The following is a 60,948-nucleotide window of genomic DNA, read 5'->3' as shown; positions in this document are numbered from 1 at the left end:
GGAAGGAGCTTTGAAGGGCTTTATGCCCGCAGGTGGAGGCCCAGTGGGCAAGCTCCCTCCCCTGCCCCCCAGGTAGCAGCCTCCAGAAATGATTTTCAGACAAGGAGGGTCCCTGCACGAGTCTGCACAGCTGTAGAGGCCAGACAGGCTCCTGTTCCCAGCAGGACTGCAAAATCCTTGGACAGCCCAAGTCAGACGGGCGGGGGGGGGGGCGGGGGACGGCGGGAGGCGGGCGGTGGGCGGCAACAGAGCCATAGTAGCACAGTAGGGCCAGACCACCCGGCAGGTGGCAGATCCAAGGTTTCAGGGGACCCAGGAGTGGTGAGTTGGGGATGGGGTCGGAAGAGGCCTGTGACAGGTCCAACAAAGGGTAGTTTCCTGGTCACCACCACCAATGGCCAGGTAAAAACCTGCTACAGAAGGTTGCTTCCCAGACCAAGTTCAGACACAACAACCCTGAAAGCGGGAGGACACGCGGTCCGGCTGCGGACGCTCTGAGCAGACATTCCCTCTCCTGGGCGTGCACAGGCCCCCATGGTTTCATCTCCAACCGTCCCAGGCTTGCCATGTCAGCAGTGCCAGCGGATCTGCTGTTTTCCTTGACAGGGTCGAGATCCCGCCTCGAGCAGGCCCTCCTTCTGCCAGGGTGGGGAGGGGCCGCACTTGTCCTGCACGGGTCGCTCTCCGCTCAGCCACAGAGTCCACGGATGCTGGTGCGCCGCAGCCAGGCCCCTTGCTGGGGGAGGAAGGGCGGGTCCCGAGGAGGGTTGGCGCCAGGCCCCCACGTGGGGCGTGCGTTGCTGGGGGGAGGGTGCCTGGAGCCGGCAGTGCCCACCGGGGTGGAGAGGGGCTGGGTAATTGGCTGGATTATCCCAGCGGGGAGGCCTCCTTGGGGGAAGCTATTTTTAGCGCCGAGCGGCTGCAGCCACTTCCCTCCCTCCCTTATTGCCCTTTATGCCTGTCCTCCTGGAGCCTGCTGGCCTTGTCGCCTTCCTAGAAGCTCGGGCCCTCCCCGAGGAAGGAGGAGGTGCGGAGGCAGCCGGTCCTCTGCCGCTGAGCCCCGACGCTGCGGCCGTAGAGGGTCGAGCTGGGTGGAGACCTGGCCCTTCTTCTCCCATCCACAGCCTTCAGGACTCCTGGGAGTTTCTTACACCAGGAACAGGATTATTGTGGCGCAGGGGTAAAAGTCCGGGAACCCGTGCGGAACCTTTCTTTTTTTTCTGTCACATTTTAGGGTTTACCCTACATTAGGGGCAGAGCTGGTAGCCCAGGAAAACAGCCCCTTTCCGCTCTCCCCACCAGGGCGGGCTCTCGCCGGGTGGCTCAGGCCAATCCCTAGCAGGCTCACAGCCTTGCCCCAGGCATTTCCCACCTCCTGAGAGACGGGAGGGTACCACTACGGGCCCACAGGAAGCAGGTGGCGGAGGGTAGAGTTTTGGAACAGGGGTGGGAACTCTGGGAGATGGAGACCTAGGGATGCCCCTGCAGGGCTGCATGGCCGGACAAAACCCCGAGATGCAAGATGCCAGGCAGAGCGCAGGCGGGCCGGAAGTCCTGGCTCTCCTCCTGGCTGGGCTGCTGCCCCCCTGACCAGCAGGAGCCAGCCTCACAGCTGCAGAGCAGGGGGAGCCCTGGGAGGAGGGGCCCCAGCAGGGCGTGGGAGTGTCAGAGCCCTGAACGGGGAAATCAGTCAGTGACTAGCTTCCAGAGGGAGCTGGTCAATGCCTGCTTCCCGACACTGCAGGAGGAGTGGGAGGCATTCTGTTCCCAGGGCCTGCCCATGTTGTTTCCTGACCAATTTCTGACCAATGCTATGGGGTCAGCCAGGACCTGGAGGTGCCTTGGGGGGGGGGCAGGAGTGGGGCAAGGGGTCTTTGTCTTCCACCTCCACCTGTTGGCGTCATTCCTCCATCCACTGACCGATGGTATCCTTGTCAAGTATGTATGTCGCATTAACCCGAGCCTGGCACGCACCAAGAAAACGGCCAGCTTCAGTTATCCCGTCACGGTGGTCGCTTGATCACCTAAGTGTCATGTGACAAGATGGGCTTGAGGAAGCTGGGATTCTGCCATCTGTGGCTCCCTGCCCGAGCGAAGTGGGGTGACGTGACCTAGGCTGAGTGGGTGCAACCCTACACTTCCAGGCTTCCTGCCCTGGGCTTCGTGTGTACCTGCAGGTGCATCCTAGCATGGGCCCTGGGCAGAGAATGGGACCGTCTCAGCCCTTGTGGACCTGGCAGCCAGCAGGAGAGGCCAATGGCAAATGCACTCAGAGGATGGCTGACCAGGGAGGAGGGCAGAGTAGTGTTGATGGGGGGTGAATCCTGGTGGGCAGGTATGCCCCCCTGCTGGGTGCCATCTGAGCTGCTCCTGGGCGAAGAGCAGGTAGGGAGTCCAGCAGGCAGTCTGGATGCCAGCCAGATGTCTGGAAGGAAGAGTTGACCTGGGCGGAATTGCGAGCACTGAGGCTCCAAGGACGGGTGTGGGCAGGTGAGACGGAGGTCCATCCACGGCCCTGCCCCACTGGGCTTTGGTCCCTGCATCAGCAGTGTGGACTGGATCAGCACTGGGAAGGTCCCACCTCTTGTTGTCCGACCAGGGGTCAGATTCAGACTCACAGTCCCCACCCTGCTGGGAGTAGAGGGTGGAGGTGGCACTTGGAGGGTGAGATGCAGTCCCTGAAGTGCAGGTGCCATTGCTGTTAAAGGGACCCTGGGTGGGGTGAGGGGCAAGACTCCAGCAGGGTCACATGGCTGTGTTGGTGATTCAGGTCCTCTCAGCCCTCTTGTCCCAGAAGCAATCACGCTCTTAGATCTGCCATGTTCCTGACCGCTGCCTGGTACCCTTGGCTTTATACCCCTAGAGGGGCAGAGGCACTTCTGGGAATCAGGGCAGGGAAGGGTGGGAGCTGAGTCACTTCCCTACTTGGTCACTTGGAGGGAGAAGGAGGGAAAGTTTCCTGAAGACTTTCGGTCCTCTGGGAGTCTCTCCCTGGAGAAGGAGGAGGAGGGAATCAGGACACGTTGTGCCTGCCAGGGCTGGAGTGAGGGCATTGTGGCTCCAGTGTCCCCTGGGAAGGAGGCCCCACATAGCCATCTGACCGATGGGGAGGCAGAATGCGCCTCCTTCCAGCCTATCCCCTCTCCACCCCATTTTGAGTCCTGGCTCCATTGCTCAGTGGTAGCTCTCTGCTGCTTACCATGCCTGGCTTCTGTAAAGTAAGACCCATACATTTCCACTCCAGAGGGTCATTGTGACAGTGAAATAAATCATGATTTCTGTGAGTACAAGCCCCAGCCCGGGTCAGATGCCCAACAACCCTCATCCGTTTGACCCAGCCAGGGACCGTTGCTAAGCACTTTGGGTATACAAATCTCATCTGGTTGTCATGACACCATTTGATGATGGGGGAACTGAGGCAGCGAACTGTGATCTACTCCCGCAGCACGTCAGCAGGGCAGGTGGGATTCAAACTCAGGATAGCAGTATGTGGAGTATGTGGACAAATGCTCCCAGCACCCCCACCCCGCAGCACCTGCCAGCTGCCTGGGGCCTGCAGGCCGCTGGCTGTGCTAGGAGCTGCCAGCACTCCGGGCCAAGGCCAGAGAGCCCTCCTCCATGGTTAGAATCCTGCAGCCAGCCTGCCTGCTGTGCAGACACATAATTATATTTCACATTAGAGGGGGAGCTGGAGGCCAAAGGGGCCGGGCTGTGCTAGGAGGCTCAGGCGCTGGGCACAGACCCGCCTCCACGGCCCAGTTCTGGGGCTCCTGGGGCCGGGTGGGGGTTTCCCTAGGTCTGGACGCAGGCAGGTTTGTTGGTAGCTTAAAAGGCTGGGACCCTGTAGGGAGCAAAGGGCTCTGAAGCCCAGACAATGGATCCTGGGGAGGCTAGGAGAGTAGGGTGCCTGGGTACAGGCTCGGGAGGCCTTGGGAGCCCAGCCTGGTGGGACAAAGAAAGGGGTCAGATGGGGATTAAGTCCAGAGACGGGACAGGGTGGAGCCCATAAGAGAAAGGTGGTTGAGCAGAATGAAGGAGAGCACCGTGCTGTGTGCATACACTGTCTGCCTGGGGGTGGGGATCGGGGTGCATGAGCTTCGGTGTGTGCACGTGTTCACATGTGCAGGTCCCATCCTGCATGCGACCCAAGAGAGTGTGCGCCTGTCTACCTGCTGCATCATGCATGCGGGGGACGAGGGGGCGGCATGTATTCCGCACGTGAGGGTGTGATGCCTGAGCCTCTGTTTGTATGCGACCATGCCCACACGTGTTCAAGATTCTCCTGTCTGTGCGTGCCTTGCCTTATGTGTGTGCTCGCCGTGCACCTGTGTGCGCGCGTGTCCCCAGGAGGATGTGACTCTGTGTGTCTGTGTGTGTGTGTGCGCGCGCGCGTCCCGGCGTGCAGGTGGCTGGCAGTGTGTGCTGTGTGTGTATATGTGTGTGTATGTATGTGTGCGTGTGCGCGCGTGGTGGGGTGGGGGCGGCCTGGAGTTAGGAGGGGCGCCAGGCAGGGCCCGGGCCGTGGTGTGGGCGGGGGCAGTGGCGGCCACGCGGCGCAGCGCAGCGCGGCGCGGAGCGGGCGTGCTCCCGGCGGAGAGTTGGAGGAGTTACCGCGCTGGGCTCCTGTGGCAGCAGGGCGCGGAGCTGGGTGCGCGCCGAGCCTCTGCCTCCCGCCGCCTCCTCGCCCTCCATTCCTCGCTCCCCGTCTTCGCAGCCCCGCCAAGCCGCCGCGACCGCCACTGCCGCCTGCCTAGGAACTGCAGCCGGGGGCTGGAGGGTGCCCCGCGGGGCCGAAACCCGCGGGGAGGTGCGGGGTGCCAGGGCGCGGGGGAGCGCGCCGGGCCCTGCCCCGGATCAGATAACAGCCAGCGGGGCGGGCGGGGGGGGGCGGCTGCGCTCTCCGCGGGACCGGGGGACGGACGCCAGCCGCGCCCGCCCGAAGCGAGCGCCTGGCGGCCGGGGGCGCCGTCCAGGCGCGCGCCCCCGACCCGTGGCTTGGAAGCAGGGCGGTCCGCGTCCCGGACGGACGCGCCCCTCAGCATGGAGCGGCCCCGTGGGCTGCCCTAGGTGGCAGCGGCGGCAATGCAGCTAGCACGCCGGCGGCGGCCGGGGCCAGGGACGGCCGCCTGGAGCTCAGAGGATGCGGAGCGCGCCGCGCCCCGGCCACTGACCGAGGTAAGTGCGCGGCCGCCGGCGCGCATCCCCCGCGCTACAACCCTCAGGGCCGGGCCCCGGCTCTCTGCAGGCCTTCTCCGGGGCCTGGAGCGTGTACGAGGTGGTGTAGCAACAGGGAAGGTGAGGCGGGAGGGCTTGTTCCGTTCTCCGTCTCCTCTTTTCCCTCCCTGGGTGAGCCGCTGCAGGGAACGCTGAGTGCGGGCTTTCCTTTCTCTGCCAGGGTTCTGGCCGCTGCCGCCGGGGAACTTTGCTTTAGGCTAACCTTCCTGCCTGAGGGAGCTTTAGGAAACTTTGAGGAGCCCCCCGGTTGGCAGGAGAGGGGATTCGGGAGGGAACGTGGGGACTCACTTCGGAGCGTGCGCGGCAGCCCTATATGTGACCTTCCCGGAGACCCCGCGATCCAGGTGGTGGAGGGAGGGGGGTTCGGAGGAGACGCGCGGGCTGACAGCCCTGGGTCCTTCGAGTCGTTTCTCCTTCCCACCTCCTGTGCGCCAATGTAGCCAAAAAGAGAAAAAAAAAAATTCTGGAAATGATTCCGTGCCAGCGAGCCAGCCGACAAGTGCAGCGGCTTTTTGCTTTTCTAAGTCGGCCTTGATCTTGGCTTTGGTCGCCCCTGGCTGAGAAGCGGGCGGGCGGGTGGAGGGGTGCGCGCGCACGCGGCTGCTGCTCCAGTGTCCCGAGGGGAGAAGGCCAAAAGGGGAGGCATGGGGGGGCGGTGTTCTGGGGAGGCGGCAGATGGGGAAGGGAGCGTTGCGCTGAGAGGGGCTGCGGATAGGGGTTGAGGCCCGGACGGGTGTTTGTGCTTAGTGTGGCTGTTCAGAATGGGGGTCATAGAAGAGTGTGGCGGTAGGAGGCCCTCTCCTGCCTTCCCTTGGACGCGCCAGGGACCTGCTGGCGGGCGGGGTGTGGGGGTAGATGCTTGCTGCCCGCCCTCAGGGCGCGTTCGTACCCTTGCTGGTGTGGCGGCGCTGCCTGTGGCCATTTCTGATTCCCTTTTCACTCTCCTGTACCCAGGCCCCAGTGCCTGCCAGAAAATGCTGGGGACCTCGTGTCCCTCACATCGGAGGCTTCTCCGAACCAGGGGTTCGTAGGCTCCATCTCCTGGGAGCGCCGAGGCGCCCACACGCCGCTGAAATCGGCAGCCGCCTCCTCGAAGGTGCCAACCCAGAAGGCTGTCGCCTGCGGACTCCCCTTCTCCCGCTCCTGGCAGACCCTGGCTGCTCTCCTTCCTGGGACCCCGACCTCTCCATGGGCCAGACAGTCCGTTGGGGCCCCAGCTGCGCCCGCCCTGGATCTGGGGGAGGCGGCCCTCAGCCTCCAGAAACAAGCCCTCGTGTGGGCCTTCTGAGATGGGTTCCTTGGTGTGTGGTTGGGATCCCCCTAAAGAGACTCTTCCACAGTAACTGCTCCTCAGATTCCCCCCCCCCTCCGGGGGGACCTCCAAGCAGCCAGGGGCCTCAAGGTGACAGCTGTGGGAGCGGGAGACCTTAGCAGGGCTCCCTTTAGGTGGACCCAGGAAGAGCCAGACACAGAGGGGAATTTGCTGAGCGCCCCTTGGGGGGGTGGTTCCCAGTCTTGTACGGAACCAGCAGGTGCAGGGGGGAGGGGGAGGCGTGCGCTTGGCTTTTTCCGTGTGCACCTTCTTCAGGTGAGAGCGTGATTGAGCCCCTCCCCCAGTCTTCTCCTGACCAAATCCTCAGGGATCTTCCAGGTTGTCTAGCAGGGAACCTCTTCAGGTGCCTTAAGGATTGGGGGACTAGGGGGGTGCGGGGGAGAACTCAGGGAATGGATCTGTGTTCCAGGCAGAGCTGCTCAGAGCTCTACAGTGGGGGGTTGGATGGGATGGAGCCAAGGGTGAGGACCTGTCTCTATCAGCCGTCTTGCCCTAATGCCACCACCAGGACCTTCTCCCGAGGTCTGCAGGAAACAGGCTGAAAACACCAGGCGACCTGCGCCAGTGAAAGTCTGTTACGGCAGTGACCGTACCAGTAGCAGTACCAGCATGGCAGTGCCCTGCAGCTCTGCTGCACTGGGGCCCATTCTGCCTGTGGGCAGTTTCCTCTGGCCCAGTCGGGCCTCCGGTGCCCTGGGGCTACATTGGCAGTACCGAGCATGAAACCCGGAGACCTTGGCACACCGCCACTGGGGCGGAAGTGCCTGCGACGGCCCTTCTAGTGACTTCTGTGGTCTTCGACAGGGTCTTTCTCCACCCCCAGGCTACAGTGGATGCTGTACCCTCGGTGCCCACCTGATGACCAGCTTGGCTCCCTGCTGGCAGGCCTGTTTCTGGGCCGGGCCCTCCCTCTGACAGGTGCAGCTGGTGGCTGTGGCTGGGCGCCAGCCGGGGCTTTGCTGTGAGTGACACACGGGCACAGCCGCCCCTCCCCTGGGGCTGACCACTGGAACCCTGCCATGGCTGGCATGGAGGAGCAGGGCAGACAGCTCGGTGGGGCCTGGGGCTGGCCCTGTGGAAGGTGTGGTGGGTGTGGGCTCAGTCCCATTGGGCCTGGGCAGCTCGGCAGGGAGCTGGCTGCAGGGAAAGATTTGAAGATGAAAGGAAGCCGGCCTGAATCTGGGCTGAGGGCAGGGCTGCTCAAAGCTGCTTCTGGGGAGGTGGAGCCTGGCTGGCCGGTGGGTTTTTTTCTTTTTTTTTCTTTCTCTCTCTTTTTTTCTTCTGAGGAGCTGGGCTTCAGGCAGGAGCGGAGCACTTGCTGGGGCACTGGCCGGTGGCCCGGTGCTCTGTGAGCTGATTTAATTTCCTAATGGCCTTGCCAGCATGGAGGGTGGCGGGCAGCTCCCCGTTACAGAGGGAGGAGGCCCTGGGTGGCTCTTGGAGGGATGGAGGGCCTACTGCTTGCCTGGGGACCGAGCTGCCACCTTGGTTTTGACTGCCTGCAGTCCCTGGAACAGCCTGGCATGCTTGGGAGGCCTCGGGGGCAGCCCTGGTCTGGCCGTGCCCAGTGAGCGCTCTGTGGACCAACACCTTCATGCGCTGCTCCCTACACATGGCATTTGAACATCTACCCTTTGTGCATGCCGAGTGAGCGGAGTCCCTACCCTTGGCAGTGTCTCCTGGGGTGGGAGAGGGCTTGAGGGTCTGATAGCAGGTGGTAGGAGCAGGGAGGCAGGCTTGGCAGCTGTGGCGTCTGCCCAGCCATAGCCTTGGGAGTTGCCACTCTGCCTGAACCTTTTCTTGACACTGATGACCCCCGTCCCCCTCCCAAGAGGGACCCAGCAACTTTCTGACCCCAGTTCCTCGAGTTTCTCTGCAGGGCTGCTTAATGGGCAACGTGAAGCTGTGGGGACACTGGCAGTCCCAACCCTGCCCCCATGCCGCACAGGCATGGGAGCTCCATGGTCAGCTGCCCTAGGAAGTAGTGGTACCTTGGCCTTGGGGTCAGTGGGTAGATCCTCATAGATCTGGAACCTTCCTCCTGATGCACACACCCCCGGGGACTGGGGGAGGCAGCTGGAGCCTCCCCCACTTGTTTTCTTCCCTCCTCACCTGTGGCTTGGGCCAGAGTCATCTCCAACCAATGTCACTTGACCCTGACTGTGTCGTGGACATGGGGCTGGGTGTCTACCTGTTCTCCCAGTCTACCTTCTGGGCTGTGTCTGCTGCTGATCACTCCAGGGCCTTTCTGGGTACCATCCCCTCCCCCAAGTCTCTCAACCTCGTTCAGACCTTGCCCCATGCCACTTGTGTTCACTTGTCTAGCTACTGATGGCCTGGGATGTTTGTCCTGGCCCCCTAGTGCCTGCATCAGTGGCCAACACGTGACAGGTGTTTGGGATTCTTCATGGGGTGGAGTGGAGGTGGGTTGCAAAAGGACCCCCAGACCCCCTTTATTGCGCATGCCAGGCAGGCAGAATGACTGTCCCATTCTGCAGATGAGCACACTGAGATGGGCAGGGCTGGGATTGGCGCCTGCCGTCTGGCCTGCTGAGAGTCTGGCTGGGACTGGTCTCGGTGTCAGCGACTGCGGTCTCGGAACCTTGCTGTGTTCCTTGAGCCTGGCCTGCTTCCAGTGCAGGCTGTCCCCAGCCCAAGCTGGCAAGGAGTGGGCACTGGCCCATTGCAGCTCTGTATACACTGAGGCAGGTTCTGTGCCTGCCCTCCCCCCACCCTGCCCTGTGGAGCACAGCGGGTTGGGGATGGATACAGCATCCCCGTGGCTTGCCCTGGCCCAGCATTTTCCAACTGCCCATAAGTCATTGCTTGCCTCTCTTGCTTCTCTGTCTCTTTTTGAGCGAACACCCAGGTTTTGGCATTTTCTTTTTTTAAAGATTTGTCATAATCAACTTCTGCAGCTTTCTAGTTGGCTACACAGCCCCTCCTGTCCTACCTTGAGAAGCAGGTGGGTATGCTGATGTTGGCTGGCTGTGCCTGGCAGGCCAGCACTGGCCCTTCCTGCTCATCCTGGCAGTGGGGTCGGAGGTGAGGAAGAAGAAAAGGAACCCCAGGACATACTTTCTACCTCTTCAGCCATGAGCAGTGTGTCTGGGGCAGGCAGGGAGTGGGGGCCAGAGAGGGACAGACCCTACCTCGGCCCCAAGGGCACTCAGCACTCTGGAAGCAGGTGGGGACCCTCAACCCTGGCAGGGGAGCTGGCGGGAGGGGCTGAGCTATGTGTGTGAGGCAGAGCAGTGCAGGGCAGGGCAGGGCAGGGCAGGTCAAAGAGGAGGTGTGATGCTCCTCACCCTTCACCCTGCCTGCTCCCCCGTCTTTCCAGCTGCAGCCCGCACCCCTAGAGCTGGCGGCTGCAGCCTGCAATTCTCCAGCACTTCAAGCAAAAATAAATTGCTTCCAGCAGCTGGTTCTCTGGGTGGCAGCAGCCGCACCCCCCTCTCGCCTGCCCGCCTGCCCGCCCGACCCTCCACCCTCCGGCTCTGGCTCCTGATTCCAGGCCGAGGCCAAGCTTCCACTCATCCTGCAGGGCTGGGTGGGTGAGGACCCATGGAGGCTAGGTGGGGGGGTGGGGGGGCGGAGGTCAGAGGCAGGGTCAGAGCTTCCTTCCAAGGCTTGGTGGAAATGGCCTGAGCAGGGCTGGGGCATTGTATGCTAAGGTCATGGTCACCTGGGAGGTGTCGGGGATCCCCTACACTCTACCCTGGGACCTACCTGGCTCTTCTGGCTCCTCCCTGCCCTTCTCTGGGGACCTGGGTGATGGTGGGAGGTGGGTAGACAGGAGCCAAGGATGTTACAGCCACAGTTAGCTTCGCTTACCCCTGTTGAACCTGGGGGTTGGAGCCAGGGAGGGGAGGGGAGTGTGGGCCATCTGAGACCCCTGCCCGGGTGTGGGAAAAGGAAACAGAAAGCCCACCAGCCCTGCAACCAGTCACTGCTGCTTGCCTCAGGCCCTTGGCTTCACTGCTGAGGCTTTGAATGACATGTGTTGCATTGTCTTGGGAAGTGTTAAGGATGGGGAGTGAGTCTTTGTTCCCCATTCCCAGCTCTGTGTCCCCAAGGGGCAGGACCAGCACTCGGGGTGACTGTGCAGAGCTGTGGCCCTGTGTCACTAGATCCCACCCCACCCCCGTCCTATCAGTCTGGGTGGGCTCCCCACACCCCTGGAACTGGGGTGTGGATTAGGGGCCTGAGGCCTGGTCTTGGGATGATGGTATAAGGTTTGAGCCAGGACTGCAGCCTGGGGCGTACTCTCCCTCTGGGCTCACGCTGTCCCTGCCTACTTACTGACTGTGTCTGCTGAAATCTGGCTCTGGGGGGCCTTGCTGGTGGGAAGATTTGGGGGACACCTCCTAGGACTTGTGGTGTCTTCAGTCCCCCAGTAGCCTGGCCTGGAGCTCCCCACCCTGGCAGGCTCCATTATCCCCTGTGGGTCCAGTTTCCACTGAGGAGTGGCCACGCTGCTGGGGGTGGAGACCCAGACTGTGTCTCTGAGGCAGGGTCAGTGACTCCTGGGCCTCAGTTTCCCTGGAAAGTCTGTGGACTGGGCACGAGCCCCAGCGTCCTGTCTTTCCACCCCTCGGCAGTGTGGTCAGCATGGGGCAGGGCAATGTGAGGCAGGGCAGGGCAGGGCAGGGCAGGGCAGGGCAGGGCAGAGTGGCCTCCTCCCCTCCCTGCTTACTTGCTAAGCCGCATGGCCGGAGGCTCAACCGTGCCATTGCCTGGGCCTGCTGGGCCTCAAGCTGTTGGCTGCACCTGCCTGGCTGGAGTGGCCAACTTCCTTGCCGGCTCTGGACACTTTGGGGGCCGCCAGAAGGGGAGCCCGCAGGAGCCCTGGGGACAGCCCTGAAGCAGCCCAGCCCCTTCCTCCCCCACTACCCTGGTGCTGTGGGACAGAGGACAGCCCACTGCCTGCTTCCTTCCTTCATTTGCTGGTGTGAGCTGGCCTGACCTGGCCTATGCAATGCAGCCACCAGGGAGTCCTGGCCCTGACCCCATAGCAGATGCCCGAGGCCTCAAGTGCCAGGACCCGGTAACCATGCTCCAGGCCCTGTTCCTGACTCCGCTGTCCTTGTTGATGGCCTCAGGTTTAGCTGCAGCTCGATGGGGGAATTTCAGGAGGATGCCTGATATGGTGGGCCTCAGTGTCCCCACCTGTGAAGTGGGTACATTGGAGTTAAACAGGTAGAAGCAATCCATCACAGGCTTTTGTATCTGGGATTTGTAAAGAGGCCTGGGGCAGAGGTCCAGGAGTGGTGCCTGGCACCGCAGGGGTGGCTGACCTGAATATTTCCTGCAGCTGCTGTAACCCATGGCCACCATGTGGTTCCAGGGGAGTGGCTATGTGGGGCTTGGGAACTTGGCACGCGTGTGACCCCAGATCACACCATCGCATTCGCTGATGTTTCCTTGTGCGCACTCTTTCTCCGTACAGACTGCCATGGTCGTGGGACTTCCCACTTAGAGCATCGTGCTGGAATTAGAAAAAGAAAAAAAAGATCCCGGACTTGGGAGTGTGTACTCCAGGCTTTGAATTTTGGACTGAGGAAAGTCAGATATCTGGACTCAGCGTGGGAGGGGTTGCTTCCTGCCGAGGGACGGCTGTTCCCTGGCTTCTGGAACCTTCAGGCGGTCTGCGGGTTGCCTTGGCTTGCAGCTGCCACAGCAAGGGTTGGGCTGATGCCCCCATGGATGTCGCGTCCCGTCTCATCTCTCGATTCTGGGTGCCTAGCCCACCTGCGTCCAGGATAGACTCACTTGCAGAGTGTTGGTGACATTTCAGGGACCCTGGCCATTGCTTCCTGGTAGACAGAACCTCTGTGTGTGTGTGTGTGTGTGTGTGTGTGTGTGTGTGTGTGTGTGTGTAGGGGGACGGTGATGGGGTACCATTCAACCCTCTATACTTGGCTAACTTGGACACACTGCCCTGCATGGCAACATTTTAAAAATGTATGTATTTGTTTGAAAGGCAGAGTTACAAGGAGAGAGAGAGGAGAGACAGAGATCTTCCATCTGCTGGTTCACTTCCCAAATGGCCGCAATGACCAGGGCTGGGCCAGGCTGAAGCCAGGAGCCAGGGACTTCTTCTAGGTCTCCCACATGGATGCAGGGGGCCCAGGGACTTGAGCCATTCTCTGCTGCTTTCCCAGACATATTAGCAGGAAGTGGAGCAGCCAGGACTCAGCCAGGTATCCATAGGCCCAGCCTTTTTTTTTCTCCTGAGTTGTTCCTTCTTAGCATCATGCTTAGAGTCGGAATGCCTTCTGCTTCCCATCCGTGTGCCCTCCATCTCTCCTGTACCTCCCCACCTTGTCTGAGAAGTGGAGACCACGCAGGTCCGAGGTCGCATGGGACAGGTGTGGTAAGTGACAGTTTTTATCTTGAGGTTTTCAAATCTGGCTGGCATTCTCTTCCTTTGAGACCACCTGCCTCCTTCCAGGTCCCTGGGCTTGGGCTGTGCCTGTCGCTGATGTAGTGTGGGCAGCTCACGCAGTCCCAGCAGTGGCCCTGCCCGGGAGAGGGGCTGTGCCTTTGTGTCTCGGCCAGCCCTCCCCACGGGGCTAGGGTGCAGTGGCCCAGCCTCCATCCCCACCGAGGTGGCCTACCTCCCTGACTGTCTTTCTGCCATTGCTCCTCTGGTTAAATTCTCTCCCAGGTAGTTGGAGGGGCTGCCCCAGCTCTGCCCCAGCTCTGCCCCACTGCCTGCAAATCTCTTTCTCATCCTTCAGTGAGTCGTTGCCCTGTTGCTCAGGGCCCCGGAATGGAGCTCGTGGTCCTCACCAGCCATCCGTGCTCAAAACTCCATGTTACAGCAGGGAGCAGGTGGGCTTCCTCTGTCACCCCTGACCCTGCTGAGTTGTCCCAGCCCCCTGCGGTGTGGCCCAGGCCACCTGGTTGCTCTCAGCCAGCCCCTCCCCGGGTGCCCAGCCGCCACCACTGCTGCAGCCGTCAGGATGTTTCAGGGGCTTGGACATTGCTTTTGGTCTGCAGGTTTTTGCAGCCCGTGCTGTCCCCAGGAGCTGACAGCTCCCAGGAAGTGGCCCGATGACACTCAGACTTGGCACCCAGGGACAATAATCATGGAAGTGGCCATTTGGGGCCCAGTGCCATCCCGAGCTCTGTCTCATCAGATTCTCAGGATGTCCCTGCCAGGCTGGGAGCTGGGCTTAGGGAGATGAGCTGACTGACCAAACCGGATATGAGCCTGGATCAGAAAGAGGCCTCAGCTCCCGTAAGACCATCACAGGTTGCGTCCTACTTAGGGTTGGGGGTTTGACAGCACCACCTTTCAGCGCCTGAGGCCTCCCATCCCACTTGCGATTGCACCTGTGGCTCCCCTGCGCCAGGCGGGCTGGTCCAGCCCACAGCCTGGGCACTGTCTGTGTACCATTGCGGGGTGCTCTGTACAGATAGCGGCCCTGTTTCTTTGTCCTTCCTGTGCCCCTGGGGGCCTGAGCACCAAGGCTGCTCAGGGAGCATGGGCGGATGTGGCTTTCCATGAACCTGGCCATCGGTGTATCTGGAGTCCCCGGGAGATGGCAGAGTTGTTGATCTATTATTTACTAATCAGTGTGCCTTTGGGAATCTCTCAGTCCCATGTGACTGAGTGCAGGGCTAGGTTGGGGAGGTGCTGTGGGGTGCCTAGGAGTAGGAGAGCAGGGAAGGTTCCCAGGGGAGGAGGCCTGGGTGTTCCAGTCCCTAGCTTCCAAATCACAAATGCCTGGAGTGAGATTTAGATGTACCTGCTCTCAGCACAGCTGTCCCCACTCCTGGCACTACTCATGCCGGCAGGTGAGATGGCCCTGCCCCCTGCTGTCCATAGGGCCCTGTCCCTTTTTGCTCACCCAAGGTCACGGTCCATTCTGGAGGCTCCCTGGTCTCTACACCAGGGAGATGGGAGGCCTTGGGTGCTGGAAGGCGGTGCTGGTGGCTCTGTCACCCTGGTTGGGAACTCATTGGCAGGTGGTTACCGTGACTGGAGGTCACGGTAGCATTTCTGGCTTGATTTGGTGATTTCTTCTTTTTCATTACGGGGATCATGGGTTGGCTGTGGCTGAGATGTTTGGGTTCAGTTATCCTTGCTGTATTTATTTTTAGAGGGAGTGGGGGAAGAAGAGAGAGAGAGAGAGAGAACGCACACTTCCATCCACTGATTCACTCTCCAAATGGCTGCAACAGCTAGGGCTGGGCCAGGGTGAATCCAGGAGCCTGGAACTCCATCCTTGAATCCCATGGGACTAGCAGGTACCCAAGGACTTGGGCTGTCTTTTGCTGTTTGTCCAGGTACATTAGCAGGGAGCTGGATGGTAAGTAGAACAGCTGGGCTTCGAACAAGTGCCCCTATGGGATGCCAGTGTTGCAGGTGGAGGCTTATTGTGCTGCCCTGACATGGGCCATTTCAACATGCCCATGCCAGTGAAGTGCGGTGCCTTCGTGGTGCTGCGTATCTGTTGCCCCACCTGGCTTCAGGATGCCCCATTTACGTACGGACAGTCAGCAGGACCACAGCTGCTTCCTGTGGCTGTGGATTTTCCACAGGACTCCTGGTGGCTCAGCTGTTCCTGATGTGGCTCCTGTGTGGTTCTGCATCCCCAAGGGCATGGGCGACGGTTGCACCCATGGTTTTGTTTGAGCCCCTGCTTCTAGGCCTCTCACTGGGCCCAGGGCAGAGAGGCTGGGCAGTGGGCGTGCTGTGCGCACCTGCTTCAGGTATTTGTTGTTGTGAGCCCCCAAGCTCTCGCCTCAGGACTCCACAGCCTTCCTCATGATGGGGTGGGGGTGTCCTCACTGCTCTTCTTCCTCCGTCACTCCTGTCCTTGCCCACCTGACCTCCTGCCTTTTTTGGAAGTGCTTGGCTTCAGCTCGCCACCTTCCTGGGGGAGGGGTGGGACTCAGCCTTTTCTTGGCCCACCCCTGGCTCTGCCCTGCTTCCCACAGCTCTGGGTTCATCTCCAGTCCATGGGACATGGCTCCTAGGGTCTGTAGACATCAGGGGACTCTCACAGCCAGGGCTGGGCTCTGACAGTCCCTGTCCCGTGTCCCTTCTGTGCCTAAAGCTGCGTGAGACATGCTAGTCATTGCCCGAGTGCCCAGGGAGTGGTGAGGAAGGCCTGCGGTGGGAGTTGGTTTGTCAGGGCCTCTTCCCAGCTACAGGGCAAGCTGCTGTACCAATGTAGGGCTTGGCTGTGCGGCTGAAAAGCGAATACCAGGCTCCCCGTCTCTCCCCTGGGGGTCAGGGTGATTGGTATCTGAGGCCAGGAGGGAGGCCAGCCATGGCAACCTGTCCTGCAGTTGCAAGGACTTCCCCGTGTGCAACAGTCCAGGACAGGTGCCATGCTCCCCAGTGCCTCCTTGTGCCCAGGTGTGCAGGGAGACAACGAACTCCCCACCCGGGGTCCCCACGGTGCCGAACATGCGGCTCATGTGGACAGTATCTTGCGGTTTACGCCTGCCATTAGGCCCTGAAGTCACCAGGTTAGGCAGTGATGCTCTTTGGCACCGGAGACAGGCTGGTGAGGAATGTCCGCTTTATTATGCACAATACAGCTTTTAAAGGGTAAGAAAGGGGAGGGCAGGAGGGCGTCTTCCGGCAACCCCCACCACCAAAGACATCATTGGCTATATGACATGTCTATTTCCCTTGATCTTCCAGTCATGTCAAAGGTCATGTTCCGCGTGTATTCCCCAAGACCTTCTAGCCCTGTCGGAGGTCACACTCCATGTGTAGGAGACCCAGGAGCTGTGCTTCAGGCCATAGGAAAGCAAGCTTTAGGTCATGCCCACCGGGTAGCAGGGCATTTCCTACAGTGGTGCACGCGGAAGATGCTTAGCATACAGTGATACTGGTCGTGGACAGGCGCATGTGTTTGTATGTATGTGTGTATGCCCCATGTACGCATGTATACGTGCGAACGCTTGTGTCTATGCATGGGTGTGTGTGCAGTACATAGATATACCTGTATGCACGCGTATCTGTATATGTGTATGTTTGCATATGTTCCTAGCAGTGCCCAGGCCCAGGGCCAGGACACAGGTCTGACTTGTAGCCGCTCCCTTTCTGCATGTCCCCATCCTGGGCTGCAGCTGCTGGAGGCTGGGGTGTGGGCCCAGCTGACTCCCCACCCCTTCATCAGCCTGTCACCCAGAGAACCCTCAGGACCCTTCACTAAGGCTGCGTTTGGAGGGGCTCCAGACCACCTGCTTCTTCTTCTGCCTTCCCCTGCCCTCCTCAGCCCAGCATGCTGTGGGGGCGGAGCCCGAGACTTATTATGTAGGGTCCAGCTGCGTGTACAAAAGGCCGTGTAGACACGACTGACATCAGGCAGTAAACAGCTGTGGCTGCAGCGTCTGAGCAGGGTGGACAAACGTGGGCTGTGGGGATAGTGGTGACCTTGCTATTGGACGTGCGAGGGCCCCATGGAGGCAGGTGTGGACAGGCTGGGCGGGCGGCATGGGGGTGGGCTCCAAGGGTCCCTACAGCCCTCGCTGAGCTCACCCTTCCCTGTCCATCTCTCCTCTGGGTGGTGGTGGCCGTGGAGAATGCTGGTGGTCTCCTTAGCCCCATTTTCCAGATGGGGATCTACAGACTCCAGGCAGAGATTTGAGGGGCCTGTACTGCAGCTATAGGGTGTGGTCAGTGCTGTCCCCCAGCCTCACCTCCCTGTGCTTGGCATGAGACGGCCATCGCAAGGATCACGGGCGTCATGTTCCTCTGCCAGGCACGGCTCATGGATCCTACAGCCATCACATCTTACTGCTGCCTGTGATGGGTGATGCAAGGGCTTCGAGTTGTTTGGGGGTGGGGCAAGTCTCCTTGTGGCAGGCATTGCAGCCCACCCTGTTCTGCTGGAAGGTTCTAGCAGTCCTAGCATCTCCAGGCCTCTGTCCCCCAGGCTGTCCTCTGGCTACGGTTACCGGGCATCCTGCGTGGTGCTTGCTCTGGGCCCCCGGCAGGGCAGGCGTTCATCATGCCAAGATGCCAGTGGCCCTGACCTTGGAGTGGGAATAGGGGCAGGGCTCTTGCCAAGGCCACAGGTGCCACAGCCCTATGAGGGCACATTGGCAGGGAAACTGAGGCTCTGGGAGGGGCAGCCAGGTACCTGAGTTATCAACAGTCAGGGAATCACGGAGCCAGGCTCTCCCGTTTGGCATGTGCCTGTGTGTGGTCACAGCTGATCCTGTCTGCGCTGTGGCTGTATGCAGACCCCCTCCTGCTTCAGACCTCCATGGGGGATATCCGGGCCTGCTGTGTCCTTCAAGTGGCTGGGCTGTCCTCCCTGCTTGGCAGGTGAGGACGCCACGTCCCGGAGACAGATCACCTGTGTGGGAGCCAGGCTCCTGGCCAGCCTTCTGCCACCACCAGCCTCTGGAGACACCAGCAGTGACAGCATGGCCTAGGGGTGGTGGAGAATGGGGGGCCCTCAGCCAGGTGTTGAAGTGGCAGAGGCTAGCTCTGTGATTCAAGGACCCTTCACCTTGCCCTTGTCCTGACAGTTGGACCCCCCCGATGCTGGGGTCACTGTGCTGACCTGGCGGGGCCTCCACGTGACCTCTAAGAGGCAGACTGGGCTTGGAGGCAGGGAGATCCCACTTGGCTGTGGCTTTGGGTGGTGGGTTCCCTGCCTCTGGGCTGCTCCCTGGGTTCCAAGCAGGTGTTTAGACAGTTCTGGGGACAGAGTTCAGCAGAGGTCACCCCAAGCTCAGGCTGGAGCCCACAGTCCATCGAGGTCATGTGTCTGGCTGGGTGACCCTTCCTGGACCAGACATCAGCTTCTTCATGTGTCACATGGGGATTAGGGCAGGACCTTCCCTCCCTTCCCCCACTCTCCGGGCAGGGCAGGGCTTTCTCAGGTCTTGGTGTGGCCGCCAAAGTACCTGCTGTGGCAGCCGGTGGGTTCCATGGTGGGAGGAGCCCAGAGAGTGCAGGACACCGACTGGACGCAGAGCCAGGGTGCACTTGCCAGCCACGGCTCAGCTCCCGGTGCCTGTGGGGAGCGGCTCAGCAGCGGCTGCCTCCCGTGCACGCCTTGTCTGATGGGGTATAAATAGCACGCAATGTTTTCCAGCACGGACTGTGAAGCGTCTGCAGGTCGGCCCCCGCCCAGCAGAGGCACCCGAGGCCAACGAGCTGGTTGTGGGGACGAGAGCGATAAGAGAGCTCGTGAATAAATCATGCCAGGGTCTGGGCTAATGCACTGGCCAGGGCGGCCTGTCCAGAGAGGGTGACTCCAGTGCAGGCGTGGCCCAGCGTCCCCTGAGGTGGCAAGAGTATCTGATGTTTGCAGGGCTGTGGGGAGGGGACCCAGCCACAGCCAGGCCTGGCCCAGGCTTCAGGCTGGGTGGGGGTTGGGGAGCTGCCAGCAGAGGCCGGCTGACTCTCAGCCCCTCCCTGTCCTCCCAGGCAAGCTTCTTTTCTTCAGCTGGCCTCTTTGTGCTCACTAGTGGGCTTTTTTTTAAAAAACAATTTTATTTTATTTTTGCTTTTGAACTAAGGCTGTCCCAGACTTGGTCCATTCCCGCCCTGTTGCCAAGGTGACCAGACCATCTCTGCCCGCCCCGCCCCTCCCCCCGCCGTGGCCACTGTCAGGTACATGGCTGTGCACGTGTGGGCAGCAGACAGGGGTGGGGACTGAGCCATGACCTGTGTGCTTGCTGGGTGCACCTGCGAGGGGGCTGACCTCACAGCTGGGCACACCTGTCCAGGGGTGGAGGTGTGCAAGAGGTGTTTCCGCCCTCACAGCGCCTCCCTTGGCCACTGGTGCTGCCTGCAGGTGGCTACACTGCCCTGTGTGTCCCCCCCCCACCCCCCAGTGCCCCAGGGACCTCCATAGCCCTGGGGGAATGACTGAGCTGCTATCTATTCCTGGGAGGGGTTGGGGGGTGCCGAGATCTGTCCCAGGTGCACTTGTGTTGTTGGTTGCTGCTCTTTGCCTGTTCCAGCTCGCCTCCTAGGGCTCATCAGTCAAATGGATATGGCAACCTCCCCTTCCCCACCCTGCCCTCCTCCCACCAGTCCTTAGCTCATGTGGGCAGGAGAGCCGCAGCAGCCAGGGACCAGGACCACTCCAGGAAGAAGCTCAGAGGCTACCCTCCCATGCAACTCTTCCCTCCGCTGGCCATCACTGACCTGATCCTACCTCAGGCAGCCTGAGCCCTTGTGGGGCCCAGTCAGTGTCCCTTGCCTGTGCACCCTGGCCCAGGCACCTGGTCTGCTAGGGTTGCTGACACACACTCACAGGTGGTGTGAGAGCTGCGAACCTTCTTTTCTCAGCAGGCGTGAGAGTGTCTTTCCAGGGGCTGTGCACTGGGCACCCATGGGAGAGAAGCCTGATGACCCCTTGTCTTTCCAAGTGTAGACTCATGGAGGGGCAGTGGCTCACGGCCACTCAGCACAGCCACAGCTGTGCAGTCATCCTGTAGGCGATGATCCAGAGCCGTGCCCACCTGGGCTGCTGAGGTCCTGACTTCCGCCTAGCCCTGGCCCTGGCTGCCTGGCCCCCCTGGGGTGTGGTACTGGCCTTCTCTGAGTTCCAGTGTCTCACTGGTATCAAGAGGAAAAGAAGTTGGGCTCCACCTCAGGCACAGGTGTGGACTGACCCCAGCTCAGGGGAAGAAGGAGCTGTGCATGCCCGGTGGTGAGAGATGGGCACGAGACAGTGTCGCCTCCGAGAGCCACAGCCAGCAGGGCCAGACCCGGCAATGCGGCAGTGCGGTCAAGGATGGAGCTCTCAGTCACATGGCCTTGGGTGCTGGAAGCTTCCGTAGGCTTGTGATTCTGGTTTGGGCCCCCCAGCTGGGAAGAACTCTCAAGCTCCAAAAATGGGGGCAAGAACGGCAGCTTGGGGTGGCCTTCAGCCCCCATGCCGGCTCTGATCCCATTGCCCTGGCTCTCTTCTCACCTCAGGCCTCCTCCTCTTCTGGTCCGAGCGAGGGGGTGGGGCTTCTGACCCTGTCCCCACTGCGCCCCCGTGTGGAGCCTCCTGCAGGTGCGATGCACAAGAAAGGGTTGTGAAGGCAGAGGGCGAATGGACGAACCAGTGATGGACGAGGCCTGTCCCCACCCTGGCTTCTGCCCAGCCCTTCTGCTTCTTCGGACTGGTGTGCCGAGCTGTTCTCGTGCCCTGAATACCGTTGCATCAACTTTATTTTCAAAATCTGTTTGTTTATTTGAGTCTTCTGTGTGCTGGTTCACTCCCCAAATGGTTGCAACAGCCAGGGCTAGGTGACAGAAACCAGGAGCCAGGAGCTTCCTCCAGGTCTCCCATCCTTTTCTGCTCTCCCAGGCACCTTAGCAGGGAACTGGATTGGAAGTAGAGCAGACGGGACCCAACCCATCTCCCATTGGGTTGCCCGAGTTCAAAGGGGTGACTACCTGCCAGGCCACGATGCCCGCCCTGACGTCACTTGTGCACGGTGACGTTTAACATCTTCCTGCTGGGCACTACAGTGGTTAGCCTGGCAGCACCTTCAGGATCAGGAGCCGTGGTGCAGTGTGGTAGGGATGGGGAGGGGAGTGTTGTGGCATAGACCTCAAAGGGGCCCTTCTGCATATCTTTTGGGAGGCTCCTTTGTTATCTGCCAGATTTGATACAGTGTCACAGCAATTGAAAGTCTCCATTGGCTTGGCTTTGGATCCTAGAACCCAGCACCACTTCACGCTGTGGGTAAAAGGGGAACCAGGGACCTGGGCAGACAAGGCTACAGGAGGCAGGGACGTGGCAGGAAGTGACTCTCCTGGTAGGGGTAAGGGTTCAGGCCTAGGGGGGCTTCTGTACCCCTGGCTGACTCTGGCCACACTTGGGGTGCTCTCCGTGGCTCCTTCCTCATGCTGACTTCAACTGCTGACCTAGGACCTGAATGTGAGTAGTGACCTGCGTTTGACTTCTGCCTTGGCCTGTTGGGCCTTGGGCAGGGGTTGAACCACAGCCAGGGACCTTCTGGAATTTTCTGCTCAACACCTGGGCGCTGCAGCAGGGCCTCCAGGTCACACTCGTGGCCCTGAACAGCCCCCTCGATGTGTGCCTCCTTTGGGCACCCCTTCTCCTCTCTCCCTGCACTGAGGGTCCTGAGGTTCAACACAGACCCATGCTTAAGCTTCCTGGTCATGGTGGCAAAGATGGGCTCAGGGGTAAAATGCCCGAACCATGCATTGTGGGGGTGTCTCCTGGCAGGCACATTGAGTGGGAGGCAGAATTTTGGTGCCTAGGCCTCTGCACCCCGTTGGGAGGACCCTGGCCCTGTGCTGGAGTCCCTCAGGGGGGCTGAGCCAATGCTCCCTGTATGATCTGGTGCCAGCTGGCTGCCCCCATCCACTCACCTCCCCTCTGCCCCCACATCCTCTTCATCACCTCCCCAGAGAGCCCTTCCCTGCCCTGCCCTGGCTAGCCTGGCTCCTGAAGTCTGTCTCCCAGTAGGGCAGTCTGTGCTGGGCTCAGCTCTGAGCAGGTTCGAGGCCCTGGTTGGGAGGTTGAGCTCTTCTGCACACTGTCTTTTTTTTCTGGAGCTCGGTCTGCCTGCTGCCCAGACCATACGAGCCTGGGTCCCTTGGAGGTGGCGGGGGGCGGGTTGTGTTTCTAAGGTCCTTCCTACAGACCGGGTTTGCTGAAAGGAAGGAGAGGAAGGTGAAACAGTCCACTGTAGGGTGTGGAGTGCAGGCTCTAGTCCAGCCCTGGGAGCAAGACAGGCCTGGAGGGCTCCCTGAGAAGCTGGGGGCTGAAGCTCGGAGTGACCAGAGGTGGGACATCAGGGTTAGTGTGCTTGGCAAGCTCACGTTGAGTCGCTTCGGCCTCCCACCTGTAGGGAGCTCTGAGGTGGCAATAGAAGCAGGGCCCTTGGTACTGGGAGCCCAGGAGACTTGTGGGGCCATGCAGGGAGTGGCAGTAGTCCTGGGAATTCTTGGAGGTATTCCTGGAGGAGGCATCCTTGGGGCTTAAAGCTGTGGGAAGCAGAGACAGGTGACCAAGGCTCTGACCCGCGATTATTCTTGGAAAGCTGCTTGATCAGGGGGCATGTGGTCCTCCATGGGGAGCTGTCCCAGCCTTCCGGTCATCCTTTGCTATCCCCCCCTTTTTTTTCTTGTTGATTCATAGGTACCCTTTACATGTTTTCTACAACAAAGAGTTACCATTTGCCTTGTTTACTTGCAAGGGGCTTGGATCAACATTGTCCTATCATGAGCTTCTTGCTCAGTGGTCTTCCTGGTCCCAGGATGCTCCTCTCTTTCTGGTCCTTGCTCGTCTGTGCCCACAGCGATTGCTTGGGAGATGCGTCAGACTTAGTGCAGGTGAAGCTGGGAAAAGCAAAGTGGATACTACACTGCCCGTGCACATTTGGGCGTCTGCCCGCCGCTGCATCCCTGGACTCATTTCTTGCTGCCTGGGGGAGGGGACTGGGAGTCTCCCTCCACCCAGGGCGGGGAAAGGCTCTGTTGTGATGGGAGGACAGTGGCAGGGAGCTCCCAGCTGGACAGCCCCCATGCATGGACCCACAGGTGGTGACTGCAACTGTCCCCTACCTGTGCCTGCTGCACCTTCATACTCAGCCAACCTGAGCAGCTGTAGCTCCCTCACTGAGTTGTGGTCCATTTCAGGATGGCTCTTTCTGTTTGCATTCTCTATTCCGTCCTGGACCTGCAGCTATTCCTCTAGGAAGGCCTCTGCCCCGTCACTGGGTCAGGGCCCACCTGCCCCTGGCTCCATTGTACCTCTGATCTCCCTCTCTACCATTCTCTCCGGTCACTCTGCTAAGGTGTGCCCCCTATATAGGCAGGCATCTGCCACTCTTTCCCCTGCCAACAGGCCTGAGCCTGGCATGGTGTGGGCTGCACAAGGGAGGCTCAGGAAGGGACAGAGACCCAGCCCTAGGCCACACAGGAAACCAGAGCCCAACCAGGAACTCCAGGAACCCTCCAAGACCCTCCAGATGTCCTCCTTGCCCTTGGGACTCCATGACGTGCAGGCCCAGCTGAGGGCACTGAGGGCCTCTGACCTCTTGCTCCCAGGGGCCTGGGGCCAAGGACAGCCTGTCTCCCCCTGCCCCCACCCTCTGTAAGGGATGTTCTCAAGATAAAAATACTGCAGGACACACTCCCTGATGTCTGTTCTGACTGTTGGCACCTGCTGGGGTAAGGGCCTCCAGCCCAGCCTCTCGGGAGGCGCCCAAGGTATGGACACCTGCCCCTCCCGGAGCTATAGGACCTGAGGCTTCTGCCACTCCATGGTGGCTGTGGTCTGGCAGGTCCTGGGCTCTGAGGCGTGAAGGCAGCCAGACACCCCTGGAGTAGAGCCCCTGGGATCTGGTCTCAAGTAATCTGGGATGGGAAAGGGGCTGGGCACAAGGGACTGGTCTGCCTTCTTGGCGGTCTCCTGCCCTGTGTGGCGTCTCCCCTTTGGTAGCTGGGCGGTCCCTGAGGCCCTAGGGGAGGGCCAGAGTGAGCTGAGGGCGGGAGCTCCCACCGTCACCATATCTAATTTCATGGGCACGTCCTGCTGAACAACAACCCTGCATGTGGGACCCGGGAAGGACCTGGCCCTGTCTTCTGGTGCTTCCAGCCCCAGCCTTGGCTGACACGTTTGGGAGAAAACTTGGGTCGGTCCAACCCTGCCCTGTCTTACACACTGGAGGCTGTGGGTGTCCAGGTGTCCCCACCCCAAGCACTCAGCAGGGCAGCAGGGGTCCTGGACAGGACAGCTTGGGAAAGTCCCTCTTGGGAACCAGGGCCTGAGGAATGTGGTTGAAGCCCTGGGATGAGCAGGTGACCTGCAGCCCTTGGGGAAGGGCAGGCCATTGCACCTGCCACACCTCCTCCTCTCCTGAACTTATCACTGTCCCCTGGCAACACCTCACCTCCTTTGTTCAGAGGGTCGGTTCTGGGTGACCAGGGACAAGTAACTTAGCTTTCCTCAGCCTCTGTCCCCCTGCCCAGCTGGGGACGCATCATCCTCCCTCAAGGCAGGACTGACTTCAAGTGGTCACAATGCACAGGGCTGAGCCAGGCTGAAGCAAGAATTTCTTCTGTGTCTCTCACGAGGGTGTAGGGACTCAAACATTTTGGTCATCCTCTGCTGCTTTGTCAGGCAACTTAATAGGGAGCTGGATCAGAAGTGGAGCAGCTGGGACTTGAACCAGCCCCGTAGACGGCAGCCTTACCCATTGCAGCATAATGCTGGCCCCTCCAGAGGCCTGTGGCCAGGAGATTTTGAGGCAGGAGCCTGGAGGGGGATGAAGAGCTGAAACGTTTCTCCCTGCACAGAGAAGGCAGACTCAGAGGGGGCAGTGAGTCACCCCACGTCACACAGCTTGTGAGGGGGCAGAGCTGGGTAACCCAGGCCCGTGTGCCTCTGGATCAACCCTGTAGCCTGACCCAGAAGGCTTATGCTGTAGGAGTGATTCACAACAGGCTCCTTAATCCCAGCCAGAAAAGCCAGTGTGACCGTGTGGCACCCTTGGCTGCACCCTCAGAGAGGGTGGGGCCCCTCAGGCATACCTCGGAGGTGGGGAGAGGTAGGAGGTGGTCCTAGGCAGTTTGTCCCTGGAAATCCTCAGCCCTTTCCTGCTGTGCTCTTCTCTGTCCTCACAGCGTGCTGGAGCCCCTTTCCATTTTCCCATCCCAGTCACCCTTGTGTTCATCCATCCATCACTCGTGTCCATCCATCATCATCTATCACCCATGTCCATTCATCCATGCATCCCTTATGCTCATCCATCCATCACTCATATCCATCCATCCAGCTCTCCAGCATCCATTTCATGTGCCCATCCTTTCATTCAGCCATCTCATCTATCCATCCCACTCACTGTCTTATCCATCACCCATCCATTCTCCCATCCCAGTCACATCCACCCATCCATTCATCACCTATCACCCATGTCCATCCATCCATCCATCCCTCATGCTCATCCATCCATCCATCCATCACCCATCATTCGTGTCCATCCATCCATCCCTCCATCCCTCCATCCCTGTATCCATTACATGTGTCCATCCCTTCATTCAGCCATCCCATTCATCCATCCTTTCTACTCAGCGTCATACTCTCTGTCTGCCCAGCTCTCCCTCCCTCCTTCCCCTCTCAGTTCTGTCCACCTAGATGTCCATACCTGCCCCCAGGGCTGGTAGTGGGTGGCTTTGCAGAGGGTGGCACAGGCTGGGGGCCTGAGTTCCTTCGTGAGCTCAGGAGAATGAGCCCCTGCTTCTCTGGAGTGGGGACAGCAGCAGCGCCAGCCTTGTGGGGATTTCATGAACCGACCAGTGCTCAGGATGTGAGCTGTGGAGGTGGTACTGTGTTTTCTATGAAGATCCATCTTTCCCAACCCTCCTCTTGTTGGTTTTTGTGGACTGAGCTTAAATACTGTGAAGGTGTGGTCATCTGACGTGCAAGCCCCAGGGGGAAGAGAGCAAAGATGGGGGTCCTCGGGGAAGCTTGTGGCCTTCAGACCCTGTGAGAAGAGTAGTATCAACTGCAATCCTGTGGCTTTTTGTTGTTGTTGTTGTTCGCTTCAGGGTCTTCTCATGACCGGATCCTGCCCAGCTGGTGTCTGGGGGATGGCAGCCGCTGCCCGTTTGCCCGTGAAGACAGTTACTTGCCTGCTCAGCACCATTACTTAGAAGACAAAATTGAAGAGGTAAGAGTCAAGTGTCTGCCGAACGCGTATCTGTGTAGTCACACATTCCACAAGCTGCTTGCTGTGCCTCCACCCTCTGACTGGTCTGTCCTGACGCTCACCCATCCCTCCACCCACTTGGCCTCCCAGTCACCAATTATCCATCCACTCTTTTACGTCATCACATCCGTCTGCCAGCACCTACCTGTCCAGCCACTTACTCATGTATCTGCCAATCTATCCATTTGTGTATTAATCCATTCATCCACCCATCCACTTATTCCTTCATACATTTGTCCATTTGCCCACCCTGCCATCCATCCATCCATCTATTCATTTATCCATCCGTCTATGTCCACCCATTTATCCATCCATGCACTCCCCTTCTTACCCTCCTCATCCTACCTCATCCACGGATGTACCCATCAACTCAAGAATTCACCTGTGCCCCCATCTTACCCATTCTCCCAGTTCCCCCATCCATTCATCTGCTCAGCCATCTATGCAACCACTTAACTCATGCTTTGTTTATCTGACTGTTTGCATCTGTTCACCCAGCCATCCGTCACCCAGGTTTATCCACCCACCTTCACAACACCCTGCATGCGTGTCTCTCCTCCTCCATTGCCCCATCATCTCCTTGTCCGGCCCTTAGTTCTAATGCTTTCCTCCTCATTCTTGTGCATCTGGTCAGTGAGTACCTCCTGGCCAGTTCCTCTGTGCCAGGGCCTGGCCGCCACCTCTGAGCCTCTGGGTTTGGTCAGAGATGGGACTCGGATAAGATCCACTCTCCTGCAAGGTAGAAAGTGGCTTGTGGTCTCAATAGGACAAAGCAAACAAACAGACACAAACAAAACAAAAGCGCCAGATATACAAAATCCAGAAGGGCTTCGTGGAAGAGGTGCAGGTAGGAGAGAAAGAACTTGGGGAAGAGGGGACTGTACCGGCCTCCTGATGCTGGGCGTGCAGGAGGGAAGGTTGCCACCGGAGACCTGAGAGAACTCCTTGGGGAAGGGCCAACAGCAGTGTTCCAGTAGATGATGAACTCTTGAAGGTCAAGTGGGAGGAAGGAAATGAGACAGGAAGGGGAAGAAGCAGTGAAGGAGTGTGTGTTACCATGAGAGTCCCTGCTGGGCCACTGCAGCTCCATGACAGCATGGCCCCTCCCCTGCCAGCACCCCCCGCACCCACCTGCTCTCATCACTCACTGACCAAGGCTGTCCCTGGTGCACCGTGTGCACTGGCAGCTCCTGTGGCTAAAGGGGACCATAGGATTGGACGGTGTTGGTATTGACAGTGAGTATCTGGGCAGGTGGGCCCTGGGCTGCGAGTGCCTCTCTGTCTGCTCCTAGTTGAGCACATCTGGGTGTTCTATGGCTGTTCCTCTCCTTTGGCCACGGATGTTGGCGTGTCGTGGCTGAGCACCGTGGCAGAGGACACCCCGAGTACCCAGCAGGAGGCATTTGGCCTAGAAAAAATGGTCTCCTGCATAGCCAGGCTCAGCCTGCCCCAGCCAGCCTCTCCTTGGCTGTTTGACTTGCCTCTCCCCTCCTCTGTACCTGGCTCCCCTCAGAGCGTCAGCTTCCCCAGCTGCAAAGGAAGGAGCGGATTTTTCTAGATCTCAGGCTAAGGCTCATGGATACCAGCGGGTTAAGAAAGATTCTGAGGTTGCTGCTGGATGTAGCGGAAGAAAGTTCTGTGATTGGTGATGTCTGCCGTGGGCACAGGCTGGAGGAGGGGGAGGCCTGTGCAGACCATGCCTCCCGAAGTCTCCTGTGTGTTAAAAATGGGAGTGATAGCCATGGGGTTGGTGCCATGAGTGTCCTTGAGCCGCTGCTTTTGGGTGCCAGTTTTGGAGTGCTGATGGGGTTGTGGGACCCTGAGGTTGCAGGGTGCATGGGGACCTAAAAGGTGGGGTGACCCTCCTCAGTGGTCAGTTGCGTGGTGGGTGTAGGGAGTGAACCAGTGTGTTTGTGAGACCCGGATCAGCCCCAGTGGTAGCGAAGGGCAGTTGCTGCTGCTTCCTGGGAACCCACTCCACTGTCCCTGCAGCTCAGCGCCTGCCTGGCTCCCAGGAGCAGGTACCCAGGACTTGCCCGGGTTCCTCCCAGATGTCATCGAAACCTGAGGCGCCCAGGGCTAGGGGACTGGGCTCGGGGTGTTGCACTTCATCTGGAGGCCCCTCCCAGTGACTCGGGCCACACCCTCGGGTCGGATGGCAGCTGGGTTGGCATCCTCCCTAAAAGCTTGCATCTTGGAGCCAGAAAGAGGCCCTGGCAAGCTGGGCCCGGGCTGGCTTCAGCACTCCTCGCGGGTCCGTTGTCGGCTGCCTGCTGCTGGGCTCACCTCGCCGTTCTCTGGGTTGATCACCTGTGTGGCTCAGGTAGGGTGCCCCAGCATCTCTCGGGTTCCCCCACCACGCCCCCCGGCCCCCCCACGACCCCCTGGGCATCTGCTGGGCCTCCACTGTCACCTGGTGCACGTGGCTCCTGCCCTTGAGTTGTTTGGTGAGCTGGGACACATCTCTTTTTTTTTTTTTTCTCTGTCCCCGCTTCTTTCCCATCTATAGAACGAGGAGCTGGCCTCTTCCAGCAAAGCAAGTTCTCTAATCCCATTTTTGAACTCTGATGTCCTCTTTGGCACCCCAGTGGGGAAGAGCCAGACAGGCCTGCGTGTCCCTGGTTGTGGATGTTACCTGCTGCTATTTCTTAAACGTAGCTTGTTAGGGCTGTGCAGCTGTGTAAGGCTTCTTGCTATGCTGTCTGTGCGGGCAGGTCCTTGGCTGCTGGGTGAATTTGTGGTGCTGTGTTCGCCCGATGCCCAGTGAGGGCTTCCCACATGATGCATGCACACACCTGCACACACACGTGTACACACACAGAGGCAGAGATGCATGTGGACATAGCACACTGCGCCTATGCACACCCATACATGCACACACATATGGACACACGGGCACACATGTGTGCATACACCACGTGGGTACACAGTATGCCACACATGACACCACACCCATGAATACAGCGCAGATGCACACACATGCATGCACAGTAGCCCTCGAGAGGCCAAGGGCTCTGGCTCAGTTTCTGGGTGACACTGGAGGAGTGCCTTCATCCTGGGTCTGTTTCTGGCTTGCTGATGCTGTCGGGGTGATTCTAGGGGAAATGTACCGAGGTGCAGGAGTTCCCAGGCCTGTTTCCATGTGGGTGGGCGGGAGGCCCAGCCCTGGCAGGGACACCAGGAACTGCTATGGCGCCCTCGGTTGCCTGATGTCCGGCCAGGCCCGTGGCTTCTGATTCATGCGATTCTATGTCCTGCAGGCCCCGAGCTGCTGCCTTCAGCTGGAGCAGCCATGACCCGCTGGACGTCCTTCAAGGCGCCCAGACAACACAAACCTGCCCACCGGCGTCTGAGCGCCCCCGCCCCATGGAAGTCCCCGGGGTCTGGGCCTGAGCCATCTTCCCAGCACGACCCCAGGGGGCCTCCCTGTGGCCGGCTCTCTGCCTCATGGCCTAGGCAGAAGCAGTGTCCACTGTCACCTCCTCAGACCTCAGCTCCCCAGACCTGCGGTGACGGTGAGGGCAGTCCGCGGAGCATGCTGCCGGGAGGGCGGCTGGGCGGATCTTGTCGCAGACGGAAACAGTTCGAATCCCAGCTCCGCTGTGAGAAGCTGTGTGGCCTGGAGCGAGGCTCTTCACCTCTCTGAGCCTCATTTGGAGTGGACACCATGCCAGCGCCTGCTTCCCTGGGATGCCAAGAGGCTGTTCTTGGGGCGGGTGCTGTGGGCACCTGCCTGCCTTGGGGTCCTTGGGCTGAGATTTGGCTCCGACTGGCTCCGCCCCCTCCTCTCTCCCAGGTGTTGGGAGTGGAGGTTGGCAGTCAGAGGCCGTGAGCCCCACAGTCAGGGCTCTGGCTCCAGGTCTTTGCAGGACAAGACTAACTGTTCTCTTCCCAGGGCGGCGTGCTCCAGTACACACAATGCCAAGTCATCCTCCATGGGGACTCAGTGTCTTCCTACTGACCCCAAGGGCCTTGGAGCTCTATCCAACTCTGAACTCACCCCTGGTTGGGGCTGGGGCTCTAAGCCATGCCCGTGTGTGGCAGGTGTGTGCCTAGCCCCTCAGGGCAGCCTGCACCAGTAGGTGCCCTTGCCTCTCTAACCTCCCATCCAGCCTGGCCTGGCCCACCTGGAGGGGGGTGGAAGGCATCTCTGCTCGCAGAGCCAGGGGTACTCTGGCTCAGGGATGTCTCAGCCTGGCAGTGGCAGTGGCAGTGGGCAGGGCTGTTAGCTGCTGCCTGAGAACAGGGTCTGTTCTGCTGGCTGTGGGGAATGGCACGTGACTCTGTGTATGTGTGTGTGTGAGAGGCCCCCAGGAGTTGCTCCCTAGTGCACTCTGTGGGCTGCAGTGGAAGCTGGGGGCCCTGATGGGTCCCTCCACGAGCCTGGGTGGCCCTGTAGTCCTGGCTTAGAAATAGAGGCAGGACCCGAGCAGCCCCTCATCCCAGGGCCAGTGGGTAGGTGCCCCCACTTGTGGCTAGCAGGCCAACCTCGGTGCTGTGGGCAGGGCCCAGGTCATGTCTCCAAAGTTCTCTGAGTTTCAGGGCGAGGGAGTGGTACCAGACCTTGTTCTAGACCTTGAGGGTAAGGCCACAGCAAGAACAAAACGACAAATGCTCAGCTGGCACAGCGCCTGAGATCTCAGAGGGGGGATGGTGCGTGTCCTGTAGGCACTGTTACCGCTGTTGCCACTGCCGATGTGTCCTGTGGTTCAGGCCAGAGGGGCAGGTACAGGGAGCCACTCGGGGGCTGTGACTGTAGCAGGGAGAGCCAGGGTGTCCTGGTGTCCTAGGGCGAGCCCCTGGCTCTGAGGATGGGCCCCATGGCTGCTGCTTGCTGGCCCTGGGGGACTGGTGTCCCCAGGATGATGGGTAGGGAGGAAGTGGGGATAGCTGGGTGGGGACAGGGGAGACTGAGCAGGAGCCTGGTGAGTAGCTGAGGGTCTGGGTGGGGGTGTGCAGCAGGAGGTGGGTCCCCCTCCTGCTTGTCCCACCCTCAGGTAGACCACCATCCCTGTGTTGCAGGAGCCAGCCTGGGCACGAGCCGGGGCTCCCCGCCACCCGGGATGACCGCAGCCAGCCGGGCCAACCCCTATAGCATTGTGTCATCAGAGGAGGACGGGCTGCACCTGGTCACCATGTCAGGCGCCAACGGCTTTGGCAACGGCAAGGTGCACACGCGGCGCCGCTGCCGCAACCGCTTCGTCAAGAAAAACGGGCAGTGCAACATCGAGTTCGCCAACATGGACGAGAAGTCGCAGCGTTACCTGGCTGACATGTTCACCACCTGCGTGGATATCCGCTGGCGCTACATGCTGCTTATCTTCTCGCTGGCCTTCCTGGCCTCCTGGTTGCTATTCGGGGTTATTTTCTGGGTGATCGCCGTGGCTCATGGCGACCTGGAGCCGGCTGAGAGCCGGGGCCGCACCCCATGTGTGCTGCAGGTGCACGGCTTCATGGCGGCCTTCCTGTTCTCCATCGAGACGCAGACCACCATCGGCTACGGGCTGCGCTGCGTGACTGAGGAGTGCCCCGTGGCCGTCTTCATGGTGGTGGCCCAGTCCATCGTGGGCTGCATCATCGACTCCTTCATGATCGGCGCCATCATGGCCAAGATGGCGCGCCCCAAGAAGCGGGCACAGACCCTGCTGTTCAGCCACAATGCCGTGGTGGCATTGCGCGACGGCAAGCTCTGCCTCATGTGGCGCGTGGGCAACCTGCGCAAGAGCCACATCGTGGAGGCGCACGTGCGCGCCCAGCTCATCAAGCCCAGGGTCACTGAGGAGGGCGAGTACATCCCGCTGGACCAGATCGACATTGACGTGGGCTTCGACAAGGGCCTTGACCGCATCTTCCTGGTCTCGCCCATCACCATCCTGCATGAGATCGACGAGGCCAGCCCGTTGTTCGGCATCAGCCGGCAGGACCTGGAGACAGACGACTTCGAGATTGTCGTCATCCTCGAGGGCATGGTGGAGGCCACAGCCATGACCACGCAGGCCCGCAGCTCCTACCTGGCCAATGAGATCCTGTGGGGCCATCGTTTTGAGCCGGTTCTCTTCGAGGAGAAAAACCAGTATAAGATCGACTATGCGCACTTCCATAAGACCTATGAGGTGCCCTCCACGCCCCGCTGCAGTGCCAAGGACCTGGTTGAGAACAAGTTCCTGCTGCCCAGCGCCAGCTCCTTCTGCTACGAGAACGAGCTGGCCTTCCTAAACCGCGATGAGGAGGAGGAGGGTGATGCCGGAGACCCGGCTGCCGCCGCTGCCGCTGTCCCCGGCCGCAGCCCCCAGGCCAGGCACGACTTTGACCGGCTGCAGCCGGCTGGGACTCTGGAGCAGCGGCCCTACAGACGGGAGTCAGAGATCTGAGCCGCTCCCGGGGCCTAGGTGCAGTGTCCGCTCCAGCCTTGTTTGGTTGTGGGGTGGGGATAAGGGAGAGGCCCCAGAGGGCGGCGGCCCACTGCCCCAGGTTGGAGCAGACGGGGCGGGCTGCTGTGGGCTCACAGACTCAGTAGCGTTGTAGTGTCTCCAGTTTCTTCACAGTAGCCTCAGGGGGGTCAGTGGGGGCCCGAGAGTGGCGGTCCCTGGGCCTAGCAGGTGCAGAGCCTGGGAGAAGGGGAGGTGGGGGCAGGGCTCAGGCCCCTGCTGCAGCCTTCTCCTGGCTGGCTGGCTGGCCCTGCCTCCTTGCTGCCAGGCGCCCGGCTGGTTTTTATAACTTGGGGAGAAACATGGAGTTTTTGGCTTTCTCAGCCCGAGCTTGGGTCAGACTGTTTACAAAAAAACAACCGACAACAACAATTGACAACAAATTAACAGTGCGGTCGAAAACAGAATCTTTTTAATTCTTGGGTAGATCCAAGGACGATTAGAATTCTTCCAGACGCAAGCAGCTGGCTGGAGGCGCCAGAGGGTTCTCCGAGGCTGGACTGGCCTCTCCATCCCTCCCACCCCTGCCTCCACCCCGCAGTCCTGCCAGAGCAGGCGTGGGGATGGCAGGGCTCCGTGCTCCCCACCCTGTCTACCGCCTGTGCTCCCAGGGTGACTTAGGCCCCCTTTGTGTCTGGGAACCAGAGTGAAGGCATGTTGGCCGTCCCTGCTGGCGAGTGGCGCGGGGCGGGGGGAGCGGCAGGTGCGGTTTGGGGAGAACCTGGTTTGAGCTTGCTGAGCTTGATTTTATACCTCTAGGGGTGTGTCTCAGGGCTACAGCCAGGATCTGCCGACGAGGGTCCACTGCCCCAGCCCGACTCGCCATCTTGCTTCTCTCTCCATTTCTGCCTGTGACTCCGCCCCCCTCAGGGCCTAAGAGCAGGTGGCTCCCTGGGCCGGGAGTCAGGTGGCAGCCAGGAGGAGTCCGTGAGCCCCTCGAGGGCTCTGGGCCCCCAGTGTGATGTGAGTCGTGCCTTAGACACTCCGGTTGTCCGGCTCCAGTTGCTTCTGTTTTTATCCGACTCATCCGTCCCTCCCTACAGCCCAAGTTCCTGCCGCCCACCCCCTCCCTGGGTACCCTGGAAGAGGTGGCAGGAGCTGGGCCTTAACTCACCCTGGTACAAGGCCATGTCCCTTACCCCGCTCCCGGGACAGTCCAGGGTGGTCCAGGAGGGGGCACAGAAGGGAGCTCTTAGGAAAGGGGGCGCCTCCCTCCTCCCGCTGACCTACCAGAATGAAGATGGGGATAAAAGGGTCATGTTTATTCCCCCATTCCCCTGGCTGCACGGCCCCATGGTGTTCCTGGCAGCTGGCAGGGGCCCCGATGGAGCCTTTCCTGTTGTGGAGCACCGTGGACCTCATCTCCCAGGTCTCCTGACTTCCTGCTGAGGCCGTGCCAACCTGTGCTGCTCAAGACAGCTCAGAACCGGAAGTCACTCTCTAACCGGAGTGGGGGAACTGAGGGCGGGGGGCTCTGGCCTCATGAGGCCTCATGCCTGGTTATAGGGGCAGACACAAGGCGGCTAGGGTCGGGGTGGAGCAGTGGCGTCAAGGGAGCCTCACTTGGGCACCTGCCCCGACTTCCACCTTCTCTTAGAGAAGTTCAGCCCAGGGCGACTCCCCCCTCTCATGATCTGCAGGGAGCAGGTGGGGTCTCCCTGGGACCCTGGGCAGCTGCCCCCTCCCCGAGTCCCTGCCCACTTTCGGCAGAGTAGCAGCCAGAGCTGGCACAGACTACTGCCTTTCAAACTCTCCTGCCCTCTTTGCCCCAGTCTTGGTATTTATTTATTTATTTTATTTATTGCTTGTGCTAAAGACCAAAATAGTCTCCCTCTCTATCGCACTGGACGTGGGGGGGCAGATGGGAGAGGCCACGTGTGCGTGCGCGTGTGTGTGCATGTGTAGGAGTAAGGGGTGCCTTGACCTCTGGTGTGTGTGTGTGTGTGTGTGTGTGTGTCCTGCATTTGCCTACGTACCGACGTTACATGGGACTATCTCTCTGTGTGACGCTGGGTGTGTGACGCAGAGACCTGTCATGTGTACATGGGTGTCTGTCCCCACAGGTGTGTCCCTCTGCATGCTTCATGCATAAGACCTGTGTGTGGTCTCACCAGGTCCAGGCTGGGCGTGCCATCAGTTGCGTGGGATGCTGGCCACAGGTGCCGGCTCAGGCGGGCCCCCAAATCCCCAAAGTCCTCTGTCCGATAGGAGAGGCCAGTGTCCGACGGGGGTGTATGTGGGAGGCAATGAGCGCTGGGTCATGTATGAACGTGTGTGTGTATGTGTGTGCTTGTGCACATATGTCAGTGAGGTGGCATCCGCGTGCTCAGAATACTGGCCACCCCCCAATCCTTGCTGGTGCTGGTCTGCCTGGCCTCTGCCCGTGGGTCAGAGAAGGAGGCCTGGAGGCGGTCAGGGAGGAGTCACTGTTGGGAGCCTCCGCTCGGGGTGTCGTCTGTCCCATGGGAGGTCGCAGGTCGTCAACTCTCTTTTCAATGGTGAAACCGGAGACTTCCCATGTTATTTTTCCATACTTAGTGGTATCTGCAGACATAACCACAAGATAGACCACATTAAATGCATTTTCATCTCTTGGAGTGCCACTGCGTTGCCATGTGTGTCTGACTGTCCCCGGCCTGTTCTACTGCCACTCCCGCCCCCGTCCCGGTATTTACCCCAAGTCCTGGGCCAGAGTGGGTGGGAGGGGTTGGCCCATCTTCATGGGGCGTGGGTGGGTCATGACTCATGGGCACACTAATTTCCACTGTACCCCAACCCTGCGGCAGCTGCCTTGCCCACCTTGGGCATGTCCTACCAGGGGCTGCTGCTTCGCTGACTGGTTTTGGAGCACATTGGTCAAGGGACACTAAGGGACTCGCCCCAGGTCACACTGTGGCCACTTGGCCACCACTGCCCTTGAGGACTCCTATCTTGGAGGGATGGCCCAGCTGTGGGCATGCCTGGGACCCTCCACCAGCTTGTCTTGAAACTCGGTGCAGGGGAGTCAGCCCACATTATCCCCTGAAGTCAGAGCTGCCCATTGGCCACCGGGACATAGAAGTTTCATGAACTCTATTCTGACTTCCTCCTGGGGAACTCCAGCTGCTCCTGCACCTGCCGTCTGGCCATCCTCGCCCTGCTCAGTCCCTCCTTCCTTCCCATCCTGTCGCCTGTCGGCACCTGCCTCCTCTTAGGTCTTTGAACTTGGCGCGCTTCCTCCTCATCAGATGCTATCCAGTCCACCTCTGTGCCAGAGCAAGAGCAATGGCTGTGGTCCCGCCTGTCCCCCTGGGCGTCTCTGTCACTGTCCATCCTCCACTCCAGTCAGGTCGTGATCCCCATGTGGACAGGGCCTGCTGCCTGTCGTTCATGCCAAGAGCACTGCCCAGAAGGTGTTGCAGTTGTTTAGAGAGACAGAGCGTGTACCTTAAGGCCAGTTGGCTGGGTCCACCATGGGCCCTGGCCGGGCCATCCTGACGAATGGGGTCTCTCCGCAGAGGACGCGTGCTGACTGCAGCAACAGGGGCCTAGGGGACACTGATTGTGACTGAGCCAAGCCTAGCAATGCAGTAAGACGCACACTGAGAACAGGGAGGCTGGGGTGGAAGGATAGGGCCTGAGTGCATGTAGAATGGACCTGGGGCCCTGCTGTGGGTGTGGGTGCATGCTGACCCCTGGAGGCCAGCAGTGAGGAGTGAGGGACCCCAGGGGTTCAGGAGGAGGTGTGGGGCATGCCAGCTTCTTAGGCCCCAGGTCTGGGTTAGCGACTGGCTGCCCAGGGATCCCGTGCGGGGTAAAGGTCTCCTTGCCTGCCTGCCTGGAGGAGGAGGGCAGCTCTAACTCCAGGATACACTGAAATGTTCACACTTCTTTGCCGTGTGCGTATGTGTGCACACGCCTGTGCACGCGCACTCTAGATTGTATCTTCGGACCGCTGCTGGACTGGACTGAGCTGGTGCCCCTTCTGGAACCTTGAGCTTCAGAGGCGACTGTGGAGCAGCCTCCTGTATCCACCTGGCCAGGTTCCCCTGCTGAGCCCTGGGTTGGTGCACCTGGCTGGGACAGATGCAGGCAGCCTGGTATGGTTCTTGCTCAGTGGATGTTTCTTTTCTCCTCCATGTGCAGGCCACACGTGACAGCATCTCGGGCGCTGTGAAGGAAGCAGAGGGTGGTCTGAGGGACCCTTCGGAGAAGGAGTGCTGTTGCTGGCCCAAGCCACACGAGCGCTCCTGAAGGCTTCCTGGTTGTGACTCTGTTCTGTCTCTCTCTGGCTCTGTGCCCCAGACTGTGAGCTAACGTCTCTGAGCCTTATGTTTTTCCTCTGCAAAATGGGCAGCGTGCAGAGCTCAAGTAAGGAACAAGTAGGGAGTCTTCCAGGGTCATTGCCGAGTGCAAGGACAGGTACACGTGGGCTAGCACCTCTTGTCCAACTCCATCCCCTGGGCACCCAGTGTCCCTCATGGGCAAACTTGGGCTGGAGCTCCGTGGGCTGCAAGCCAGGAGGAAGCCAGCATGGCTGCATCAGATAGAGCAAGGGACAGTGTCCAGGACTGGGGAGAGGGCTGAGCTGGGGCTGGGGGTCTGCTGACCAGACAGGAAGTGGCACAGTGGGTGCTGGCATAGCTGGGAAGCCAGGGAAGAGAGTAGGTGGGTGGGGGATGGGAAGGGCCCAAGGCTGAAAGTGTGGCCTAGTGACAGCAGGTTAACATAAGGAGTCAGGGATGGGGAGCAGCAGGTGAGGCCAGAATGATGGTATCTTTGGACATTAAAAGCATTCTTACTTGCGAGAAAGGGATTTTCCACCTGCTAGTTCCTATGCAATAGCAGGGGTTTAGCCAAGTCGAGAGGAGCTGGGAACTCATGGGTGGCAGGGACCCCAGTATCTAAGCCATCATCACCTACTGCCTCCCAGGATGGGCCTCAGCAGGAGGCTGGGTGGGGAGAAAAGTGGGGACATGAACCTAGGCATTCTCAAGGGCACACCTGTGTGCCTAGTGCCACATCGGACACCTGCTCCCAGAATGTTTTCGGATGCTGATGAGTGACACGGTCCCTTTGGAAGCCGATTCCACCAAGTCTAGGTAACCCAGCCATGCCACACCCAGGGGTCACTTAGTCAAGATTCATGGTCACAGCAGGCCCAGGTGTGCACCATCAGCTGGACCGGGCAAGAGGGTGGACAGAAAGATGCCTTTCAGAAGCAAGTCTTTGGGTGGAGGACTGTGCCGGGTTCCGTGGCGGGATGCAGTGAGTCTTGGGGGACATCACTGAGAGTCACGGATGTGAAGCTGGCAGAGAACAGGGCTGCTCTTGGGGGTTTATGCATCCAGACCCATGGAGGGTGTGGCCTGCCAGACACTGGTGAGGTGGACACTTCTCGTGGCCTACGGCAGGATAGACACCCGGCTGAGGATGGTGCCTGTGGCAGGGAATTGTGGGTCAGGAGGTGCCAGCCTTTGGACAGGACAAGGGTGTGTGTGTGTGTCAGGGCAGGGAGGTGAGGCCCAGGCACTGGCAGGGGTATCTGGCACAGCAGCCCTCGGGGGTTGCACAGGGGTAGTGAGGGGGCTGTCAGCATCTATCAGTCCCTTGCTGGTCCTTGAGTCTGCATGTCCACCCCTCCTTGAAACACATCCCAGAACCACCAAGGCCCCAGCCCTTCTGACCTTGGCCTTGGAGTAGAATGGGGCATTTGCTGGCAGAACAGCCACGATGTGGAGCCCAACACTCCCCTTGGCCCCAGCTCTCCAAGTCCTGAGTCTTCCTGGGGATGCCCTGGCCCTGACCCAAATGAGTGGGAGGAGGAAGGGGTCAGGACAGGACAGCCCAGGGCCACTCAGCTGGGGCTCTTGGGGCACAGGGTGGGGGCCCCAGGCTGCAGGAAGCTGAGTTCCTGGGCTTCTATGAAACAAAAGAGGGGCTTGAAAAGTGCCACCTCTGGGTGCCCCCCGGAGACTTTGTGCCCCAGCCACAGGGAGATGTCTTAAGATACAACAGGGCCATATTTTAAGCTAGTGGGTGTACAGGCAGCAGTGGAGGGGCAGGGCCCCAGGGCTGGGAGCCCCCACTTCATGCAGTTAAAAGCTGAATCCTCTCCTGTGCAGGAGTTGGGACATGCAGAAGCATACAGCAGGACCCCCACCCAGTCCCCTCAGGCCTCACTCAGGTGCACCTGTGAGCCACACTCACTCCACAGGGCAGCACTGTCGTGAGCATGAGGCCCTGGCAAATGATCAGACAGGACCCAGGGAGCTCCTGTTGCAGGGGACACGTGGTGCTGATGGAGAGGAAGCAGTCCTGGGGTGTGGGCCAGCCAGCCCCAGGCTGCCACTGCCACTTCCTTGTGTCAGCGTGTGTGTCCATGTGTATTATTGTGTCGTGGCGTTTACCAGTGCATCTTTCTGTATGTCCCTGTGTGACCTTGAATATCCCTGTGCCTCTCTGTGTGACCCCATGTGTCTTTGTATGTCGCTGTCCTGTGTGTCCCTGTGTCACTGCATGTCCCTGTGTGTGTCCTTGTGTGTCCCTGTGTGTCCCACTGTGTGTCCCTGTGTTGTGTCCTTGTGTGTCTCTCTGTGTCCCTGTGTGTCTCTCTGTGTGTCCCCCTGTGTCCCCGTGTGTGTCCTGTGTGTCCCTGTGTGTCCCACTGTGTGTCCCTGTGTTGTGTCCTTGTGTGTCTCTCTGTGTCCCTGTGTGTCTCTCTGTGTGTGCCCCTGTGTCCCCGTGTCTGTCCTTGTATGTCACTGTCCCCTGTGTATTCCTGTGTGTGTTGCTGTGTGTTTCTCTGTGTGTCCCCCCGTGTCCCTATGTGTGTCCTTGTATTTCACTGTCCCTGTGTGTCTCTGTGTGTCCCCGTGTCCCTGTGTGTCCCCGTGTATGTCCCTGTATGTCACTGTCCCTGTGTATTCCTGTGTGTGTTGCAGTGTGTAGCCCTATGTGTGTGGTTTTCCCTGAGTTCTCTGCCTGATGTAGTCATCAGCTGTCTGGTTCCAGCCGGGCTTCAGTCCTGGTGCCTGCGTGGGCCAGCTGCGGTGAGAACACTCCCAGTGATGAAGACACTGTCAGCCGGTTCCGCCGTTCGGCTTGTTGGTACCCCGTTTTGTTTTTCGTCTCTGCCAAGGGGTTTCCATGCAGGCCTGCAGATGAGCTTCTGTTCACCGCTCAGTTTCCAGGTGTGGAGGACTCTGTGACACAGACAGATCTGGAGTCGCGGACTAATTACTAAGCATTGGTGCGTATCTGTTTTTGCCCGCTTTGTTTATGAGGCGGTGTGGTCCCGGAAATCCTGCCTGGATGTCTCTGAAGCAGGTCTGGCTGGGACCAGTGCAGGGGCACAGATACACCTGGCAGGTCTCTGTCCCAGAGTCGCCTGCAGGGCCACACCTGCCCAGCTTGGCAGTACTCCCAAATTCAAATGCCTTTCCCACCAGTGAAATCTCAGAGGACACAGTGAGATTACTTAAACCAGGGTAAAAAAAAAAAAAAAAAAAAAAAAAACCAAACAGCTCCACTGAGACTTACTTCTACAGAAGGTTCCGTGGCTCCTATGACACACGCATAGTTTGCACACACTCCTGCTCCTACAATGTTAAGCTTGCTTGACCTCTGTTACAGTGCATGACATTCCACATTCCCAGAAAAGCACTGGCCAATCGCAGACAAGGGCATCTGAAAGTACTCCAGCTGCAGCTAGCATTATTACGGCTTCTTCATCCAACTGCTGGCCACGGTGACTGGTATAGTCAGTGCCTATATGACAGTGAGACTGTCATCCCAAACATAATAAGGCACAAACTTTAAAAGTGTATCCCCGATCTCTAAGACACCAGATGACATAGGTCGGTGTGTGGGACTAGGGCCAGCACCTTTATTGTAAGCAAAGGACTTAGGAACCAAGAGTGTAAGTGAACTGAATGGCAAGCCAGCTGTTACTGGTAGAAGACGGGGGTCCAGATACCAACAGGAGGTGTCTTGCACTGAGGAGGGTTGGTTCCTAGGGCCCCGCAAGGGTGAAGGGCACACCCTTTGGGCTCTCTTACTGTGGCATGAGTGTCATAATGGGTGCAAGTGACATGAAGTTCAAACGCAGTGTCGCCTGGTACAGAACCATGCGTTCATTCATGCCTGCCTGGTTGACGGACGCGCTGCACAGCTGTGGCAGAGTTGAGTAATTGCAACGGAGGCCACGTGGCCTGCAGAGCCTAAAATATTTAGTATTTCTCCATTTATAGAGAAAGTCGAGCAACCTCTGATGTAAGCCCCAAGAAGCAGCCGGCTTGGCCTGTCGGGGAACGCGGATGCCTTCTTACTCACAAGGGAGGGATTGGTGAATTTATAGGCAGTGATTTGATGGATGGGGTGGGGAGGACAGACGGGTGGACAGATGAACAAAAAGGACAGATGGAGGGCAGGCGGGAGGGAGAGATCGGAGGTGGAGGGATGGATGCGGGACAGTGAGTGGACAGATGGACAGATAGATGACCATTTGGATGGAGGAAGGAAGGAGAGACAAGTCATGGATGGGTGGAAAGGTGGATGGATGGATGATTTCCATGCAGCGCTGGAGTTGTCAGTGTTTGCAAACCATTAGCTACAGAAGCCTGGGAGTTCATCTACTTCAAAGAGAGAGAGTGATGCTCTCCCAGGAGAGCCGATAGGAGACGTGGGGAGGGGGTGCCTCGGGGCCCTCAGAGCTGCCAGTGCAGGGAGAAAGGGCTGCCTACAGCCTGGAGGTTACCGGACCCTAGCATGCGGCTGAGAGTAGGAAGCCCACGGAGTGGACAGGGGGCCAGGCCATGCCACCTTGGGACACAGAGCAGTTGCTGGGGCTCAGCCTGAACTTTCTGAACTGTCCTTTTCACCCAAATTGGCGATCCCCTCACACAGGACTCCTTGACACCCCCCACGCTGCTCCTCTGGGGCTCACCCACAAGTGCGCAGGGGTTGTTCTGCCTCAGGCCAGGCTGAGCTGTGTCCCTGAGTGTCTGTGTGCTGTGCCCTGACTGCCATGCGCGCAGCCTCATGGAGCTGAGTGAGTAGAAAGCAGTCCTGCGGGTGGGCTCAGCCACCAGACAGTTATCCTAAAGAAGGGCCAAGGTTCAGACACCCAGAGGGACCATCCTGTGAAGGGCCCCTGGAGCCAGCATCCGTGGCACAGCAAGTGCTACTGGGGGTGGATGGATCACATCAGACCTCGCCCAGTACCAGAAGAGGACTTATCCTCCGACTTGCTGTGCCCAGAAAGCCTAGCACCTGGGCAGGCTATGCTGGGAGGTCTCCAGAGGTGGAGCTTTCCTGTGGGGTTCCAAGGGGCTGCTCAGCTATAAAAGCCAGCATGCCCAGGCTGCCCACACACTCCATCTTCTGCCATTAGTGCCCTGAGACACCCGGGAGCCTTGCCAACAAGGGCAAGGTCCCTCAACCTGGGACCAAAACCATGAGCCAAGATAAGCCCTCTCTCTAAAAAAAGGTTTGTTTACTTGAAAACAGAGCTATGGAGAGAGGGGGAGGGAGGCAGAGAGTGAGAGAGTGAAAGAGAAGAGAGAGAGAGAGATCTTGTAGTTGCTGGTTCGGTTCCCAAATTGTCACAAAAAGCTAGGGCTGGGCCGGCCCATCCAGGCCTCTCATGTGAGTGGCAAGGGCCAAGGTGGGCAACCTTGGAGTCTGATCTGGGAATATACCCTGTGCTCTGTGAAAAGACAGCATGAGTGTGGATGGTGAAAAGGGTTTAAGGTCAGTTTTGTCCACACCTGAGGCAGCCCTGCCTTTCCGCCCTGTTCTGTGTGTGCTATGTGTGCGCTTTGTGTGGCAAGAATATTAGAACCCTCTTTTTTTCTAGCACAGTAAGAAATATTCCCAGCTGAGGTTGCTGTTGCTGTGAGGTAGCAAGTTCAGCTGCCACCTGCACCGTTGGCATCCCGTATGGGCACTGGTTGGAGAACTGGCTGCTCTACTTCCCATCCAGCCTCTTGCTGATGCACCTGGGAAAGTGATGGAGTAGAGCCCAAGTGCTGCGGTTCCTGTACCCACAAGGGAGACTGGGAAGAAGCACCTGGACTCAGGTCAGCCCAGCTCTGGCTGTTGCGGCCAACTGGGGAGTGAGTCAGTAGATACACGATCCCTACCACTCTCTCCCTAGCTGTCTTTGGCTCTGCCAACCTGTGCAGGGGACCCATGGTCTCACCAACCCCCACGCCAGGGAGAGAACGGCCAGGAATTTCCCAAGCCCGTGAGTCTCTGCAAGTTGAAGACAGTTTCCTCCGCCCTTCTTAGGGTTGGGGAAGTTCAGTTTCCCAGGAACTGGAGCTCGGAGAAAAGGTCAGCCTCCGCTCCCAGCTGACCTCAGGCTTCCCACGGCCCTGTTCCTGGCTGCTGCCCAGTACCCCCCAGTTCGTGTCCAGGAGACTGCCTTTCCAGACCAGCACTCTCCACCCCCCACCCCACCCTTACACGCTGTTAGGGACATCACTCCATTGGGAACAGCAGGCCCTGGCTGCAGGCTGTCTACCTAGGGGCTCTCTCTTCTAACACAAAAACAGTTTAGGAAGACCTGCAGGTCCTGAGTGAGGAGCAGCAGTGTGGGGGTCCAGAGGCTCACAGCTCAGAAGACCAGGGTCCACATGATCCCCAGCATTTTGGGGGAGAACAGTTTCTGCTTGTCCAGGACCCCGCTCAGCCACTGCCTGTCGTCAGTTCCCCTTCTCCTTCCCCACACGGGGTGGGTATGGGTAGCAGGGAGCCCCGGGCTCCTGGCTCTGGTTGTGTAGTGGGGGCAACAAGTGTCAGATTCAGACAGAGCATGGAAGATGATCCTGGGATGCCTGAGTGGCCGAGCACACGCTGTGTATTATCAGGCCTGGAGGGAGGGAAGACCGCAAAGTGCCTTAGGGTAGCACTTAGCTCCTTTCCAGCAGATTTCACCTTGTGGATGTTGAACTTGACCCTGCGCTCTGGGTCACCATGCTCTGCCTTCCACCCGCCACAGGGCAGACCAGCCTGAAAGCAGGTGCATTTAGAAATTTCTGGATAGGCAAAGGTACGCAAAAGCAGGAATGAAGATGTTGCTCTTTCTTCTTTGAATGAGAAGGCTTAGTGGGTTTTTATTTTTTCTTAAAGTTACACAATTCCCTCCACCTTCAAGATTAATTTATCTCCCTATCTGAAAGAGAGAGAGAGAGAGAGAGAGAGAGAGAGAGAGAGAGAGAGATAACTAGATAACTTCCACCTGCTGGTTCACACTCGATGGCTGTAACATCAGGGCTGAGCCCCTCATCCCCCAGCCACCCAGCAGCACCACAGCCCCAGGACACCCGCAGGTGCACTCAGAAGAGCCCATGCAATGACACCCTGTATATGTGAGCGGGATGTGCAGCTCATGTTTTTGTTTTGAACATATATTGATTTATTCGAAAGGCAGCGTTGCAGAGAGAGGGGGAACACACACACACACACACACACACACACACACACGGGATCTTCCACCTGCAGGTTCATTCACCGAATGGCCACACTGGCCAGAGTTGAGCCATGGTGAAGTCAGGAGCTTCTTCTAGGTCTCCCATGTAGGTACAGGGGCACAAGTAACCTGGGCCACCTTCTGGTGCTTTTCCAGGTACATTTGCAGGGAGCTAGATCGGAAGTGGGATGCTGGCACTGCAGGCAGCAGCTTTAACAGTTATGCCAAGGGCCAGCTCCGCACCATACATTTTAAAGACACTGTATGTGTCTTAGTAGAGGATTCCTTCATGGTAGAAGACATACCCAAAGCTACTGCTTCCCAGTAGAGAATAAGACAAGGGTGAGAGGAGCCTGCTTCGTGGGGGCAAGTGGGCAGACAGAGCTAAGTGTGTGATCGGGGAGGGCTCCCTAGAGGAGGGGGTGCTGTGCAGAAGGGCATGTACAAAGCCACCCCTTATTTGTTCCTCCCTCCTGTCCCTGCCCCTTCTGCATCCCTCTACCTCCCCACCATGGCCGTGGTGGCCTCCAGTGCCTCACTTGCTGGCACTCTGCTCACCTCCCAGTGCAGCCTGCTCCTCACCTCTCAGGATAGGCACCCAGAATGTGTTTCTTCCTTCCCAGACAGCCCCGCAGCCAGCCCTGCAAACGACAGGCTCGGAGCACCCTGCAGCTGCAAACCCTAAGTCTGGGCTCAGCCCACTGAGACACCTGCAGGAATGCCTCCTGGCCCAGGGCCCAAGAGAGGAAGCTGAAACCAGGAAGGTGGAAGTAGCTTTTCCTCAAGGACCCACGTGGGCTTTGTATGCCAGCAGCATGTGCAGAAATGAGAGTGTACATGGGTCTCCAGGCACTTGGGGGGTGAGGGCTGGACACAGTGGGTGGGAGGCAGCGAGTTCCCCACTGAGGCTCTGCATGATGCAGGCACTAGGGAGCCGCTGCAGGTGTGGGAGATAGGGAGGGGCTTACTGGGAGTCCTGGGGGAGCTTTCTGCTCTCGCTGTGGGCCCCTGCCTCCCTCCAGCTGCCTCGGCTTCTACTATGCTGTGTGGAGCCATACCCAGCCTCAGATGGCCTGTTGGAGCATGAGGCCACGGATGGCACCCAGGCCGTAGCGCAGTGGTTAAATCGCGCTGCGATCAGGAGTAGGTGCTTGGCTTGAGGGGTTCTGTGTAAACGCTGAGGCCACTACTGCCCACATGGGAGGAGTCCAGGATGGAGTTCCAGTCCGTTGGCTTCTGCCGGGCACAGCCCTGTCCCTGTGGCTATGTGGGAAGTGAAACAGCAGATAGAAGACTCTCCCTCTGTGTGTGTCACTCTGCCTTTCAAATAAATACATACATACATCTTTAAACAAAAGATGCTGGTTTGGGTCTAGCCAGGCTGTTGCGGGTATCCAGGTAGTGAACCGATAGATGTGGGCTTGCACGCTGCTTCTCCACTTTTCTAGTTTCAAACTAAAAACAAACAAAATTTTTTTTTGAAGATTTATTAATTTTTATTAGAAAGGCAGATTTACAGGGAAACAAAGATCTTCCATCCGTTGGTTCATTCCCCAAACAGCTGCAATGGCCAGAGCTGAGTTGATCTGAAGCCAGGAGCCAGGAGCTTCCTCTGATCTCCCACACAGGTGCAGGGTCCCAAGGTTTTGGGCTGTCCTCCGTTGCTTTCCCAGGCCACAAGCAGGGAGCTGGGAGGGAAGTGGAGCAGCTGAGATGTGAACTGGCGGCCATATGGATGGAATCCTGCAGGTAAGGATTTAGACATTAAGTCATCACCCCCCCCCAAAAAAAAATCTTGAGAAAAATGATACTCGTTCACCCCAGTTGTGAGGCTTCAGGGTAGCACCCGCTGAGCCTCCAGCTCCACCCCCACTTCTGCACCCCCTTCCTGTTCTCCCTGCAGATCTGGTAGGATTTCCGACTTCTGTGTCCGTCCATTTCCCCCACCCCCATCCCGGGCAGCACAGCCTCTGTTGCGAGTATACTTTTCCTTACCCCAGACTGAGTGCCACGGAGAAGGGCAGCTCCTTGGTGATACAGCTTCCAGCTGGCTTGGCACACACATGTGGCTGAGGAGAGTACAGACTCAGGGCTAGGAGACCCCCTGGGGTCCTGTGGGGGGTGTCATGGCTGCGGAGTGGGGGGATTTGGGTTTGTGTGTCCCTGAAAGTCCCAGGTGTTAGAGGCTTGGTCCCCAGGTGGTGCAAGGTTGGGGCTGGGGAACCTCCAGGACTGTGCGGGTGGAGGAGGGGGTACCGCTGGGGCAAGGAGGCGTGGTCTTGACCAGCAATCGCTGCTGAGGGATCTTTCCAAAGCCAAGTTTGTCCCAGTGCCTCCCTCTGCTTCCTGGCCCAGGGCAGAATCCTCTTGTCCACTGCCCTCACCACGCATCCAGCCAGTTGGTGGCTACCTAGGTCTTGGACTTGAGCATCCACGAGGGTGAGCCAGCTAACATTATTTCCTGGGCTGCTATTAGGTGTTTTCTATGGAAACAAGAAGTTGACTTGTAGCAGGCTGTCAGGGTCCCGGAGGCCTGAGAGATTGACATGGTTGTGATTGCAATTTGACAGAAGGTTATCCAGGTGTCCTGGGTCTGGAGGGGGTCCTGGTCTGTATCAGGAGCACAGGTCCCATGGATGTGGCCTCTGGTGCCTCAAGCCTGAGCATTCTTCAGGACTGACCTTAAGAGTCTGCCAGAGAGGGGGTGTCATGGGATAAAGTGGCCTTGGCCTGGCCCATCTTAGAGCTGGCAGAGAGGATGCCCAAAGCTGGGGCTTTCATTGGGGCAGCCATGCTAGGCTTCTGGGGCGCAGCGTAGCTTGGCTGCCATTGTTAAAGTTCTGACTGCACCCTGGTTCTTTTCTGGGGCAGAGTGAGTGTCTCCCCATTAATGGAGCCCCTGGATGTTTGCCTAAGAGGTGAGCAGGGCTGGGAGTCACCCCACAGGCCTGGAGGGTGGATCAGGAGCAGGCCATGGGCAGTGTCCAGGAAGCAGACCGGAGAGAAGAGGCTGACCTCAGCCAGGAGGGCCCCTAGGTGGCTTGGGGCTGATGCTAAGCTCAGGAAAACATGGGCGGCGTGGGGACTGGGCTGCCCAGCTGCCTGGGGATCCCAAAGCCACTCTCCCAGTCCAGGGTGGAACCCAGAAGCCTGTGGGATCCTGGTGAGGTGGGGGGTGGGCGGAGAAGGAGCATCTGAGGGAGCCTTCTAAGAGGAGATGGGAATTGACTTTGGGAGAAAGCAGCCCCAGGGAACATGCGGCGCTAACTATACAGGCCTATGGGGGTAGCTTGGACAAGGAAAGGCCATGGGACAAGAGGCACACAGTCCAGAGCAGAGGAGGGAATGAGCAATGAGTCAGGGGCTGTGGTCCGGGCAGGGCAGGGATCCCAGGAGGCTGGGAGGAAAGGAGGGAGAGGGCATCCTGAAGATGGGTTTGTGCTGTCAGTAGGTCCTTCAGAAGGTGAGAGCCGCAGCGCCACGCATTCCCGTCTGGGCTGGCCTTGCTTGACATTCCCACAGGCGCACAGGGAACGGGCCAGGTAGGGACCACCCTGGAGCTGCTGGGTCTCCATGGGGTCCGGCAGCTGCACCTGCTGCCATGCGGCGGGAGCGGGGCGCGACAGCAGAGGGCGCTCACAGCGAAGACCGAGAGAAATGACCCGAGGCTGACTTCGTAAAAGGATGATGAAACACTACAGTCTAAGAATGACGTCACAAAGAGGGCTGGGCCCCGTTCTCCAGCTGGTGCATCACAGGCCAACTCCCGGTGACACCAGAGGCACACACACTCATGAACAGTCAGGACGTTGCAAGGTCACCGATTGGTCGTAGGGGTGGTTAGAACCCACAGGGGCTGCCCCCTCCCCAAAACTCTGGACCCTCTACCTCTTCCACCCCAGCAGTTCTGATCCTATACATTTGCTGGTCCACCGCGCCATCTGTCCCTCCATGATCACCTGACCTGGACCTGTGTACCTGGGTCTGTTCACCTGCTGTGAGGACCCCTTGGCTGTGCCCTGAGGTCCTACCTGGGGAGGGGAGCAGGGCAATGAGGGCAGCCCAAAGCCACCCCGTGGATGCCTACATTGTGTTAGACGAGGTGCTGTCCAGCCCCGGGAGACCAGATGGGAAGGTCCCCTTAGATGAGAACATGCCCCCTGTAGGAAGGAGGTGCTGTGCCACACCAGTGATGAGGGGCTGATGAGGGTCTAGGAGGGTTTGCTGAAGGTGGGGCGGGGGTAGTCAAACCCAGCCCATGGCGTTGCCCTGGGAGACTGGAGAGAGGCGTGGTAGACTTCTTGGGACTTGGCTTGGGGCACGTGAGGGGTGTAGGTGCCATCAGGGGTGGATCCTCTCTACCCATCTGTCCCCTACTGGTGGTCTGGGGGTGTGGTGCTGCCCAAAGGATCAGGTTGGGGGTGTGGATGCTGACCCAGGCCCTGTTTTTGAGGTGGGGGGGTGCCATCCCCAGGCATGGGACGGCAGCTGTCCCTCTTCTGGGGTGTGCAGGCAGGGGAGGGGCAGGGGAGGGGCAGGGGAGGGACGGAGTTGACATCTGAGTGAGGAAAGCTCCACTGGGCAAGAAAGGGAAAAGAAGAGGGGGCGGGTACAGAGGGGTGGGTGGGGTGGAGGCTGGGACAGAGAGGGGGAGTGAGAGAAGCAGATGAGAGCAGTAGAGGAGCTTGGAGGTGGAGAGGAGGGGGCAGCAGGTGGGCATGGGGAGAATCAGTGGCGGTGGCAGAGGCGAGTGTTGGCACACCAGCAGGAGGCAGGGAGAAGCTGAGGATGTGAGCAGAGGGTGTCGGAAGTGGGCTTCCCCCTGGAGCACAGTGAGCAGAGAGGAGAGGTGGGCAGGCTGAGGGGCAGAGGAGGGGCTGCGCCACTGTGGGAGGGTACGAGATAGTGTTGCTGGCGAGGTGGAGCATTGTGTTCTTCGATTCAGAGCTCTCTCTAAGATTTGAAAGTCAATTACAGAGAGAAGAGAGAGATCTTCCATCTGCTGGTTCAGTCCCCAAATGGCCGCAAGGACCAGAAATAGGCCAATCTGAAGCCAGGAGCTTCTTCCGGATCTCCCACATGGGTGCAGGGTCCCAAGGCTTTGGGCCGTCCTCGACTGCTTTCCCAGGCCACAAGCAGGGAGCTGGATGGGAAGTGGAGCTGCTGGGAAATGCAGAAATGCAAATGGCAGGTTAGCTTGCTACGCCACAGTAGCGGCCCTATTGCTGATGTTTGATTGGTTTCATTATAGAGATTTTCAACCTCCTTGTGATTTATTATTGAGATGTTTCAGTTGGTTTGTTTCTTTTGTCAGTACTGTCACAGGTGTTGTCCCAGATTTGCTTCTTTGGCTGGCTCACCATCGGCATCTGGGATGGGCCTGGGACACCATGCTTTGAGCCCTTCAGTTCTGCGTGCTCCCCGCGAGGGTGTCACCAGCACACCTTGGGGTCTTTATCGCCCTACTTCCTTTCGGGACAGGGCCTTCCTGTCGTGCCCCCGGCGCAGCGGAGAGCATGGCAGGGAGTCATGTGATGGCAGGCAGCAGCGCGTTGCCCTGTGTGGACGTGTGCCCAGGCTGGGTGGGACTCAGGCCACATTGGAGAGCTAGGTGATGCTCAACCGGACATGCATGTTTTGCATATTACGCGTGGGCAGCCCAGGGAAGTCCCCTGCCCCTGCTCCTACCCCAGGATTTGCTACTGTGCTTTTTGTGGCAGTTCCTCGAGTGGCTCTTCAGTGAAGTCTATGTCCTTTGTCATCATCCTACAGAGATTCTCCTTGAAAATCAGCAATCCCACCTTCTCCAGCTCGGGGCAGAGGCGTCTGTGTGTTTTAGGGCAACACCTTCCATGCTTGGCCAGTGGTTCATAACTTTGCCTTGTTCTTCATCTTCAGCTGGCTGCGTGGAACCTCAGGGTCTTGGGGGATTTCCTGAGGCTGTTGTAAGCCTGGGTTTCTGCTTTCCCAGGAATGTCAGAATTACAACAGTCCTTGTTCTACAAAATGTTTCATTCCCAAGTCTGTTCCCCCAGCTGTTTTCATTAATCTGTTGTTTATAACAAATACTAGTTTTAAAAAAATATTTAGGATCCTGCGCGGTGGCCTGGTGGCTAAAGTCCTGCATTGAATGTGCCGGGATCCCATATGGGTGCTGGTTCTAATCCTGGCAGCCCTGCTTCCCATCCAGCTCCCTCGCTGTGGCCTGGGAGAGCAATCGAGGACAGCCCAAAGCCTTGGAATCCTGCACCTGCATGGGAGACCTGGAAGAGGCTCAGGGCTCCTGTCTTTGGATCGGCGCAGCTCTGGCTGTTGCGGTCATCTCCTCTTCTCTGTATATCTAACTTTCAATAAAATAAATGAATCTTAAAAAAAAAAAAAAACCACTCAAATAATGGCCCTGGAATATTCTTCTCCACATCAGGGTTTCTAAGACTTCTCAAGTGGCTGCCCCCCGATCCACAGGTGCTGATATAGTTTGGTAGCAAACAGAGACCTGCTCTCATCCCCACAAAAGAAGCAACTTGAAAACACTTGTCCCACCCACCTTCCTCCATGTCTCAACCATCCCCACCCTACTCAGTAGCTCACATGGCCATGCATCCTTCTCAACTATGTAAACCACATTAAAAATGAAATAAAAAAAATAGGCATCAGATTGATGCTGGATCCTGTCCCATCCTGACAGCAAGCTATGCGTCCTCGTGGAAGTGCAGCAAGATTGAGACCATTTACTGAAATCTTTAATATGGTCCTATTTTATTTTTTTTGTCTATGATTTTGAAAAAAAAAATGCTCATGAACACCAGAGCCCTAGTGAGTAACATGGAGGCCGTGGTCGGTCGTCACGTGTGACTGCAGAAGTGGCGGATCTTGCACCCGCTGAGCTTTGACTCCAAAGGAACAGGACATGAGTAGCGGTGTATAGCACACTTGGCAAGTGATAATCAAGACACAGGCATTTAATTAAGAAGTTTGGGGGTTGGGGTGGAGCACAGTGGCTACGGCAGTGCTTGAAAAGTCAGTACCCCTGACACTGCAGTTCCAGACTTCGAGTTGAGCTGCTTGCGAATGCCCACCTTGGAAGAAGCTGGTGTCTTCAGTCTTGAAGTCCTGCCGCCAGGATGGCGTGTCTGGCTCCCAGCTTTGCCCCTGGCCAGTGCTGGCTATTAGAGGCCTTTGGGGGAGCGAACTAACAGATAGGACATCATTCTCTGTCTTGTCTGTCTTTCAAATAGAATTTTCCAATATTCAAGAAGACCTGAAGGGAAATCAAGAGAATCCAGAAATATCTGGCCTTACAAAAAGGAAAAAAAAAAACAAAAACAAACAAAACAACAAAAAAATGTTGCTTCTAGACTCCAACTAGCAGGAGGTTTTATTTAAAAGTCTGACTTAGGCCTGGCGCAGTGGTCTAGTGGCTAAAGTCCTCGCCTTGAACGCGCCAGGATCCCATATGGGTGCCGATTCTAATCCTGGCAGCTCTACTTCCCATCCAGCTCCCTGCTTGTGGCCTGGGAAAGCAGTCGAGGACGGCCCAAAGCTTGGGACCCTGCACCCATGTGGGAGACCTGGAGGAGGTTCCTGGTTCCTGGCTTCAGATCGGCGCAGCACCGGCCGTTGTGGTCACTTGGGTTGTGAATCATTGGACAGAAGATCTTCCTCTCTGTCTCTCCTCCTCTCTGTACATCTGACTTTGCAAGAAAAATAAATAAACCTTACAAAAATAATAGTAAAAGTCTGACTCAACCCCTCTCTGCTACCCTCAGCAGGGCTAGTTTTTAAAACGACGTCTGAAGAAATCATGCCTTTGGGTGTGATCATTAGTCCCATGGAATCTTCTGGAAATGCATGCCTGTGCTGCCCAAGGACGGGGGGGGGGGTCTTGTAAAGCAAGAAGGAACTGCTCCACATGCTTGACCAGCTGGTACGCCTGTGTTAGGGAGCAGCTCTGTGGCTTCTGGGGAAGAGTTCTTCCTCGAAACCCACCCCTAAAGCAGCCAGGGGTGAGGACAGAGTGTGGGTCTCTGTGGAGAAGACAGCTGGGCACACAGGCAGATAGCGAGAAGGACAGGACTTCATTCTCAGACGAGAGTCAATGCTTCAAGACGGCCTTGCCATCCGTCCTGAAGGTTGTGAGAATGCCTGCTTGATTCTCAGCCCATCACATGGTGAGGCAGAGCCTTGCTCCATCTTGTGATTTCACACAGCCACCTGTCTCCGCCTAGGGGGGGACTCCGTATGAGGCAGTGGTCCAGACGAGTGCCTGGAAACACGATTGGCATGGAAGGCGTGACCTCTGGGGCTGGAGGCTCCTGGTAGTGTGGTCCTCTGAAACTGAAGGTCCACCCTCACCGGCCTCGCAGGTGTGTGGAATCACGCGGGACTTGGCAGATGCCCAACCCTCTGTCGTCTGAATGCGGCGACTTTCCCAAGGACAGAAACAGTAAGAGGCAAGCATCTCGAGTGACTCCGACCCTAGGATGGAGTTTACTGTGACAACAGCTGCTCCAAGGCACTCCGTCTTGACCAGTGTGGAACTTGGGCCACGGCCCCAGCTACCTGTTCCCATCTTCGTCTGGGCTCTTTGCTGCTGGAGCCCCGGGGCCACCAGAACTGCTCTCTGTTGGAGCTACTTCTCTCCAGCTCGCTTTGCTTTGTGCACACAGCAGGGCGGGGTGGTAGGGCGGCTGCAGGGCTGTGGCGAGCAGAGCGGGTGCCAGAGACGTGCTGTCTGGCCTCCGTGTTGCTTACACAGTGGATGCATCTCCTGTCTGCGTAGCTCACAATCTGAACGTCTTCGGAGCCAGGAACCTGCTGTCCGCATGGCCTCCAGGAGTGTGTCAGCCGGCCTTGGCTGCTCCCTGAAGCTGTTTCTCTTAGCAGCTCATGTACATGTGTGGAGGACAGGAGATTTTCTGGTCCTATTATTGGCTATTAAAAAATTTTTTTATATTTGAAAGGCTGAGTTACAGAGAGAAGGAGAGACAGACAGAGAGAGGTCTTCCATCTGCTGATTCACTTCCCAAATGGCCACAATGACTGAAACTGGGCCCATCTGAAACTGGGAGCTTCTCCATGCCTTCCCTGTGGGTGCAGGGGCCGAAGCACTTCAGCCATTGTTTGCTGCTTCCAAGGCTGTAAGCAAGGAGTTAAGTTTTGGAATGGAGCAGTTGGGACATGAACTCGTGGCCATATCGGATGCCAGCGATATAGGCAGAGGATTAGTGTACTATGCCACTCTGCTGCCCCCTTTATTTTTATGCCAACACCAACTTCGCAAACATCAAACTCTTCATGTTTCTCGATGAAGGGTTAGGACCTTTACCTCCAAAATCTATGACTCGATATAGTATAGAAGTTATTATCATTGCAAGAATGTCTGACGTAGCTCTTCACAGCCAAGCTTCCTAGAACCCGTTTTTCCCAGCTTCCTTTGCCTGACTTCTGCCCCCTCCATCTGCAGCGAGGGGCTGCAGTGTCCCTGCTCTGCAGAGCTGCACAGAACACACTCCTAACTCCACTCTCCCAGGTCCCACGGCCCCAACCTGGTGCCAGCTCCCTATAGAGAGTTTGGCTTCTGGATCCTGGATTTGCCTCCTGGAAGGTTGCTTCGTTTCCGTTCTGGAAATATCTCTCTGTTCCTCCCAGTTGGCCCCTCAGCGTCCACCAGGAACAGTGAAGTCCCAAGAGCCTGCGAGGAGCTGCGGAGTCCTCCTCCAAGGGCACTCAAGAGAGAGGCCAGAAGGCCCAGGTCATGCATCTCTCTCCTGTTAAGGTGTCCTGGCGCAGGTGTTCCCACATCACACAGTTACCTTTTTAAACCATCAGCAATGTACTTGCTTGAATCCAGTGGGGGCGGCAGGCACGCAGCCACACAGACCGACTCTGCTCAGGCACTCAGGGTGATGCTGGTGAGTGTTCTGACTGGCTGGTGGGGACCTGTCAGCACGCCCGAGCTCTGGCCCCGAGGTCAGACCTCTGGGAGTCTTCCTGATATTGGCAACGGGGCCCTCCCCCGAAAGGCTAGTAAAGAAGAAAAGTGCCAAACCGGAGTTGAGGAGGGTTCAAATGCTGGTTCAAGTCCCAGCTGCTGCACTTCCCATCCATCTCCCTGTTTATGCCTGGGGTCCTCGGGCCCCTGCACCCCCATGGCCTGGCTCACAGCTGCAGAGGGACCTAGCTCTGGCCATTTGGAGAATGAAACAATGGAAGATCTATCTCCCTCTCTGTTTCTCCCTCTCTCAATCTCTGTAATTATGAGTTTCAAGGAAATCAACTCTTGGCAATGCGGAGCCAAGATGCTGGTCAGGTTGGAGTTGGAGTCTGCGCTGTGTGGGGGGCCTGACGTCAGCATTCGGGTTCCACCGCAGGGCCTCTGAACACGGCTACAGGGCGTCTGACCGCAGACTGGACCAGCCTGATTCGACTGTCGCCTTGGGATCCCCTCAAAGGGAAAGACTGCCTATATCAAACGCAAAGATGAAGTTACAGGTGAGATCTTTGCTTACGCAGCAGTGGAACCACATCTCGGCTTTGTTGTAGAGACAGCGGCAGACCCCAGCCACTGCCTTGGAATCCGGATCCAGGATGGTGCTGGGCGGAGCGCTTCCTTGGCACTGGCTTCATGCACTGGGGGGATGTTTTTTTCTTAGTTTTTTTCTTTATTTTTGACAATCTTTACATAGTTAATTATGGTACAAAGGTTCAAGGGCTACAGGAAAGTGGGTAAGACTATTATTTCCACGTTGTTGTTTTTTTTTTTTTTCCTGTATCTGGGGTAAAGGTGGAGATAAAGGGAGATGCCCTACTCAGCCTCCCACCTATCCCAGGTCCCAGATGTGGGGCATGCTCCAAGGTTCTTACTCAAGTGGTTTTGATAGTTCAACAGTTATGAATTGCTGCCAATCTCGCCACTCCAAGCACGATGAGGTCGCTGCAGAATCCACTGATTGACATAGTCCACCTTAGAGTCTCCGTTTGCCCAGTTTTTCACTGCCAACATAGAGCTGAGGTGGTTGATTGACTTGTTCTGTCTTCTGTCTTTTCGTGGTTAGGGTTCTGAGTCCGGCAGTTCGATTGGGGAGATCCCAAAAGAAACTTTGTCTGAGGTGTTCCCAGACCAGATTCTTGTATGTACTAGCAAGTACAGGGCCCGGCACAGTCCATTGCCCTGATCAGCTGGTGGTTGCAATTGCTGGGCTGGTTCTGTTTTCAGCCCCGACTTCATTGGAACCAATGGGTGTTGCAGTCCAGCCTGGTTCTGCCCAGAACACACTTGGCCCTCACATAAACCACTGGGAGTTGCAGCCTAGTCGGAGCGACCCACAATAACCCCCACCAGACCCGCTCCCTACCCTGGTTCCCGTGCTTGCCAGTCTGTCCCATATCCCATTCAGCTCTCCTACATGTCAGTGGGCATTGCAGCCTAGTTCAACCTAACCAGCTCCACTATCCAGCCCACAGAATGCTGTTGGGTGCCTTTCTGTCTAGCCACCCCTGCCCCGTCCTGGTTTTCGTGCTCTCCAGTGGGAGGGAGATGCTTTGGATGTCAGTGTCTCCTTGCAGGGTCACTTCAAGTGAGTGAAATGGGAATCTGAGCTTTCCAAACAATCCCAGGAAATGGGCTCTCAGCCCAAGTTGGATCTGAGCTTGTAGGAAGGAGAAACCAGCAAGCTGAGGATTAGCAATATTACAACCAAGAAAGGAGGAACTTCTAGGCCCAGGACTGTGGGCACTGGAGGGTTAAAGCTACCGGCACCCTCACCTGGAAGCAAAGTTACTACCCCCCCCACCTTCCTCAGTGGCCACCAGCGGGCATGCCACTCCCCTCCCCCACCCTCCGCAGTGGCCACCATCTCCCTCCACCCCCGTTCTAAAATCCAGCCATGGAGGAGATGGTTTGGATCCCTCTGCTCCAACATCCACCAGTTTCTGTGAGCAATGACTTACGGGGACACTTTAGCACTGTGTCCAGCTGTGTTCCCAGCCAGGTGCCACAGCCATCATCTGGCTCCAGGGTTTCTTTTTTTAAAGATTTATTTATTTTAATTGGAAAGTCAGATACACAGAGAGGAGATACAGAAAGAAATATCTTCTGTCCACTGATTCACTCCACCAGGTGACCACTATGGCTGGAACTTCTTCTGGGAGCTTCTTCTGGGTCTCCCACGCTGGTGCAGGGTCCCAAGGCTTTGGGCCGTCCTCTGCTGCTTTCCCAGGCCACAGGCAGGGAGCTGGATGGGAAGTGGAGCAGGAGCAACATGGTTCACGGAATATCAATAGAACAGGTGGAAGCTTAGCCTACCACGCCACAGCACTCCCCAACCCCCAGTTCTATTTCCAAGAGGCACACAATGAACTGCATGAAGGTGAGTGTGTCCGTGAGCTCTGGGATCTCCAGAAAACCAGCCCTCCACGAGGCCTGGGAGTTGTCATTCCAACCTCACAGAAGCCATGGGGGTGAGTGTTCTGCAGGACTTTACCTGTGCAGCGCAAGAGCTCAAAACAGGTGCCCTTGGTGGCACAGTGGGCCAAGGCCTTCACTTGGGACTGCCGTCTGCCGTCAGAATGTCAGAAAACCTGGTTCAAGCCCTGCTCCTGGCCACTTGCAGTCCAGCTCCCCGCTGGCGTGCCTGGGAAGCAGCGGGTGATGGCTCAGGCTCAGGCTCATGGGTTGTTGGTGCTTACGGGGCGTCCTGGCTCCTGACTTTGGCCCACCCCTCCCTGCCCTGGCTGTTGAGGCATTTGGGGAGCAAACCAACTGATGGAAGATGGCCTTACCTCCCTCCCACCCCACCTCCTCTTCTCTCTCTTTCTGCCATGTAAGTGAAGAAATACTTTAGAAAAAAAGGGGGGGGGAGGGAGTTCAAAGCAAAACAGTTTCAGTTTTATGAAAATCCTTCTGTACCCAGCAGCAGAAGGGCATCAGCTTACAGTAAACCAGTTTCTAACGCCTCCTTGTGGCCCAAATGGGAATGACCACACCACGCACCTCCAGAGCCAAGCAGGTGCTTCCCAGCTCAGCTGAACTCCCCATCTCTGCAATTCATCCCATCCTGACGGGTCACGATGGAAGTCCTGTCACCTGCATGTGCACAGCCAGGAGCCCCAGACCACCACGCAGTTTTGAGTGGTTTTAAAAACGTTTCGTTCAGGGACAAACATCAGCTTAATGGGAAAGATGCTGGTTAAGACACCACATCCTGGAGCCGGCCCAGTTCTGTAACAGGCTGATCATCTTTCTGCAGAGCTGGCTTCCTGTATGGGTGCCGGTTTGTGTCCCGGCAGCTCCACTTCCCATCCAGCTCCCTGCTTGTGGCCTGGGAAAGCAGCAGAGGATGATCCAAAGCCTTGGAACCCTGCACCCACCTGGGAGAACCAGAAGCAGCTCCTGGTTCCTGGCTTCAGATTGGCTCAGCTCTGACTGAGCCAATTGGCCACTGTGGCTTTTTTTTCTCCTTCACTCTGTAAATCTGACTTTGACACTCCACGTCCCCTGCTGGAGTGCTGGGTTCTAGTCCCAGATCCATTTGTAACTCGTTTCCTGCTAACACAGACCCTGGGGAGGTAGTGGTGCTGGCTGAAGCAGTTGACCCTGCATGGGAAGCTTGGGTGTGTTCTTTGTCCAGCCCTGACTGTGGTAGGCGCCTGGGGAGTGAACCAGAAGATGGTGTGCTCTGTCTTACACTCTGGAAAAAAAAATCAGAAGTGGAAGGCGAAAGAAGCAGGGTGCCAGAGCAGTCGGGGTGGCTGGAGGGTGGGGACCCCACCATGGCTCATCCTGCCCGTACCTGGGGCAGACAGCAGATTTCCCAGTCCTGTGCCTACATCAGCTCTGCCTCTCACCGGCAGTGGCGTCCTGCTCCAAGCCTCCGAATGCCCACGGGTTCTGATTCACAAGGCAAAGCCGCAGGCTCTCGGAGGAGCCATCTAGCAACTTCAAGGAAAGTATACAAAAAGCATTCCATGATTTTTTTTAAAGTTCATTTTTTTTTTAACTGGAAAGACAGATTAGATTTACACAGAGAAGGAGAGAGAAAAATCTTCCAGCCATTGGTTCACTTTTCAAGCGGTCACAAAGACCAGAACTGAAGCCAGGCGCCTCCTCCAGGTCTCCCATGTGGGTGCAGGCTCCCAAGGCTTTGGGCCACCCTCCACTACAGTCCCAGGGCACAAGCAGGGAGCTGGACAGAAAGATGAGCAGCCAGGACATGTCCTCGTGGCTTCCGTATGGGAGGCCAGCATTTGCAAGGTGCGGATTTAGCTTATGAGCCATTGCATGGCCATGCTGAACCTTCTGCATGATTTCACATTGTGGTCTGGCACCGAAATAACTATCTCTTGTATCAATTTCCCATGCACTTTTGGGAGTGTGTTCCTGTTTCATGACAAGTTGTGTGTGTGTGCTGCCTCTCAGGCCTTGTCTACAGTACAACTTCCGAACAGCGGAGGGATCCCTTTTCTCTCCTAAGCATCATTATAACAAGTGTTTCCTTGATGTTTGGGAAATATCCAAATGAAAGTTCCCTGGAGCCATGTCCTTTAAAACAACATGGTCATGGGCCCGGTGGCGTGGCCTAGCAGCTTAAGTCCTCGCCTTGAACGCGCCGGGATCCCATATGGGTGCTGGTTCTAGTCTCGGCAGCTCCACTTCCCATCCAGCTCCCTGCTTGTGGTCTGGGAAAGCAGTTGAGGACGGCCCAATGTATTGGGACCCTGCACCCGTGTGGGAGACCCGGAAGAGGTTCCAGGTTCCTGGCATCGGATCAGCGCGCACCAGCCCATTGCGGCTCACTTGGGGAGTGAATCATCGGACGGAAGATCTTCCTCTCTGTCTCTCCTCCTCTCTCTGTATATCTGACTTTGTAATAAAATGAATAAATCTTTTAAAAAAAAAAACATGGTCATGAGGCCGGCACTGTGGCACAGTGGGTTGATCTCCTACCTGTGATGCCGGCATCCCATCTGGGCACCAGTTTGTGTCCCAAGCGCTTCACTTCCCATACAGCTCTGTGCTCATGTACCTGGGAAAGCAGCAGACGCTGGCCCAAGCACTCAGGCCCTTGCACCTGGATGAGGTTTCTGGTTTTGGCTCCGAACCGTGCAGGATGGAAATTTATCAGAACATAGGAGGTATGGGTCATTCCATCCTGCAGGACCAGTCCAGCCGACCTCACAATTACATCATGGCTGCCATGTTCATTCAAGCCTACTCATGTCCAAAGAGAATTAAGCCTGGTTCTAAATTGTGGCTCTCCACACACACACCCCAGGTGACATTTTTCCCGGTGGCTGAAGCTCTGTTCGCTCCTTGCTTCCTGGCAGGTCGCAGGAAGGAGATGTTGTTCTGGGTAACCCTGTCTCAGGCTTGTTGCAGCCTGTCATGCTGTCTGTGCTGTGGCCCAACTGTTCCACAAAACACTTCTCCTAGGACAAGAGTGGCAAGTGCAGCTGGGTCAAGCTTGCCCTTCTGGTTGGATCCGTCCTCTGTGTTGGAGAAGGAAGAAGCTGTTGATGGTGGGGCAGTTGCGGGTTGCAGCTCCCGGAGGCCACAGGGCTTAGCTGTTTTTTAAAAGCCTGTGAGAAGAGTTCCCAAACCATTCATGAAGAAATTATCAGTCCTCAAAAAAAAAAAAAAAAAAAAAAAGTGCCCATAAGGAAGAAGTTTCATGACTTGGATCCAAGGACAAACGTCCTCCTCTACAAACAGGATCCCCACAGCCTGCTGGGCTCACTTTTTCAGTGTTACCCCACATGGTTCTAGAACACAGGCGATACATGCACAAGTGTTGTTATTTTTCATTTAGGCTAGGTACTGTATTGTGGGCGCATGCATTTCTTTCCCGTCTGCTCTGCAGATGAAAAAGAAATTATATGAGAGACACATGGCGATAGACATGTGCGAGTGTGATCAAAGTTCTCACCTGCTGGTTTGCTCCCAAGGCCTGCTTGCAATGGTCCAGCTGGGGCCAGGCTGGAGCCAACAATTAGGATGCAGTGAACGCATCCTACATCAGCCGGGAGCTGGAGTCAAACACAGTCTCATCGGGGTCTTATCTGCCAGACCTGCCCCTGGCATGCGTGTTAACGCGAGCAAAGTTTATGCTGTACTTCTTTGCAACTGGACACCAAGCTTTTGACATAGCTGTGAAGGAAAGGAACCGCTTTGCTGAACAACTGGGCTGGGTAAGAAAAGCCATGTTCCCACATGTTCACGGAGGAGAGAGGGGCCCGAGCCTCCCGGGGCTCTGGAGTGGTAGGAGAGGAGGCCTTTGAGGATTAGGAGTTTAATTTCTAGCAGTCGGGTGAGCTGGTGAACTGGAAATGTTCTTTGGGCAAGCACCAGCGATGGCGCACTGCTGAGGTCAAGCGGGATCCGCCGGAGGGGCAAACACAATATGGCCTGGACCACAGCTCCCTGGAGCGGGGTGTCCGCCAACGCGGAGAGAGGAAGGAGCAGTCTGGGAGGGGAGGGGATGAAGCTTTGAGCCTCGCCAGGTAGAAGTTGGGATCCGGACTAGCATGCGAAGGGCGGGCTGTGAGGACCAGCCTCCTCAATAGCAGAGGGTGGAGAAAATGCCTTTGATGAAGTTCAGCGTTCCAAATTCCAGGCTTGGGCTCCAAGGTGGCAGTGAAGAAAGGCAATGTTTAAAAGGTGGGCCTGCTGGGTCTGGTGCAACAGTTCAATCGCTAATCCTCCCCTTCAATAGCCAGGATCCCATACGGGTGCTGGTTCATGTCCCGGCTGCTGCACTTCCCTCCTAGCTCCCTTTAATGACCCGAGAAAGCAGCAGAGGACGGCCCAAAGCCTTGGGACC

The 60,948-nt window shown here is 57.8% G+C and overlaps 1 protein-coding gene and 1 pseudogene across 1 annotated transcript; both read left to right on the top strand.

Annotated features, from left to right (window-relative positions):
- Window positions 1–4,569: 4,569 nt before the first annotated feature.
- KCNJ12 (potassium inwardly rectifying channel subfamily J member 12) lies at window positions 4,570–33,353 on the top strand. The gene is made up of 3 exons (XM_058675586.1): window positions 4,570–5,175; window positions 26,085–26,206; window positions 31,268–33,353. The coding sequence occupies exon 3, from the start codon at window positions 31,309–31,311 to the stop codon at window positions 32,614–32,616; it is 1,308 nt and encodes a 435-aa protein (XP_058531569.1). The 5' UTR covers window positions 4,570–5,175; window positions 26,085–26,206; window positions 31,268–31,308; the 3' UTR covers window positions 32,617–33,353.
- A 21,076-nt stretch (window positions 33,354–54,429) lies between these two features.
- LOC101519486 (adaptin ear-binding coat-associated protein 1-like) overlaps window positions 54,430–60,948 on the top strand; it is an 11,679-nt pseudogene continuing 5,160 nt past the window's right edge.

Source organism: Ochotona princeps, chromosome 17 (assembly GCF_030435755.1).
Source record: "Ochotona princeps isolate mOchPri1 chromosome 17, mOchPri1.hap1, whole genome shotgun sequence".
Taxonomy (NCBI): Eukaryota; Metazoa; Chordata; class Mammalia; order Lagomorpha; family Ochotonidae; genus Ochotona; species Ochotona princeps.
The sequence above is the reverse complement of the archived record's forward strand: the minus strand, read 5'-3'. Positions and strand labels throughout refer to the sequence as shown.

What these genes read in the sequence shown, in the direction of transcription:
- KCNJ12 (XM_058675586.1), top strand. Translation starts at nt 31,309, where the DNA reads ATGACCGCAGCCAGCCGGGCCAACCCCTATAGCATTGTGTCATCAGAG.